At 46.1% G+C, this 64,059-nt stretch overlaps 12 non-coding genes across 12 annotated transcripts; 1 reads left to right on the forward strand and 11 right to left on the reverse strand.

Moving 5' to 3' along the window:
* Window positions 1–5,027: 5,027 nt before the first annotated feature.
* On the reverse strand, window positions 5,028–5,112 carry trnas-cga (transfer RNA serine (anticodon CGA)). The gene has a single exon. It is a non-coding gene; the product is annotated as a tRNA-Ser (tRNA).
* Window positions 5,113–20,239: 15,127 nt separating this feature from the next.
* On the forward strand, window positions 20,240–20,311 carry trnag-ucc (transfer RNA glycine (anticodon UCC)). The gene has a single exon. It is a non-coding gene; the product is annotated as a tRNA-Gly (tRNA).
* A 10,210-nt stretch (window positions 20,312–30,521) lies between these two features.
* trnag-ucc (transfer RNA glycine (anticodon UCC)) lies at window positions 30,522–30,593 on the reverse strand. Its single transcript has one exon. It is a non-coding gene; the product is annotated as a tRNA-Gly (tRNA).
* Window positions 30,594–31,067: 474 nt separating this feature from the next.
* Window positions 31,068–31,150, reverse strand: trnal-aag (transfer RNA leucine (anticodon AAG)). The gene has a single exon. It is a non-coding gene; the product is annotated as a tRNA-Leu (tRNA).
* Window positions 31,151–32,308: 1,158 nt separating this feature from the next.
* On the reverse strand, window positions 32,309–32,380 carry trnag-ucc (transfer RNA glycine (anticodon UCC)). Its single transcript has one exon. It is a non-coding gene; the product is annotated as a tRNA-Gly (tRNA).
* A 675-nt stretch (window positions 32,381–33,055) lies between these two features.
* trnal-aag (transfer RNA leucine (anticodon AAG)) lies at window positions 33,056–33,138 on the reverse strand. The gene has a single exon. It is a non-coding gene; the product is annotated as a tRNA-Leu (tRNA).
* Window positions 33,139–35,750: 2,612 nt separating this feature from the next.
* trnal-aag (transfer RNA leucine (anticodon AAG)) lies at window positions 35,751–35,833 on the reverse strand. Its single transcript has one exon. It is a non-coding gene; the product is annotated as a tRNA-Leu (tRNA).
* Window positions 35,834–36,994: 1,161 nt separating this feature from the next.
* trnag-ucc (transfer RNA glycine (anticodon UCC)) lies at window positions 36,995–37,066 on the reverse strand. The gene has a single exon. It is a non-coding gene; the product is annotated as a tRNA-Gly (tRNA).
* Window positions 37,067–38,924: 1,858 nt separating this feature from the next.
* On the reverse strand, window positions 38,925–39,007 carry trnal-aag (transfer RNA leucine (anticodon AAG)). The gene has a single exon. It is a non-coding gene; the product is annotated as a tRNA-Leu (tRNA).
* A 1,907-nt stretch (window positions 39,008–40,914) lies between these two features.
* trnai-aau (transfer RNA isoleucine (anticodon AAU)) lies at window positions 40,915–40,997 on the reverse strand. Its single transcript has one exon. It is a non-coding gene; the product is annotated as a tRNA-Ile (tRNA).
* A 9,031-nt stretch (window positions 40,998–50,028) lies between these two features.
* Window positions 50,029–50,100, reverse strand: trnam-cau (transfer RNA methionine (anticodon CAU)). Its single transcript has one exon. It is a non-coding gene; the product is annotated as a tRNA-Met (tRNA).
* Window positions 50,101–55,722: 5,622 nt separating this feature from the next.
* trnam-cau (transfer RNA methionine (anticodon CAU)) lies at window positions 55,723–55,794 on the reverse strand. The gene has a single exon. It is a non-coding gene; the product is annotated as a tRNA-Met (tRNA).
* Between the last annotated feature and the right edge of the window lie 8,265 nt (window positions 55,795–64,059).

Here is a 64,059-nt window from a genome sequence, read left to right on the forward strand (position 1 = left end):
GTAAAGCCTGCTTTGATAAGACGGTACACCCGACAGAGTATACAGTCGGACAGCAAGTAATGGTCACCTTATACAACCACAGCTCATTCCTCTCCCCTAAATTTGCAAGTCCCTATTCAACCTCGGAGAAAGTAAGCCCCCCAGTTTATGAAATCACGTATCCGAACGGAAAATCAGGATGGTTCCATGCAAATCAGCTTAAGGTTTATGGAACCCAGTGCAGCCACTCGCACCACCTCTCGTCGGCGATGGCAGACAATGAAGACCCGCCCACTGACAACCCAATCCCCCCTCCCCCAGCAGCAGCAGCACGTCCACACACACAACCTTGACCCGGCGCCTAGAATCAAATTTCACCCTGACGCTTGCTTCTGCTGACAGCGACAGCACAACTGAAGCCCATGAGAAAACCGAACAATGGACACACAGGCCAGACCCCAGTCTTTGCAGCCCCAGAGACACCGATCAGGATACATTCAGCCCCTTCGTGACGATTTATTTGCCCACACCGGAAACTGACACACCACCCGCCGATAGGGACAACCCCCTTGCCCAGACCGCCATATGGAACATGAAACACTGGCAAAGCGATCATTCCTGTCGTCTGACACGGAATGATGGAATGGACCCCACATCGGCAAACGCGGTGTTAGCACGGAAACTCTACACGCGAGTTTGGCACCTGGGAGATGCTGATGACTCCATGTCTGCCTCCCACCATGGTAACCCCTTTGAAACCCTTTTCAGAATGGAACCTTGAGGTGTCCAGATGATGGGAGACAGGAACCGATTGAGATTTACGGTGTCCTATACTCTGATGGAACCCGCCCGCTTTTGTTCTTTACTTTGTTTTTAAATGTTGTATATTCTCTCTTGTACGATTTTGTGTCAGCCTCACGAATACTTTCCTGATACAGTAATAACTGCTCTTCTGACGCCACATGGCAGTTAAGAAAACAAATTTCCAAATTCGTACCGCTCTTGGAAGGTCACCCAGGCAGTGGAATAACGGCATTCATCGCCGCCCTGCCTGAGGACCCCTTATACATTTGGTCAGCCAAGATCGGGGAGTGGTGTAAAGGCACTGGTCACCACCCTACCCGGGGATTCCACCCATTCTTGCCCTGCCGCGGATCATACGCACTCCATTCGGAGAATTATTTTCGAATCTCTTTGCTGTTCTTTTTCATTCCTGTGGTTTAAAGAATGCATTTTGCCACAACTTTGCCCCTTTCAGGCAATCCTTCGGTTGTTATCCCCCACCTACTATTTACATGTCAGAATCACTTCGTTGGAAAAACGAGTTTGCAAAGGACGGAGAAATTGTTCGTCCACTCAGCCCATCAAACACCAGCTGCGAGACTGCTCGCACTGTGACAGAATTTGTTTTTCGGATGTCTTGTCTCCGCAAATAGTTGGTATACAAATAAAATGAGGGAGTCACATATGGTGACGATTCTAACGGGAAATTGACGTTAAGGAGAAACAGACAGACAAACGAGATGTTAAGCAACAAGATAATAACAGACATTTTTCTTGCTCCCCGAAGAAGATACGAAGATACCTACAGACGGAGAAAAGTCTGAACAAGATGAAGACGACCCTGATGATCTGCATCATGACCGTAGCTGGAACAATACAGTTGCGCGAGTTACCTACCTCTACCTCCCTCACCACAAAGGCCCCGAACACGACTACCCAACACAACAACCCCAGCCTGGACACGACATCACACATAGACCCAGCCACCGATACCCCCACATGGTGTGAGAATCTGATTAAATGGTACTCCCTGTCAAAAACAGTAGAAGCCTTACTAGTGATAGCCATATTCTGCAGAGTCACCCAGACAATCAGATTGCGGAAATGGAGAAGGAGAGCCTCCCGCCCTCCAGTATACACAGTTAGAGTCCCTATCCTCGGACTCCAGCAAACCCCACACTCTTTCTGAACTTTTTTATTTCATAAATTCCGCAGTTGTTGCTTCGTTAATAAAGTTAATTTTCTGTATATGAATGTTAGTGATATGAAGAAATGTGATACTGCTATTGGATTTTTGTGCTGCAAGATAAGTTCTTTGATTGTTAAATAGCAGCATGAGGGTAGTTTACTGAGACACAGTTAGAGGTTCTCCTTTTATATTATTTATAAGGAGAATGGAATATAGGATTGAATGTTAAAAGGCCCCTTAGGAATATTTAGGTACGTGTTGTATCAGGGAGATTTAGGTAAATGCTTTCGACCCGTGGCACAGAGTAGGGTAGAACCTGTCCTTAATTGAGGGTACCCGGCATTTCAGAGATCAGGAGAAGACCCAGTATTGTGATCCTTCACGCTTCGCGATGAGGATCAAGAGGACGGAGTGTAGCCATCTGGAATGGCCACTTACAACTAGGGACAGAGAAACGCGCAAAGCCTAGCGGGTAAAACGGACAAGGCAAAGCTCAGGCAGGCTCAGAGCCTGAGATGTATATTTGCAAGCAAGAAATCCAGACGTTATCGAAACTCCGACCAATTAGCATTTTGATGCGGCCGATTAGCATTTGATGGCCCATCTTCACCAAAACAAAGGACTGGTACTCGAGCGACCGGTACAGTCCCAGACATTTCAGCGCCACTCCCTGTTCAGGGGAAGCGTAAGCAACCGGGTCAGTGACCGCTTGGAACACGGCCAGCCATCCAGGTCCTCGCCAACTTATTGGTTAGGAATTGAACACAGTGATCAGGGATCACCCAATTAGTGGGGCCCAAACTGAAGGACCGCCAAAAGAACACGAAGCCCCCCCCCCCAAGTATAAGTAGAAGAGTTTGCCAGATATTCGTCCTCTCTTGGACCTGGCGCCCCGGCCACGACCATTTCCAAGTGCAGTAACACCAGAAGTAAGTGCAAGTTTAACGCTCGCTACCAGACGGATGAGCCGAGCTGAGCAGCACTTATTTCTCCAGACTCGAGTGTTCCAGAATCGGACAGCAGCCACTGTTCCTCTGACCTAAACCGGGTGCCTGAAGTTAAGTACAGGTTGTCTTAGTCGATAGGTGTAGTTAACTAGCAGTGTTTATGTTGCATGACTAATTGTGTGTAAATAAAGTACCCTTGACCTTGAACTAACTAACTGGTGTTTGGCTCTTTGATCAATAGCCGGTTGAACCTTGTGGTGGTATCATTTGATACCTGGCGACTCTGAGCATTAGAACATAGATATCAAAAGAAAGGTGGGCAAACTTATTGATTGCCATAATTGGAACAGCGTCACAGAAAAGACAGGAAAAGAAAAGGCAACATCTTTCCTTCAGTTTTCAATCAGGTCAAAACACATTGATACACAAAGCAGCTCAACACAAACAGATTGAGAGATAACAGAAATAAATACACAATTATTCTATTATTCAACGCACTATCATGCTCCTACACATAAAATTCAAATGCAAACGTCGCAATAGTAATCATAAATATTGTTTTATTTAGAGCTTGATATTATCCAATACCTGCAACAGCTACGTTGAAGATGCCATCGGAGTGCGTTCTTCAGCGGGAGGAACTCGAAGATTTTATATTCTTCTGTCATTTGTCGCATCCATTCTGCAATTTAGATTTGCGGAGATATGAAAAAGGAATATGTGAATTCCTCGGCTAGAACGAAATAAACTGATATGTGCCAGTAGAATACAGGCTGGAAATGCAATGAATAGTAGACGCAGAGGCAGTCAGTAAAGATGTGCGGGGTTACACAACAGCCTCACATTGCAGGACCAGTGGGAAATTGGTGTACTTTGCAGATGGTGATAAACGATAGACCTTGGAGGAGCAAAGGGATTGGAGACCCTTGTTTCGGAGTCATTCACCGTCAGTGGAAATATCCGATTACTAGTTTCTCGTTCGCAACTTCCAGGCTGTCATATCAGAGGCGACATTCATTCCTCCAGTCCATTGTCTGGGCAAATCTCTCCAATGAGCTGCTGTAATTAATTGAAACATCGATTCCCTAGCGGGCAGAGTGGGGCTATTCGGTCCATTAAGTGGTGACCGACCCTCCGAACGAGCATCATACCGTTCCCGTACCAGCCTCCCCGAACAGGCGCCGGAATGTGGCCACTAGGGGTTTTTCACAGTAACTTCATTTGAAGCCTACTTGTGACAATCAGCGATTTTCATATTTCATATTTCATTTCATACCCTGTCCATGCCCTGCCCATAACTCCACCTAATGTCTGGAAAGTAAAGGCCTAGTAAACATGGCCCATCCAACTAAGCTGCAGATGGTTGAAGTGTGGAAGGTAGCCGGTGCAGTCCCACTGCCTGCTCGCTCCTCGTTCTATTCATCCATTAGCCTTTGATTTGAACAATAAAATGATATCCAGACATTTTGCTCATTTGTCGGCGAGATCAGCGGTCATTAAGAACGGCAGAGAAGTCTTGCCGTTCGACACATTTTCACGAAAGTTCCTTTGACATTTTTGTGTTTTACACCACCTCACAGCTTTCCATGTAAGGCATAACTTATGACAACGAAATTTGCGTGAATTTGTAAATTGCATGAGCAAAGGAAGACACGTTGTCATCAGGATTCGAACCTCCGCGGGGAAAGCCCAATGGATTTCGAGCCCATCGCCTGAACCGGCATAGTGGGGAGCACCGCCGTGTTCCCGGTGGTTAACCAGCGTTCGATTACCGGCCATTGTTGCGCCGATTTATTTAGAAATTTATGCGAGCTGGTCAATTTCAAAATAAGAGAACAAAAAGATCTAACAAATGACAGGCAAAAATAAATTTGAAGCTTTGTTACCATCGATTTTCACAATTCTGGTGCCCGGTGAAGTTAATATGAACGTGACTGAGGTTGTGAAACTATCCTGACAAATAAGAAAATTCAGAGCGAAAGCAGAATGAGAAAAAGGAAGGTTCTTCTGTCATGACACAGACATTTAATCCGAATACATTGAATGAACAAGAACTTCAAATTGATACTTAGACTGACATCGTGTTCTGCAAACAGATTGCTCCAAACGGAGTAAAGATTTCTGATCATAGCCCCTGCGAGTAGGATTCGAACCTACGCAGGGAAACCCCATTGGATTTCGAGTCCAACGCCTTAACCACTCGGCCATTGCAGCTGACCGCTCGCTTGTCGAAAGCATTGTAAAATGCACTCCAGGTATTCCAGTAATGCAATGAACGGTGTCCCAGTCTTTATCTGGGAAGGGTAGAATTAACATGGAAAAAGACCATGAGATTTGGGGCAACGCCTTGAGCTGCACGAAAATCTCACCTTCCATAACGCACTGTTCTACTTTTGTGTCACAATATCAGTTGCAAAGGAAATATGCGATAAATTCATGTTTTTTGAATGGACCAATACATAACTTCCCAGTCTCGGTCAAAATTAAAGTAATGGAATCGAAGAATCTTACAACACAGAAAGAGACCTGCGCAGACCGAGTGGTCACGTGATGACTGGGTTATCAGGAAGTTCCACCAGATTTCTGTGTGAAGTGACCGCAGCAGGTCTACCACATGGACTCAACGTTAAATTCCTCGACGTCAGACGCCGTTTCCATCCGCTGCAAAGAGGAAGCTGATGTTTTCACCCTGTCAATAATCACTGTCAATATTTCCATTTCAGTTCTGTTTTTGATGATACCCTTTTTCCCAGATCACAGAAAATACACGGAAAGCTCCAGCTGCCGGACATGGTCATTTTCGATGTCGCAAAAGTCCTTCACATTGCTAGCCGTGAAGATTCATGGAGCATCATCCTCAAATTTAGCTGCTCACGGGCATGTGTCACATCCTCTGCCTGTTCGGCATTCACATAGAGTCAGTGATCCTCACCAAGTGAATCAACACAAACCCGGCTCAATAAGAACTGCAGACAAACAAAGGGTGCGTCATAGCACCAATTTTCTTTTCCATTTTCCTCACTGCAATATTGTACCTGTCACCCAGCAACTTCCCGACAGGCCTGGAGATAATCAAAGGAACGACAGGAAATTGTTCAAACTACAATCGTTTTCATTAGAAAGTCAAACACTATCTTCAGACATTGAGCTCCAGGCTGGAGGCAAAGTTTGTGTGGGTGTTCAATCAGAATCTCAGAATCAAGCAGATTCAGCACGGCTTTATGAAGGGAACGTCATGGACGACAGATTAATTGGAATTCTTTGCGGCGTTAATCACCAGGATAAATAAAGGAGACCCAAAAGGTGTAATATACTTGGATATCCAATAACGCGTTCGACAAGATGCCACACATAAGTTAACTTAATGAGATAAGAGACCATGGTTTTCTGGCTAATATATTCGGACGGTCTCCTTGGATTTTATTTTGTATATTGTCACGTTCTCCAAGGTACAGTGATATGTATTCTTCTGCGAGCAGCTCAACAGATCATTAAGTACATGAAAAGGAAAGGAAATAAAAGAAAATACATAATAGGGCAACACATGTTACACAATGTAACTCCATAACACCGGCATCGGGTGAAGCATACAGGGGTGTAGTGTTCATGTGGTCAGTCCATAAGAGGATCGTTTAGGAGTCCGCTAACAGCGGAGAAGAAGCTGTTCATGCGTTATCTCAAACTTCGGTATCTCCTGCCCATTGGAAGAAGTTGGAACAGTGAGTAAGCCGGGTGGGAGGCGTCTTTGATTGTGCTGCCCGCTTTCCCCAGGCAGCAGAAGGTGTAGATGGAGTCAATGGAGGGGAGGCAGGTTCGCGTGATGGACTGGGCGGTGTTTACGACTCTCTGAATTTTCTTGCGGTCATGACCGAGCAGTTGCCATAACAGGCTGTGATGCAGCCAGATAGATTGCTTTCAATGGTGCATCTGTAAAAGTGGGTAAGAGATAATGTGGACATGCCGAATTTCCTTAGTTCCCTGAGGACTGGATAATATCCCAAACTTGTATCCTGCTATTGTCACCTTGCTCCACCACCTTGTTCTCTTCACAAAACATCAGGAATCTCAGACCAAATCTTCAGACATTTGATTCTCTCTTCAACCAACATCTTGTCCCTGATTAAGTCCACCTTGGGAAGAGGGGCTTGACATTCCGAGATCCCCTGCAGACAGCCGGCTGCTGTTGATGGATCAAAAGAGGCCTAACCCCTGAAAGAAAGCCTCTCTCACAGTCCTGTGAGCATGTCTCCATTAGACGGCGCAGTCACAACCTGCAGAATACCTAACGGCACAGAGGTCCCACTTTCGATCCCGGCCCTGGGTCACTGTCCGTGTGGAGTTTGCATATTCGCCCCGTATTTGTGTGCGTTTCATCCCCACAACCCAAAGATGTGCAGGGCAGGTGGATTGCCCCTTAATTGGAAAAATGAATTGGGTACTCTAAATTTATATTGAAACAAAACACTGAATAGATCCTCTGGGAGCTGGACTCAAATCAAATGGGGAATATCCGATGAATTTCTGGTCGAAAGATTTAACAACTGGATAACGTCAGCTGATATCAGCAATTGTGTTAAAATCCCTGTTGATATTCCACAGGAAAGGGAAGGAGAATTTGCAAAAGACAGATATCCCGCTGTTATGGAGGAAGTTCTCATTCTTACACATGGTCAAAGGGAATAAGGCTCGGCTGAGATTTGAATTTAGATTTTTCTTTAGGGAACAGACACTTTAACGTACTAAACTATAGTGTGTGAGTATGTTGAGCTAATCACAAGGGAATGCTGGAAATAATTTACGGATCTGTAGTATCTGTGAAAAGAGAAATAGTTACCATTTCAGATCCTGACCTTTCATTGGAACGACCTGTTCCTCTCTCCACAGAAGCTGCCGGATCAGCTGAATATTTGCAGCATTTTCTGTCTTTGTTTCGGGTTTGCAGCATCCACAGTATTTTGGTTTTGGGCCTAAGGACAATGAGTTGTCCTTCCTGCTCTGAGGGTTATTGCAGGTCTCTCTGGATGTGATTATCGCTGATTATCCATCTCTGGGATCTTTATGAATCATTGAACGATTTATCGTGAGCTAGTCCCATTTACTGCATTCAGGAGCAGCATTCCCTATCAGTGAGCAGGTCACACACGTTGCAGCCGCCTGCTGCCTGTGACCAGCAACAAAAGCAATTGCAGAGACAGACTTAGATTATCATCATGGGACAAATAACAAAAATAATAATCGCTTATTATCACAAGTCGGATTCATTGAAGTTACTGTGAAGTCGACACATTCCGGCACCTGTTCGGGGAGGCCAGAATGGGAATTGAATCCGCGCTGCTGACTTTGTTTTGCAGAACAAGCCAGCTGTTTCGACTACTGTGCTAACCCGGTCCCTCAATACAAAGCCCGAGAGACAGGATCAGAGGGAAGGTTGTTTTTCTGCAGTGTGGACTTCACTCCAGAACAATGAGAAAAGCAGAACATGAGAGTTGAATGTGGTAAAGAGACGTTTCTTCACACAAAAGGTAACGGAAATTAGGAACTCGCGCCGAACAAGCCAGTGAGACTCAGAGTCAATAATATAGTTTTGAATATTTCACATATTTTTAACCAGCTCTGGTCTGATTGTTTCTGAAATCCTGTAAGGGAGCTGGAGTGAAGATGCAGCCGAGCCCTAATTCAATTTAAATAAAGCGTGGAACAGTCTCGAGGGGCTGAATGGCCAGCACAGTTTGTTTGTTCCTGGGAATACAACAGAATATCAAGAGAAACAGTTGAAAACACACATTGCATTTCATTTACAGAGTCATAGAACCATACAGCACAGAAAAGGCCCTTCGGCCCATCACGTCTGTGCTGCTCAAAAACAACCACCTAACCATTCTCATCCCATTTTCCAGAACTTGGCCCAAAGCATTGTGTGCCCTGGGATGGCAAGTGCACATCTAAATACTTCAATATTATGAGGGTCTTTGCTCTACCATCCTTTCAGGCAGCGGAAAAACATGTTTTCACAATAAAATATTTCACAACAAACACTGCAATCAGAATCTGAAAAGGGAGAGAGGTCATCTGGCAGGAATGATCAAGGAAAACCCAAAAGCTTTCTATAGGTATGTCAGGAATAAGTGAATGACTAGGGAAAGAGTAGGACCAGTCAAGGACAGGGATGGGAAATTGTGTGTGGAGTCTGAAGAGATAGGCGAGATACTAAATGAATATTTTTCGTCAGTATTCACTCAGGAAAAAGATAATGTTGTGGAGGAGAATGCTGAGCCCCAGGCTAATAGAATAGATGGCATTGAGGTACGTAGGGAAGAGGTGTTGGCAATTCTGGACAGGCTGAAAATAGATAAGTCCCCGGGACCTGATGGGATTTATCCTAGGATTCTCTGGGAGGCCAGGGAAGAGATTGCTGGACCTTTGGCTTTGATTTTTATGTCATCATTGGCTACAGGAATAGTGCCAGAGGACTGGAGGACAGCAAATGTGGTCCCTTTGTTCAAAAAGGGGAGCAGAGACAACCCCGGCAACAATAGACCGGTGAGCCTCACGTCTGTAGTGGGTAAAGTCTTGGAGGGGATTATAAGAGACAAGATTTATAATCATCTAGATAGGAATAATATGATCAGGGATAGTCAGCATGGCTTTGTGAAGGGTAGGTCATGTCTCACAAACCTTATTGAGTTCTTTGAGAAGGTGACTGAACAGGTAGACGAGGGTAGAGCAGTTGATGTGGTGTATATGGATTTCAGCAAAGCGTTTGATAAGGTTCCCCACGGTAGGCTATTGCAAAAAATACGGAGGCTGGGGATTGAGGGTGATTGAGAGATGTGGATCAGAAATTGGCGAGCTGAAAGAAGACAGAGGGTGGTGGTTGATGGGATATGTTCGGAATGGAGTACAGTCACAAGTGGAGTACCACAAGGATCTGTTCTGGGGCCGTTGCTGTTTGTCATTTTTATCAATGACCTAGAGGAAGGCGCAGCAGGGTGGGTGAGTAAATTTGCAGACGATACTAAAGTCGGTGGTGTTGTCGATAGTGTGGAAGGATGTAGCAGGATACAGAGGGGTATAGATAAGCTGCAGAGCTGGGCTGAGAGGTGGCAAATGGAGTTTAATGTAGAGAAGTGTGAGGTGATTCACTTTGGAAGGAATAACAGGAATGCGGAATATTTGGCTAATGGTAAAGTTCTTGAAAGTGTGGATGAGCAGAGGGATCTAGGTGTCCATGTACATAGATCCCTGAAAGTTGCCACCCAGGTTGATAGGGTTGTGAAGAAGGCCTATGGAGTGTTGGCCTTTATTGGTAGAGGGATTGAGTTCCGGAGTCGGGAGGTCATGGTGCAGCTGTACAGAACTCTGGTACGGCCGCATTTGGAGTATTGCGTACAGTTCTGGTCACCGCATTATAGAAAGGACGTGGAGGCTTTGGAGCGGGTGCAGAGGAGATTTACCAGGATGTTGCCTGGTATGGAGGGAAAATCTTATGAGGAAAGGCCGATGGACTTGAGGTTGTTTTCGTTGGAGAGAAGCAGGTTAAGAGGAGACTTAATAGAGGCATACAAAATGATCAGGGGGTTGGATAGGGTGGACAGTGAGAGCCTTCTCCCGCGGATGGATATGGCTGGCACGAGGGGACATAACTTTAAACTGAGGGGTAATAGATATAGGACAGAGGTCAGAGGTAGGTTCTTTACGCAAAGAGTAGTGAGGCCGTGGAACGCCCTACCTGCTACAGTAGTGAACTCGCCAACATTGAGGGCATTTAAAAGTTTATTGGATAAACATATGGATGATAATGGCATAGTGTAGGTTAGATGGTTTTTGTTTCGGTGCAACATCGTGGGCCGAAGGGCCTGTACTGCGCTGTATTGTTCTATGTTCTATATGTTCTATCGTGTCCTCTGTGCCCCTATTAATAAAGCAGAGGATACCGTCTGCTTTATTAACGGCTCTTTCAACCTTTTCTACCTGCTTCAATGATTTATACACTTGTCCATCCATTTCCCGCTGTTCCTGCACACACTTTTGGAATTATATCCTTTATTTTATATTGCCTACTTGTGTTCTTCGTACAGAAATTAATCACTTCATTTCTTGTCTGCCATATGTTCTCCTGTTGCACCAACAAGTCTATGTCCTTTCAGTGTTCGACGGTGTTCAGAATTCCTGGAGCTCTTTTCACAACCACAGGCCGGCCCAAAATATTTCAGACAATAATGTTCTCTTGAAATGTACTCTTTGAACTGTGCAAATTGCTGAACTTTTGAACTGCCTGTTGGACAACATCGGAAATTCCCATGTCGGGATGGGCGGTTACTGCAAGTGTGGCTCTATGGCGCAACGGATAGCGCGTTAGACTTCTGATTGCTGTCGTGGTGAGACGTTCAATGGTCGTGGGTTCGACTCCCATGAGAGTCACGTTTTAAATAATGTTTTACGAAATCAGTCACGGGTTGATCAATGTTCCCAGAGGACTGCCGCCCGGAACTTCCTTCCAGAAAGGTTCCTCCAGTCACTCCCCCACTTTCTCATCAGAACAACGTCACAGAAGAAACCACACCACCTTCACAGAACGACCATTTAGCAAGAAAGTAAAATATGTGAACTATGCTGACCCGAATCAGTCTGCTCAAACGTGAGTTCTTGTTGAAAGAAAAATTGAGGAAGTGAATAGTTGACTGGCAACCGCAGGTCAGTAATGTCGTAGCTCCTGGTTTAAGGAGCAGAGTGCTGCAGCGGAATGATGGGCCATTACCCCGAGTACGAAGAATCGAGGGTATTCCCTGCTATTTACAATCGCCCTCACAAGAAAGCAAACAGAAACAACGTTCCTGTTTGCTTTACAGCAAATACCTATCAGAATCCTGCTTGCAGTCGCATCCCGACAGTTGTCCCAGGAATGAAGCAGACAGTATTACAATATTGTAAAGGTAAAAAATGGGGAACCACAGAGAAAATGCTGTAAAAAGGGATGGGTGAGTAAATTTGCAGATGACACTAAAGTCGGTGGAGTTGTGGATAGTGCGGAAGGATGTTACAAGTTACAGAGGGACCATAAGACCATAAGACATAGGAGCGGAAGTAAGGCCATTCGGCCCATCGAGTCCACTCCACCATTCAATCATGGCTGATTTCAACTCCATTTGCCCGCTCTCTCTCCATAGCCCTTAATTCCTCGAGAAATCAAGAATTTATCAACTTCTGTCTTAAAGACACTCAACGTCCCGGCCTCCACCGCCCTCTGTGGCAATGAATTCCACAGACCCACCACTCTCTGGCTGAAGAAATTTCTCCTAATCTCTGTTCTAAAGTGACTCCCTTTTATTCTAAGGCTGTGCCCCCGGGTCCTAGTCTCCCCTGCTAAAGGAAACTACTTCCCTACGTCCACCCCATCTAAGCCATTCATTATCTTGTAAGTTTCTATTAGATCTCCCCTCAACCTCCTAAACTCCAATTAATATAATCCCAGGATCCTCAGACGTTCATCGTATGTTAGGCCTACCATTCTTGGGATCATCCGTGTGAATCTCCGCTGGAACCGCTCCAGTGCCAGTATGTCCTTCCTGAGGTGTGGGGCCCAAAATTGCTCACAGTATTCTAAATGGGGCCTAACTAATGCTTTATAAAGCTTCAGAAGTAAATCCCTGCTTTTATATTCCAAGCCTCTTGAGATAAATGACAACATTGCAATTGCTTTCTTAATTACGGACTCAACCTGCAAGTTTACCTTTAGAGTATCGTGGACTAGGACTCCCAAGTCCCTTTCCACTTCAGCATTATGAATTTGGTCACCGTTTAGAAAATAGTCCATGCCTCTATTCTGTTTTCCAAAGTGCAAGACCTCGCACTTGCCCACGTTGAATTTGATCAGCCATTTCTTGGACCACTCCCCTAAACTGTCTAAATCTTTCTGCAGCCTCCCCACCTCCTCCATACTACCTGCCCCTCCACCTATCTTTGTATCATCGGCAAACTTAGCCAGAATGCCCCCAGTCCCATCCTCTAGATCGTTAATATATAAAGAGAACAGCTGTGGTCCCAACACTGAACCCTGCGGGACACCACTCGTCACTGGTTGCCATTCCGAAAAAGAACCTTTTATCCCAACTCTCTGCCTTGTGCCTGACAGCCAATCGTCAATCCATGTTAGTACCTTGCCTCGAATACCATGGGCCCTTATTTTACTCAGCAGTCTCCCGTGAGGCACCGTATCAAAGGCCTTTTGGGAGTCAAGATAGAGAACATCCATTGGCTCTCCTTGGTCTAACCTATTTGTTATCTCTTCAAAGAACTCTAACACGTTTGTCAGGCACGACCTCCCCTTACTAAATCCATGCTGACTTGTCCTAATCCGACCCTGCACTTCCAAGAATTTAGAAATCTCATCCTTAACAATGGATTCTAGAATCTTGCCAACAACCGAGGTTAGGCTAATTGGCCTATAATTTTCCATCTTTTTCCTTGTTCCCTTCTTGAACACGGGGGTTACAACAGCGATTTTCCAATCCTCTGGGACTTTCCCTGACTCCAGTGACTTTTGAAAGATCATAACTAATGCCGCCACTATTTCTTCAGCTATCTCCTTTAGAACTCTCGGATGTCGCCCATCTGGGCCCGGAGATTTATCAATTTTTAGACCTCTTAGTTTCTCTCGCAATTTCTCCTTTGTGATGGTTACCATATTCAACTCTGCCCCCTGACTCTCCTGAATTGTTGGGATATTGCTCATGTCTTCTACTGTGAAGACTGACGCAAAGTACTTATTTAGTTCCTCAGCTATTTCCTTGTCTCCCATCACCAGATTACCAGCGTCATTTTGGAGCGGCCCAATGTCTACTTTTGCCACCCGTTTGTTTTAATGTATTTAAAGAAACGTTTACTATCATTCCTAATGTTACTGGCTAGCCTACCTTCATATTTGATCCTCTCTTTCTTTATTTTTCTCTTTGTTATCCTTTGTTTGTTGTTGTAGCCTTCCCAATCTTCTGACTTCCCACTACTCTTTGCCACATTATAGGCTTTCTCTTTTGCTTTGATGCATTCCCTAACTTCCTTTGTCAGCCATGGCTGCCTAATCCCCCCCCCCCCCCCCCCTCTGATAACCTTTCTTTTCTTTAGGATGAACCTCTGTACTGTGTCCTCAATTACTCCCAGAAACTCCTGTTATTGCTGTTCTACTGTCTTTCCCACTAGGCTCTGCTCCCAGTCGATTTTAGTCAGTTCCTCCCTCATGCCCCTGTAGTTAGCTTTTTTTTAACTGTAACACCTTTACATGTACATAGATGACTGCAGCTCTGGGCGGAGAGGTTGCAAATGGAGTTTAATGCAGAAAAGTGTAAGGTGATTCATTTTGGAAGGAATAACAGGAAGACAGAGTACTGGGCTAATGGTAAGATTCTTGGCAGTGTGGATGAGCAGAGAGATCTCGGTGTCCATGTACATAGATCACTGAAAGTTGCCACTCAGGTTGAGAGGGTTGTTAAGAAGGCGTACGGTGTGTTAGTTTTTATTGGTAGAGGGATTGAGTTTCGGAGCTATGAGGTCATGTTGCAGCTGAACAAAACTCTGGTGCGGCTGCATTTAGAGTACTGCGTGCAATTCTGGTCACCGCTTTATAGGAAGGATGTGGAAGCATTGGAAAGGGTACAGAGGAGATTTACCAGAATGTTGACTGGTATGGAGGGAAGATCTTATGAGGAAAGGCTGAGGGACTTGAGGCTGTTTTCGTTCGAGAGAAGAAGGTTAAGAGGTGACTTAATTGAGGCATGCAAGATGATCAGAGGATTGGATAGGGTGGACAGTGAGAGCCTTTTTCCTCGGATGGTGATGTCTAGCACGAGGGGACATAGCTTTAAATTCAGGGGAGATTGATATAAGACAGACGTCAGAGGTAGGTTCTTTACTCAGAGAGTAGTAAGCGTGTGGAATGCCCTGCCTGCAACAGCATTGGACTCGCCAACACTAAGGGTATTCAAATGGTCATTGGATAGACATACGGACGATAAGGGAATAGTGTAAATGGGCTTTAGAGTGGTTTCACTGGTCGGCGCAACATCGAGGGCTGAAGGGCTGTACTGCGCTCTAATGTTCTATGTTCTAAATCTCAGCTGCTTTGGCAGCATCTATGGGGAGAGAAAAGAGCTAACGTTTGGAGTCCAGGTGACACTTTGTCAAAGCTGGACACGAAACATTATCCAGTAGTACCACACAGAGGGGCAATATAGATATATAACGATAACCAGCAATACGTCACAAGGGAGCAATAAAGAAATAAAACATTATCGAGGAATAAGTCACAATAGAAACTGAGTGCCCAGCTTCCCCTCTCGGACGGATGCGGACAATCCAACCAGCCAGACTATATGCAACAAGGGAAGAAGGATTTTACCCGGAGTCCTGGGATCATTATTAATTCCTCAACCAGAGTCACTGAACAGGCTATCCAGTCATTCACTGGGCTTTTACCTGTGGGATCATTCTGTGCGAATTTAAGAAGGAATGTCTTGTGCTGAGATCGCCGCTTCCCCATTGAATGGGAGGCATTTGATCTTCGTGGGTTGAACATTTTGCTGGAGAAATGTAACCTCGTGGAGGAAAAGTCAATATCAGGAGGCGGATTCGGATCCACGCCACCAGAGAAGACTGTGACCTTCGACCGCTCGGCCATCCTGACGCGTTGTGGCAAAAGATATGCTCCGTGCAGAAATCGATTTAAATTCCACCTTCATCGTCATTTCATTTCAAACTAGATGTACTTTTACGATTTTTGAACCCCAGCCAGAGGCCTGTATCTGAGTGCCATCCTATTCCGAGCCGCTGGTGGTTAAGGAGCTTCTCATTGCTGCAGTCATCAGTTTGCCCCAATCAACAAGGTCCGAATTCCCGCTCTACCTGTTCCTCACACGAAGGTATTGAGAGTCTAAGATCTAAGCGGCGTGAAGGATCCAATAGGAAAGTTGCATCCTGGCGACAGGAATCTCTCTGCACAGCTGATTTCACAGACAAGTAGCCGAAGGCGCCCTCCAGTGTCCAAACAGGAGAAATTCCATCCAGTAGATGCGGCAGCAGACGATTCTGGGAGAAGTCAACTGAGTCACCACGACTGTACTGTGGGTAGCTGAAAAACAGGTGTCAAGGAGCGGATCAGACTGAAAGCAAAACTTTGATACTAATAAAGGTATAGTCAGAAGTACAGCTGGGTGACACCAAACTGTTGGCTTTTCGTATGAGTGAACGTATAAATAGCAGAGAATGGTTTCAATCCATCGACCTCTGGGATATGGGCCCAGCACGCTTCCGCTGCGCCACTCTGCACCTCGTTGAATGCCTCTGGGCTTGGACTTGAGGCAAAGTTTAAAGAAATTAGTAACAGGTTGATCAATATTCCCAGAGAGGCGAAACTGCCGCCACGAACTTCCTTCCATGAAGGTGTTTCCAGTCACTCCCCACTTCCGCATCAGAACTACGTCACATAAGAAATCACATCCCCTTCACAGAACAACCATTCAGCACGAAAGTAAAATATCTGAACGATGCTGACCAGAGTCAGTGTGCTCAAACGCGTGTTCTTGGTGAAAGAAAAAATGAGAAAGTGAATAGTTGTGTGGCTACTGCAGGGCAGTAATGTTGTAGCTCCTGGTTTAAGGAGCAGAGTGCCGCAGCGGAAGCGTGCTGGGCCATTAGACCGAGGTCGAGGAATCGAGGCCATTCTCTGCAGTTACATTCACACTGACAAAAACGTAAACATAGCGCACGTTTCTGTTAACTTTGCAACAAATACCTATCAGAATCTTGCTTGCAGTCTCATCCCGACATTTGTCCCAGGAATTAAGGAGACAGCATTACAACACTGTAAAGTTCACAAACAAAGATCCACAGAGAACATGATGTAAAATCTCCAAGCAGGAGGAAGTTGGTCCAGCATTGACCCTTTGTCAATGCTGGACTCGAAGCGCTTTCCAGTAGTACCCCACAGAGGGGCAATATAGATATACAACGATTTTCAGTAATAACTCACAGGGGGCCAATAAGGAAATACATCTTTATCGAGCAATGAATCACAATAGAAACCGAGTCACCCAACTTCCCCTCTTGGACGGATGTGAACACTCCAACCAGCCAGACATTTTCCCACAAGAGAAGACGATTTTTCCCCGGAGTCGAGGAATCAATATTTATTCCTCAATCAGAGTTTATGTGCAGATTATGCAGTCATTAACTGGGCTTTTGCCTGTTGCGTCTTGCTGTGCGAATGTAAGCAGGAATCTCATGTCCTGAGGTCACCACTTCCCCATTGAATGGGAGGTACTGGATCTTCCTTGAGTTGAACATTTTGCAGGAGAAATGTAATCTCTTGGAGGAAAAGTCAATCTCTGGAATGGTATCCGAAGCCACGCCTCCAGAGGTGACGGCGACCTTAACGCAGCGCCTTAGATCGCTCGGCCATCCTGACACTTTGCGGCCGAAGAATTTCTCCGTGCACAAATCGATTTAAATTCTATCTTCATCGTCATTTGATTTGAAACTAAATGTTCTTTTACTATTTTTGTACCATAGCCAGAGTCCTGTATCTGAGTGCCATGCACCTCCAAGCCGCAGCGGCTTAAGGAGCATTTTATCGCTGCATTGATCAGTTTGCTCCAATCAACAAGGACCGAATTCCTGCTCTACCTGTTCATCCCACGAAGGCATTGAGAGTCAAAGATCTGAGCAACGTGCGGTATCCAATTGGACAGTTGAAACCTGGCGACTGGAATCTCTCTCCACAGCTGCTCCTGATGCTGATTTTACAGACGAGTAGACGGAGAACCCCTCCAGTGTCCAACCAGGAGGAATTTCATCCAGCAGATGCCGCAGAAGATCATTCTGGGAGAAGTCAACTGAGTCACCTTGACTGTACTGTGGGTAGCTGAAGAACAGGTGTCAAGGAGCGGATCGGACTGAAAGCAAAACTTTGATACTAATAAACAAAACGGCAGATGTGCTGCTGGGTGACAGCGACTTGTTTGCTTTTGGTGTGAGTGAGAATGCACTGGGCCCAGCACGCTTCCGCTGCGCCACTCTCCTCGTGGTTGAGTCTGTCTGTGATCGGACTTGAGGCAAAGTTTGATGAAATCGGTAACAGGTTGATCAATGTTCCCAGAGAGGTGAAACTGCCGCCACGAACTTCCTCCTGTGAAGGTGTTTCCAGTCGCTCCCACTTTCCCATCAGAACAACGGCACAGAAGAAATCACAGATCCTTCACAGACCAACCATTCAGCACGAAACTAAAATATCTGAACGATGCTGACCAGAGTCAGTGTGCTCAAACGTGTGTTCTTGGTGAAAGAAAAAATGAGGAAGTGCATAGTTGTCTGGCTACCGCAGGGCAGTAATGCCGTAGCTCCTGGTTTAAGGAGCAGAGGACCGCAGCGGAACCGTGCTGGGCCATTAGCCCTAGTTCGAGGTTGTTCTCTGCTGTATACATTCTCACTCACACCAAAAGTAAACATAACGCACGTTCCTGTTGGCTTTGCAGCAAATACCTACCATCCCGACATTTGTCCCAGGAATGAAGGAGACAGCATTACAACATAGGGAACCACGGAGAAAATGCTGTAAAATCTCAACAGGTTAGGCATGTCCTGAGACCTAGGATTTCCCTTGAATGGGAGGTATTAGATCTTCCCAGGTTTGAAAATCTTGCTCGAGAAATGTAACCTCGTGGAACACAAGTCCATATCAGGAGTGGAATTCGAACCCAGAGCACCAGAGTAGGCTTCGACTTTAACACAGCGCCTTTGGCCGCCCAACCATCAGAACACGTTGCGATAGAAGATACAAATCGATTTAAATTATATTTTCAACGCCATTTCATTTCAAGTTAGATCTGCTTTTCCCATTTATTTATTTTTAAAATAAATTTAGAGCACCTAATTCATTTTTTCCAACTAAGCGGCAATTTAGCGTGTTCAATCCACCTACTTGGCACATCTTTGGGTGATAGAACATAGAAAATAGAACATAGAACAATACAGCGCAGTACAGGCCCTTCGGCCCACGATGTTGCACCGAAACAAAAGCCATCTAACCTACACTATACCATTATCATCCATATGTTTATCCAATAAATTTTTAAATGCCCTCAATGTTGGCGAGTTCACTACTGTAGCTGGTAGGGCATTCCACGGCCTCACTACTCTTTGCGTAAAGAACCTACCTCTGACCTCTGTCCTATATCTCTTACTCCTCAGTTTAAAGTTATGTCCCCTCGTGCCAGCCATTTCCATCCGCGGGAGAAGGCTCTCACTGTCCACCCTATCCAACCCCCTAATCATTTTGTATGCCTCTATTAAGTCTCCTCTTAACCTTCTTCTCTCCAGCGAAAACAACCTCAAGTCCATCAGCCTTTCCTCATAAGATTTTCCCTCCATACCAGGCAACATCCTGGTAAATCTCCTCTGCACCCGCTCCAAAGCCTCCACGTCCTTCCTATAATGCGGTGACCAGAACTGTATGCAATACTCCAAATGCCAACACACCAACACGGGGCGAATGTGTAAGCTCTACGCGGACAACTACCCAGAACAGGATCGAACTTGGGACCTCGACGCAGTGACGCTTTTCCTATTTCTCAACCCCCGCCAGAGTCCTGTATCTGAGTGCCACCCTTCTCCAAGCCGCAGGGCATAAAGGAGCTGCTCAAAGCTGCATTGGTCAGTTTTCACCAATCAGCACGGAGCGAATTCCCACTCTACCTGTTCCTCACACCAAGGTATTGAGAGTCTAAGATCTGAGCGACGTGACGCATCCAAATGGAGCGTTGCAACCTGGCGACTGAAATCTCTCTCCACAGCTGCTTCCGGTGCTACTTTCACATACTAGTAGCCGAAGAACCCCTCCAGTGTCCAAACAGGAGGGAGTTCATCCAGTCGAATCGTCAGAAGGGAATTATGGGAGAAGTCAATCCGATCACCTCGACTGCACTGTGGGTAGCCGAAGAACTGGTGGCAATGAGCGGCTAAGCCCCAAACACGTCTGCCTCCATTCCTCCCTTGAATCCAACTCGATGCAATCTGGCCTGACAAACTGGAAAGGATTGTCACATCAGTGATTGCAGATCGATCGTGGAAAACTGAATTCCACTTCCGAAAAATGTGTGGATGAAAAATCGACGAGGACGGGATTCGAACCCACGTGTACACAGCACAAAAGATAAACAGTCCATCGCTTTAATCACTCAGCCACTTCGTCCCACAGGTTCAGACGCCAATACGTCTCAATTTGTTTTGCATCCATGAACTGATGGAAATTATCTGCCTCGTTCGTTTCAAACTGGTGTTCAACGATGGAAATGAAGCGATGGTGGTATAGTGGTGAGCACAGTTGCCTTCCAAGCAGTTGATTCGGGTTCGATTCCCGGCCATCGCAGTAATTGTTAGCTCGGATGTCTTGACATCGTGAGTTTCAAACTGAGAAAAACTGGTCAACAGTTTCTCACTTGAATGTATGTGTAATTATCTAACTGAGGTGTATCAGATGCCAAAAGGTCCAGAAAGGTAGACATGGAGCTGATGCCTCCTCTTGTGGCGCATTCTAAAACGAGAGGTCGTGACCTTAGAATAAAAGATCGCAAATTAAAAAAGAGTGGAGGAAAAACTACTTCTCGCAAAGGGTGTGAGTCTGTGGAATTCGGTACCCCAGAGTGTGTTGGATGCAAGGAGACTGAGTAAATTTCATGACGTGTTAGAGAGATTTTTATTGGTGAGGAGTTGAAGGGTTGTGGAGAACGGGCCAGACGGTGGAGTTGAGGCCAGGATGGGATCAGCCAAGATCACATGAAATGTGTTCGGCTCACGAAGCTAAATTGCCTACTCCAGCTCCGAAGTCTTGTTTTCCAGAGAGGATGTGTTCTGGCTAAAGCGCAATCGACCTCTTCATCTGAAACATTGTCGGTAGCAGATGAGGAACATATCAGCACGATAGAATGGCGGGGCAGACTCGATGTGTCTAATGGCTTAATTCTGCTCCTGATATTTTATGAACGTATCTTTTGCGCGACTTCGTGAGTTTCAAACTGAGGAGAAGAAACAGTTTCCAAATCAGAATTTATGCGCAATTAGAGCAGTGAGTTAAATAAGTAACTTTCTCACCTATTTGTAATGTGATTTCAACATGAATAGTGTTCGACTATTAACCACCCCCAAGCCCTTAAACAAAAGCTAAACATCACAGCATTTTTACTTTATGCTCGTGACACGGACCAAACAGAGACACAGCAGACACGTTTCAGCCGAGGATGGGATTCGAACCCACGTGCGCAGAGCGTAAAGGATTATTGTGCAGCCCCTTAACCACGTGGTACAACTACTTTACTTCATGAAACATTAATGTCCGATCTTCTCACAGACAAGCAGCCGACGCACTCCTCCAGTGGACAAATAGAATGAAATTAATCCAGGAGAGGTAGCAGAAGGTAATTGTGGGAGAAGTCAACCCGGTCACCTCGCCGAGACTGTGGGTAGCCGAAGAAGAACTGGTGTCAATGAGCTGTTCAGCCCCAAACACGTCTGCCTCCGTTCCTCCCTCCTCTAACCCAACTGGATGCATTCTGGCCTGACAACTTGTAATAGACTGTCACATCAGTGAGTGTGGATCCACCTTGGAAAAATGAGTCACATTTCGCGGAAACAGTGGATACAATTTCGAGGAGTATGGGATTCGAACCCACGTGTGCAGAGCACAATAGATTATCCGTCGATCACCTTTACCGCGGCCCACAAGCGCGCAAGTTAATGTGTCTTCACTCGTTTTGCATCCATGAACAGATGGAAAGTATCGGCCTCCATCTATTCCACCTGGTGTTCAAATTTGGAAATACAGCGATGGTGGTGCAGTGGTCAGCACAGCTTTCTTCCAAGCAGTTGTACCGGGTTCGGATCCCGGCCATCGAAGTAATAGTTGTATCGGATGATTTTGCGCGACACCATGAGTTTCAAACTGAGGAAGACTGGCCAACAGTTTCTCACTCAGAATCTATGCGCAATTATCTAATTGAGGTGTATAAGATGCCAAAAGGTATGGATAAAGTAGACGTGGGGCTGATGCTTCCTCTTATGGGGCATTCTAAAACGAGAGGTCATAGTTTAAGAATAAGAGATTGCAAATTTAAAAATGATTTGAGGAAAAACTACTTCTCCCAAAGGGTTGTGATTCTGTGGAATTCGTTACCCCAGGGTGCGTTGCATACAGGGAGAGTGAGTAAAGTTAAGGAGGGGTTAGAGAGATGTTTATTGGTAATGAGTTGATGGGTTATGGAGAACGGGCAGGATGGTGGAGTTGAGGCCAGGGTGGCATAAGCCAGGATCACATGGAAGGTGTTAGGCTCAGTAGGCTAAATTGCCTACTCCCGCTCCGAAGACGTGTGTTCTCGGGAGGAGGTGCTCTGGCTGATATTGCAATCGACCACTTCATCTGTAACTTTGTAGGTAGCAGATGAGGAACAACTCAGCCATGATAGAATGGCGTGCAGACTCGATCGGTCTAATGGCTTAATTCTGCTCCTATACCTTATGAACTTACCTTTTGCGCGACTTTGTGAGTTTCAAATTGAGAGGAAGAAGCAATTTCGAACTCAGGATTTATGCGCAATAAGGGCAGGGAGTGAAATAAGTAACTTTCTCACCTTTTTATAACGTGGTATCAACATGGACAGTGTTGGACGAATTCACCACCCTCCAAGCCCTTGAACAAATGCTAAAAATCACAGCATTTTTACTTTTTGCTCATGAAGTGGACCAAACAGAGACACAACAGACACATTACAGACGAGGATGGGATTTCATTCCACGTGTGTAGAGTACAATGGATTATTGTGCATCTCATTAACCACATGATACAACTCCTTTACTTTATTGAATTTTAATACGCGATCTTCTTACAGGCAAGTAGCTAAAGAACCCCTCCCGTCTACAAACAGGAGGAGGTTCATCCTGGAGAGCTGGCTGAAGAGAATTAGGGGAGAAGTCATCCCGGTAACCTCAACTGTACTGTGGGTAGCCGAAGAACTGGTGTCAAGGAGCGGTTCCACTGACAACGTATCCACAGGCACATATAGTGACGAAGACTGTCAGGTTGAGATTGTCTCTTTCACTCTCACTCATTACCTGAGAGTGACAGGAATCCCCCATTTACAAACGGGACCAGAGAAGGGCAGAGCGAATGCACCTCACTCCCACATACAACATGTTGACGGATTCAACACAACCAAAATATAAGAAAAGATCATCACCAAATATTATGTTCTCATAAATCCCGCCGTCCCAAGTTCAATATAATATAAACAATTGTTATCAGTTGTGTGTCACTCTGACCTGCGAACTTCGTTCCACCAGAGTGTGCTGACATCGATTGGCCACGACACAGAACCGCAACAGAGCGGGGGAGATTCACATGAACTGTCGGTGTTGCAGAAACAGGTCAACATGAAGAACCGGTGATAGAATGTGATCGGCAGGACTGAGAGGTGTTAGAAGTAAGTAAAATTTAAACAATCTATATTCATGTATTTCCCAATGGAGTTGGTAGAATTTGGAAGTGTTTATCTTGAGGATCAATTAAGACGAATAGCAGAAATGTTTTTAAGTGAAATCTGGACGAGTACAGGAGTGAGAATGGATTTCAGAGACAAACAAATAATGTTGCATGAAGTAGTCCATAGAATCCACCAATTCTATAGTCTGGGTGTCGGATCTCCTGGAGCACTGTAACAATTAGAAAAGTGTCTGTTTTCAATTATGAGCATTGTGGAGAGGACGAATAACAATTTGCAGTATTTTCAGACACTGACAGATACTGACAGCAACAGAGACTGACAGAAAGTAACAATCTGTCAGGTAAATCACACTCACAGATAAGAACTGAGACTGACAGATACAATCAGACACTTACAGACAGTAACCCACACTGACAGATACAATTGTACCTTCACACACAGTATCAAACACTGAAAGATACAATCACAACTCACATACACTGAAATACACTGATAGCTACAATCACACACTAACAGGCATTAACAGATACTAACAGTTACAATCACAACTCACAGACATTTACACACGCTGATACATCCAATCAGCGTTTGGCTGTTTAGCACAGGGCTAAATCGCTGGCTTTGAAAGTACACCAAGGCAGGCCAGCAGCACAGTTCAATTCACGTGACAGCCTCCCCGAACAGGCGCCGGAATGTGGCGACTAGGGGCTTTTCACAGTAACTTCATTTGAAGCTTACTTGTGACAATACGCGATTTTCATTTCATTTCATTTTCATACACTCACAGTCACAGACACTGACTGGTACAATTGCACACTTACAGACAGTGACAGGCACTGATGCACTCGCCCAGAACCCTCCTCTGCCGCTTCCACTGGGTGAATTTCCTCCTGTTTGTCCACTGGAGGGATTCTTCTGCTAAGTATCTGTGAAGGCTGCACCGTAAACAGCGGGGGAGAGAGATCCCAGTCGCCAGGATGCAACTCTCCAATTGGATACTTCACGTTGCTCACACTCGTTTAGAGAATCATTAAATGGTAACAGATCAGGGTGAGTCCATTCCGCCCACCGTGTCCATGACAATCGCCTAGAGCTGGCGTATAGTACCATGATACAAACAGAAAATGTTGGAAAATCCCAACATGCCTGGCAGCAGCTGTGTTGAGCGAAACAGAGAATGGGAAACAGGGTCATTCTGAATTCGGAATGGTAACTCTCTTCCTCTCTCCACAGATGTTACCATACCAGACGATTTGTCCAGCAATTTCTATTTGTCTTTCAGGATTTTATGGAGAATCTCCAGAGCAGTATTGCCCTCGTGCCCGGCGCTTCTATTTACAAAGACTTGTCCCTTCTGTCTATTGTTCTGTTCACTGTGGAGGCCAACAAACCAGAAAAAAACAAATTTACCCAATAATCCCGATAAGGAAAGCAAGGGGCAAAAGGGAGTTCCTTTTGATTTTACTTTAACAACCAAACCAAATTCAACAGGAATTAAGAAGTCAGTTGATTTGATAAAATAAGCTTTGCTTGGGAGGTAATGGTAAGATGGTTTCAGCGGAATACTGATCTCCGGCTTGTTCGTTGATCTAGGGGTATGATTCTCGCTTAAGGTCTTCTGATCGGCAAAATGCGATTGGTCCCGGGTTCAAACCCCCGCCGAGCCCTGCAAAGACTTTATAACATCTGTGCGATCGATATGGTCCCATTGACTGAACTCAGGAGCAGTTTGGAGGAAAAGGAGGGAGGGGCGAAGGTCATGTTTGGAGCTTAACCGCTCCTTGACATCAGTTCTTCGGCTGTCCACAGTACAGTCGAGGTGACTCAGTTGACCTCTTCCACAATCCTTCTCTGTCGCCTCCACTGGATGAATTTCCTTCTGTTTTGTCCACTGGAGGTGTTCTTCGGCTACATGTCTGTGAAAGTAGCACCGGTAGCATCTGTGGAGGGAGATTACATACGCCAGGGTGCAACTCTCCAATTGGATACTTCCCGTTGCTAACTCTTGTTTAGAGAATCATAAAATGGTTACAGATCAGGATGAGTCCATTCCGCCCACCGTGCCCATGACAGCCGCCTAGAGCTGGCGTGTAATCCCGTGATAAAAACAGAAAATGCTGGAAATCCTTAACAGGCCTGGCAGCAGCTATGGAGATGGAAACAGAGAATGGGAGGGAGTTTCATACTGGATTCGGAACTGTAACTGTCTTTCTCTCTCCACAGATGTTGCCATACCAGTCGAGTTATCCAACATTTTCTATTTCTCTTTCAGGATTTTATGAAGAATCTGCATAGCGGCATTGCTCTTGTGCTCGACTCTTCTATTTGTAAAGACTGCTCACTTATGTCTATTGTTCTGTTCGCAGTGGACGCCACCAAACCAGAAAGAACCAAATTGACCCAGTGATCCCGATATAAAACCAAGGGACAAAAAGTCTTTCTTTTGATTTTACATCAGCAAGGAAACAAAATTTAACAGGAATTAAGAAGCACATTGACTTGATAAAATAAGCTTTGCTTCGGAGGAAATGGTAAATTGTTTCAGTGGAATGCACAAAGCGATTTAAATTCTATATTCATCGTCATTTCATTTCAAACTTGATGTGCTTTTACTATTTTTGAACCCTGTATCTGAGTGCCAGAGTCACAGATCTGATTATCCAGTCAGTAACTGATCTTTTCCTGTTGGGTTTTGCTGTGCCAATTTAAGCAGGATTCTCACGTCCTGAGGCCGCCTCTTCCCCGGTGAATGGGAGGCATTGGATCTTCCTGGGGTGAACATTTTGCTGGAGAAATGTAACCTCGTGGAGGAAAAGTTAATATCAGCAGTGGGATTCGGACCCATGCCTCCAGAGGAGACTGTGACCTGAACGCAGTGACTTCGAACGCTCGACCATCCTGACGCGCTGTCGCAAAAGATATGCTGCGTGCACAAATGGATTAAAATTCTATCTTCGTCGTCATTTAATTTCAAGCTAGAAACAAGTAGCAGGTGGAAGGTACTGAGGGAGATAGTAAATGGGTGACCAAAAAACAGAGCAAGAGTAGGAAGGCAGTGCAGGTGTCCTCTGCGGTCATCTCCCTGCACAACAGATATACTGCATTGGATACTGTTGAGGGAGATGGCTCACCAGGGGAAGGCAGCAGCAGCCAGGTTCATGGCACCGTGGCTGGCTCTGCTGCGCAGCTGGGCAGGAAGAAGAATGGCAGGGCTATAGTGATAGGGGACTCAATTGTAAGGGGAATAGACAGGCGGCTCTGCGGACGCAATCGAGACTCCAGGATGGTATGTTGCCTCCCTGGTGCAAGGGTCAAGGATGTCTCGGAGCGGCTGCAGGACATTCTGGGGGGGAGGGGGGGGGAGGGTGAACAGCCAGCTGTCGTGGTGCACATATGCACCAACGATATAGGTAAAAAACGGGACAAGGTCCTACAAGCTGAATTTAGGGAGCTAGGAGGAAAACTAAAAAGTAGGACCTCAAAGGTAGTAATCTCAGGATTGCTACCAGTGCCACGAGCTAGTCAGAGTAGGAGTGTCAGGATAGAGAGGATGAATACGTGGCTCGAGAGATGGTGCAAGAGGGAGGGATTCAAATTCCTGGGACATTGGAACCGGTTCTGGGGTAGGTGGGACCAGTACAAACCGGACGGTCTGCACCTGGGCAGGACTGGAACTGATGCCCGAGGGGGGAGGGGGGGGTGTTTGCTAGAGCTGTTGGGGAGAGTTTAAACGAATGTGGCAGGGGGGTGGGAACCGATGCAGGAAGTTGGAAGGTTGTAAAACAGGGACAGAAATAAAAGGCAGTAATGGGGAAAGTGTAAGGCAGAGAATCCATAGTCAAAAATCAAAAAGGGCGACAGTACAAGGTACAGTGACTGAGGGGAGCTCAGTGAATAGGACCACGAATACTAAAAGAAATAAAACGGGAAGTGAAAACATTAATGTTAAGTGACGCGGCAGGTTGTTACAGGAAGATATGGGTTCGATGACAAGGACAATTAGGAGAAAGGTTAAGAGGAAATATAACTTAGGAGAGGTTACTGATCGAGGTGTTAAGATTCAGAACAGAGGTAAAAAAGCCAACATAAGTGTACTTTACCTGAATGCTCGTATTATTCAGAATAAGGTAAATGAGTTGATGGCGCAAATCGTCGTGAATGACTATGATTTAGTGGCCATTACTGAAACATGGTTAAAGGATGGTCACGACTGGGAGTTAAATATCCGAGGGTATCAAACCTTTCGGAAGGACAGAGTGGATGGTAAGGGAGGTGGTGTAGCTCTGTTATTTAAGGATGACATCCGGGCAACAGTAAGGGGTGACACCTGTGCTATGGAGGATAAGGTTGAATACATTTGGGTGGAAATCAGGAATAGTAAGGCGAAAAAGTCACTGATAGGAGTAATCTATAGGCCACCAAATAGTAACATTATGGTGGGGCAGGCAATAAACAATGAAATAACAGATGCATGTAGAAATGGTACAGCAGTTATCATGGGGGATTTTAATCTACATGTTGATTGGTTTAACCAGGTCAGTCAAGGCAGCCTTGAGGAGGAGTTTATAGAATGTATCCGCGATAGTTTCCTAGGTGGAACCTACGAGGGAACAAGCGGTCCTAGATCTGGTCCTGTGTAATGAGACAGGATTGATTCAGGATCTCATAGTTAGGGAACCTCTCGGAAGGAGCGATCACAATATGATGGAATTTAAAATACAGATGGAGGGTGAGAAGGTAAAATCAAGCACTAGTGTTTTGCGCTTAAACAAAGGAGATTACAATGGGATGAGAGAAGAACTAGCTAAGGTAGACTGGGAGCAAATATTTTATTGTGAAACAGTTGAGAAACAGTGGAGAACCTTCCAAGTGATTTTTCACAGTGCTCAGCAAAGGTAGATACCAACAAAAAGGAAGGGCGGTAAAAAGAGGGAAAATCGACCGTCGATATCAAAGGAAATAAGGGAGAGTATCAAATTGAAGGATAAAACATACAAAGTAGCAAAGATCAGTGGGAGACTAGAGGACTGGGAAATCTTTAGGGGGCAACTGAAAGCTACTTAAAAAGCTATACAGAAGAGTAAGATAGATTATGAGAGTAAACTTGCTCAGAATATAAAAACAGATAGTAAAGGTTTCTACAAATACATAAAACAAAAAAGAGTGGCTAAGGTAAATATTTGTCCTTTAGAGGATGAGAAGGGAGATTTAGTAATGGGAGATGAGGAAATGGCTGAGGAACTGAACAGGTTTTTTGGGTCGGTCTTCACAGTGGAAGACACAAATAACATGCCAGTGACTGATGGAAATGAGGCTATGACAGGTGAGGACCTTGAGAGGATTGTTATCACCAAGGAGGTAGTGATGGACAAGCTCACGGGGCTAAAGGTAGACAAGTCTCCTGGACCTGATGGAATGCATCCCAGAGTGCGAAAAGGGATGGCTAGGGAAATTGCAAATGCACTAGTGATAATTTACCAAAATTATCTGGGGCCGTCCCGGCGGATTGGAAATTAGCAAACGTGACACCACTGTTTAAAAAAGGAGGGAGACAGAAAGCGGGTAATTATAGGCCAGTGAGCTTAACTTCGGTAGTAGGGAAGATGCTGGTATCTATCATCAAGGAAGAAATAGCGAGGCATCTGGATGGAAATTGTCCCACTGGACAGACGCAGCATGGGTTCATAAAGGGCAGGTCGTGCCTAACTAATTTAGTGGAATATTTTGAGGACATTAACAGTGCGGTAGATAACGGGGAGCCAATGGATGTGGTATATCTGGTATATCTGGATTTCCAGAAAGCCTTTGACAAGGTGCCACACAAAAGGTTGTTGCATCAGATAAAGATGCATGGCATTAAGGGGAAAGTAGTAGCATGGATAGAGGATTGGTTAATTAATAGAAAGCACAGAGTGGGGATTAATGGGTGTTTCTCTGGTTGGCAATCAGTAGCTAGTGGTGTCCCTCAGTGATCAGTGTTGGGCCCACAACTGTTCACAATTTACATCGATGATTTGGAGTTGGGGACCAAGGGCAATGTGTCCAAGTTTGCATACGACACTAAGATAAGTGGTAAAGCAAAAAGTGCAGAGGATATTGGAAGTCTGCAGAGGGATTTGGATAGGCTAAGTGAATGGGCTAGGGTCTGGCAGATGGAATACAATGTTGACAAATGTGAGGTTATCCATTTTGGTAGGAATAACAGCAAAAGAGGTTATTATTTAAATGATAAAATATTAAAACATGCTGCTGTGCAGAGAGACCTGGGTGTTCTAGTGCATGAGTCTCAAAAGGTTGGTTTTCAGGTGCAACAGGTGATTAAGAAGGCAAATGGAATTTTGTCCTTCATTGCTAGAGGGATGGAGTTTAAGACTGGGGAGGTGCTGCTGCAATTGTATAAAGTGTTAGTGAGGCCACACCTAGAGTATTGTGTTCAGTTTTGGTCTCCTTACTTGAGAAAGGACGTACTGGCACTGGAGGGTGTGCAGAGGAGATTCACTCGGTTAATCCCAGAGCTGAAGGGGTTGGATTACGAGGAGAGGTTGAGTAGACTGGGACTGTACTCATTGGAATTTAGAAGGATGAGGGGGGGATCTTATAGAAACATATGAGATTATGAAGGGAATAGAAAGGATAGATGCGGGCAGGTTGTTTCCACTGGCGGGTGAAAACAGAACCTGGGGGCATAGCCTCAAAATAAGGGGAAGTAGATTTAGGACTGAGTTTAGAAGGAACTTCTTCACCCAAAGCGTTGTGAATCTATGGAATTCCTTGCCCAGTGAAGCAGTAGAGGCTTCTTCATTAAATGTTTTTAAGATAAGGATAGGTAGTATTTTGAAGAATAAAGGGATTAAGGGTTATGGTGTTCGGGCCGGAAAGTGGAGCTGAATCCACAAAAGATCAGCCATGACCTCCTTGAATGGTGGAGCAGGCTCGAGGGGCCAGATGGCCTACTCCTGCTCCTAGTTCTTATATTATCCAGTTATGAACTGGGCTTCTCCCTGTGAGGTCTTGCTGTGCGAATGTAAGCAGGAATCTCATTCCCGGAGGCCACCGCTTACCCAAAATTTCGAAATAAATTTCTTCTGCGATGGCCGAGAATCGAACACGGGTCAACTGCTTGGAAGGCAACTATGCTCACCACTGTACCACCATCGCTCACAGACCCGCTTTAAATTATATCTTCATTCGCATTTTATTTCTAATCAGTTGTGCTTTTCCTATTTTTGAACACCAGCCATAATCCTGAATCTGAGTACCGTCCTTCTCCAAGCCGCTGGGCGTTAAGGAGCTTCGCATTGATGCATTGATCAGTTTGCTGCAATCAACAAGGACCGAACTCCCGCCGACCTGTTCCTCACACGAAGGTATTGAGAGTCTAATATCTGAGCGGCGTGAAGGATCCAATTATACAGTTGCATCCTTGCGACTGGAAACTCTCTCCACAGCTGATTCTGGTGCTGCTTTCACAAACAAGTAGCCAGAGAACCCTTCAGTGCCATCTCGCTGTGCGAATATACGCAGGAATCTCATTCCAGGAGGCCACCGCTTACCCATTGAATGGGAGGTATTGGATCGTCCTGGTGTTGCAAATTTTGCTGGAGAAACGTAACCACGTGGAGGAAAAGGGAATGTCAGAAGTGGGATTCGAACCCACGCCTCCAGAGGAGACTGCGACCTTAACGCAGCGCCTTCGACCGCTCGTCCATCCTGACGCACTGTGGCCAAAGATATGCTCCATGCGCAAATCGATTTAAATTTAATTTTCATCTACATTTCATTTCAAACGAGATGTGGTTTTACTATTTTTGAACGCCAGCCAGACTCTTGCATCTGAGTGCGATCGTTCTCCAACGCGCTGTGTGTTAAGGAGCTCTCATTTCTGCATTGATCAGTTTGCTCCAATCAACAAAGTCCGTACTGCCGTCTAACTTTTCCTTACACGAAGGTATTAAGAGTCTAAGATCTGGGTGGCGGGAAGGATCCAATGAGACAGTTGCATCCTGGCGACTGGAATCTCTCTGCACAGCTGCATCTGGTGCTGCTTTCACAGACAAGTAGCCGAATAACGCCTCCAGTGCCAAACACGAGGATGTTCATGCTGTAAAGGCGGCAGAAGAACTTTCTGGAAGAAGCCAGCTGATTCACGTCCGACAATCCAACCAGCCAGACTATTTACAACAAGGGAAGTAGAAATTTAACCGGAGTCCTGGGATCAGTATTAATTCCTCAACCAGAGTCACTGAGCAGATCATCCAGTCATGAACTGGGCTTCTGACTGTGGGGTCTTGCTGTGCGAATTTCAGTACGAATCTCGCGTCCCGAGGCCACCGCTTCCCCATTGAATGGGAGGTATGAGATCTTCCTGGGGTTGAACAATTTTTGAGTAATGTAACCTCGTGGAAAAAAGCAATGTCAGAAGTCGGATTCTAACCCACGCCTCCACAGGAGACTGCGTCCTTAACGCCGCGCCTTCGACCGCTCGGCCACCCTGACGAGCTGCAGAAACTGTTATGCTCGGTGCACAAATAGACATAGAACATACAGTGCAGAAGGAGTCCATTCGGCCCATCGAGTCTGCACCGATCCACTTAAGACCTCAATTCCATCCTATCACCCTCACCCCGCAACCCAATAATCCTTCCTACCTTTTTGGACACTAAGGGCAATTACGCATGACCCATTCCCCTAGCCAGCTCGTCTTTGTGCCGTGGGAGGAAACCGGAGCTCCCGGGGTGAAATTCACGCAGACATGGGGAGAACGTGCAGACTCCGCACAGACAGTGACCCAAGCCGGGAATCGAACCCGGAACCCTGGAGCTGTGAAACAACTGTGCTACCTTGCTGCCCAAAATTTCGAAATATGGTTTTTATGCGATGGCTGGGAATCGAACCCAGGTCAGCTGCTTGGAAGGCAGCTATGCTCACCATTATTCCACCATCGCTCACTGAACAACTTTAAATTATATCTTCATTGTCATTTCATTTCTAATCAGTTGTGCTTTTCCTATTTTTGAACACCAGCCAGAGTCCTGTATCTGAGTGCCGTCCTTCTCCAAGCCGCTGGGGGTTAAGGAGCTTCGCGTCGTTGCATTGATCAGTTTGCTGCAATCAACAAAGACCGAACTCCCGCCGACCTGTTCCTCACATGAAGAGATTGAGAGTCTAAGATCTGAGCGGCGTGAAGGATCCAATTATACAGTTGCATCCTTGCGACTGGAATCTCTCTCCACAGCTGCTTCTGGTGCTGCTTTCACAAACAAGTAGCCAGAAAACCTTTCAGTGTCCAAACAGGAGGACATTCATCCAGTAAAGGCGGCAGAAGAGTTTTCTGGGAGATGTCGACTGAGACACCTCGACAATCCAACCAGCCAGACTATTTACAACAAGGGACGAGACATTTACCCGGAATCCTGGGATCATTATTAATTCCTCAAATAGAGTCATGAGCAGATTATCCAGTGATGAACTGGGCTTCTGCCTGTGGGGTCTTGCTGTGCGAATATCAGCAGGAATCTCATTCCAGGAGGCCACCGCTTACCCATTGAATGGGAGGTATTGGATCGTCCTGGTGTTGCAAATTTTGCTGGAGAAACGTAACCACGTGGAGGAAAAGGGAATGTCAGAAGTGGGATTCGAACCCACGCCTCCAGAGGAGACTGCGACCTTAACGCAGCGCCTTCGACCGCTCGGCCATCCTGACGCACTGTGGCCAAATATATGCTCCATGTGCAAATCAATTTAAATTTAATTTTCATCTTCATTTCATTTCAAACTAGATGTGGTTTTACTATTTTTGAACGCCAGCCAGACTCTTGCATCTGAGTGCGATCGTTCTCCAACGCGCTGTGTGTTAAGGAGCTCTCATTTCTGCATTGATCAGTTTGCTCCAATCAACAAAGTCCGTACTGCCGTCTAACTGTTCCTTACACGAAGGTATTAAGAGTCTAAGATCTGGGTGGCGGGAAGGATCCAATGAGACAGTTGCATCCTGGCGACTGGAATCTCTCTGCACAGCTGCATCTGGTGCTGCTTTCACAGACAAGTAGCCGAATAACGCCTCCAGTGCCAAACACGAGGATGTTCATGCTGTAAAGGCGGCAGGAGAACTTTCTGGAAGAAGCCAGCTGATTCACGTCCGACAATCCAACCAGCCAGACTATTTACAACAAGGGAAGTGGAAATTTAACCGGAGTCCTGGGATCAGTATTGATTCCTCAACCAGAGTCACTGAGCAGATCATCCCGTCATGAACTGGGCTTCTGACTGTGGGGTCTTGCTGTGCGAATTTAAGTGCCAATCTCACGTCCCGAGGGCACCGCTTCACCCTTGAATGGGAGGTATTAGATCTTCCTGGGGTTGAACATTTGTTGGAGAAATGTAACCTCGTGGAAAAAAAGGCAATGTCCGAAGTAGGATTCGAACCCACGACTCCAGAGAAGACTGCGACCTTAACGCAGCGCCTTCGACCGCTCGGCCAGCCTGACGTGCTTTTCCTATTTTTGAACACCAGCCAGAGTCCTGTATCTAAGTGCCGTCCTTCTCCAAGCCGCTGGGCGTTAAGGAGCTTCGCATTGTTGCATTGATCAGTTTGCTACAATCAACAAAGACCGAACTCCCGCCGACCTGTTCCTCACACGAAGGTATTGAGAGTCTAAGATCTGAGCGGCGTGAAGGATCCAATTATACAGTTGCATCCTTGCGACTGGAATCTCTCTCCACAGCTGGTTCTGCTGCTGCTTTCACAAACAAGTAGCCAGAGAACCCTTCAGTGTCCAAACAGGAGGACGTTCATCCAGTAAAGGCGGCAGTAGAGTTTTCTGGGAGATGTCGACTGAGACACCTCAATAATCCAACCAGCCAGACTATTTACAACAAGAGACGAGACATTTACCCGGAATCCTGGGATCATTATTAATTCCTCAAATAGAGTCACTGAGCAGATTATCCAGTTGCGAACTGGGCTTCTGCCTGTGGGGTCTTGCTGTGGGAATATCAGCAGGAATCTCATTCCCGGAGTCCACCGCTTCCGCATTGAATGGGAAGTATTGGATCTTCCTGGGGTTGAACAATTTTTGGAGAAATGTATCCTCGTGGAAAAAAAGGCAATGTCAGAAGTAGGATTCTAACCCACGCCTCCAGAGGAGAGAGCGTCTTTCAATCGCTCGGCCCTCCTGACGAGCTGCAGAAAATGTTATGCTCCGTGCACAAATAGACATAGAACATACAGTGCTGAAGGAGTCTATTCGGCCCATCGTGTCTGCACCGATCCACTTAAGACCTCAATTCCATCCTGTCACCCTCACCCTGCAACCCAATGATCCTTCCTACCTTTTTGGACACTAAGGGCAATTACGCATGACCAATTCCCCGAGCCAGCTCGTCTTTATGCTGTGGGAGGAAACCGGAGCACCCGGGCTGAAATTCACGCAGACATGGGGAGAAAGTGCAGACTCCGTACAGACAGTGACCCAAGCCGGGAATCGAACCTGGAACGCTGGAGCTGTGAAACAACTGTGCTAACCACGGTACTACCTTGCTGTCCAAAATTTCGAAATATGTATTTTCTGCGATGCCGGGGAATAGAACCCAGGTCAACTGCTTGGAAGGCAGCTATGCTCACCATTATACCACCATCGCTCACTGAAGAACTTTAAATTCCATCTTCATTGTCATTTCATTTCTAATCAGTTGTGCTTTTCCTATTTTTGAACACCAGCCAGAGTCCTGTATCTGAGTGCCGTCCTTCTCCAAGCCGCTGGGCGTTAAGGAGCTTCGCATTGTTTCATTGATCAGTTTGCTGCAATCAACAAAGACCGAACTCCCGCCGACCTGTTCCTCACACGAAGGTATTGAGAGTCTAAGATCTGAGCGGCGTGAAGGATCCAATTATACAGTTGCATCCTTGCGACTGGAATCTCTCTCCACAGCTGCTTCTGGTGCTGCTTTCACAAACAAGTAGCCAGAAAACCCTTCAGTGTCCAAACAGGAGGACGTTCATCCAGTAAAGGCGGCAGAAGAGTTTTCTGGGAGATGTCGACTGAGACACCTCGACAATCCAACCAGCCAGACTATTTACAACAAGAGACGAGACATTTACCCGGAATCCTGGGATCATTATTAATTCCTCAAATAGAGTCATGAGCAGATTATCCAGTGATGAACTGGACTTCTGCCTCTGGGGTCTTGCTGTGCGAATATCAGCAGGAATCTCATTCCAGGAGGCCACCGCTTACCCATTGAATGAGAGGTATTGGATCGTCCTGGTGTTGCAAATTTTGCTGGAGAAACGTAACCACGTGGAGGAAAAGGGAATGTCAGAAGTGGGATTCGAACCCAAGCCTCCAGAGAAGACTGCGACCTTAACGCAGCGCCTTCGACCGCTCGGCCATCCTGACGCACTGTGGCCAAAGACATGCTCCATGCGCAAATCGATTTAAATTTAATTTTCATCTTCATTTCATTTCAAACTAGATGTGGTGTTACTATTTTTGAACGCCAGCCAGACTCTTGCATCTGAGTGCGATCGTTCTCCTACGCGCTGTGTGTTAAGGAGCTCTCATTTCTGCATTGATCAGTTTGCTCCCATCAACAAAGTCCGTACTGTCGTCTAACTGTTCCTTACACGAAGGTATTACGAGTCTAAGATCTGGGTGGCGGGAAGGATCCAATGAGACAGTTGCATCCTGGCGACTGGAATCTCTCTGCACAGCTGCATCTGGTGCTGCTTTCACAGACAAGGAGCCGAATAACGCCTCCAGTGCCAAACACGAGGATGTTCATGCTGTAAAGGCGGCAGAAGAACTTTCTGGAAGAAGCCAGCTGATTCACGTCCGGCAATCCAACCAGCCAGACTATTTACAACAATGGAAGTGGAAATTTACCCGGAGTCCTGGCATCAGTATTTATTCCTCAACCAGAGTCACTGAGCAGATCATCCAGTCATGAACTGGGCTTCTGACTGTGGGGTCTTGCTGTGCGAATTTAAGTACGAATCTCGCGTCCCGAGGCCACCGCTTCCCCATTGAATGGGAGGTATGAGATCTTCCTGGGGTTGAACAATTTTTGGAGAAATGTAACCTCGTGGAAAAAAAGGCAATATCAGAAGTAGGATTCTAACCCACGCCTCCAGAGGAGACTGCGTCCTTAACGCCGCGCCTTCGACCGCTCGGTCACCCTGACGAGCTGCAGAAACTGTTATGCTCGGTGCACAAATAGACATAGAACATACAGTGCAGAAGGAGTCCATTCGGCCCATCGAGTCTGCACCGATCCACTTAAGACCTCAATTCCATCCTATCACCCTCACCCCGCAACCCAATAATCCTTCCTACCTTTTTGGACACTAAGGGCAATTACGCATGACCAATTCCCCGAGCCAGCTCGTCTTTATGCCGTGGGAGGAAACCGGAGCACCCGGGCTGAAATTCACGCAGACATGGGGAGAACGTGCAGACTCCGCACAGACAGTGACCCAAGCCGGGAATCGAACCTGGAACCCTGGAGCTGTGAAACAACTGTGCTACCTTGCTGCCCAAAATTTCGAAATAAGCTTTTTCTGCGATGGCTGGGAATTGAACCCAGGTCAACTGCTTGGAAGGCAGCTATGCTCACCATTATACCACCATCGCTCACTGAAGAACTTTAAATTCTATCTTCATTGTCATTTCATTTCTAATCAGTTGTGCTTTTCCTATTTTTGAACACCAGCCAGAGTCCTGTATCTGAGTGCCGTCCTTCTCCAAGCCGCTGGGAGTTAAGGAACTTCGCGTCGTTGCATTGATCAGTTTGCTGCAATCAACAAAGACCGAACTCCCGCCGACCTGTTCCTCACATGAAGATATTGAGAGTCTAAGATCTGAGCGGCGTGAAGGATCCAATTATACAGTTGCATCCTTGCGACTGGAATCTCTCTCCACAGCTGCTTCTGGTGCTGCTTTCAGAAACAAGTAGCCAGAAAACCCTTCAGGGTCCAAGCAGGAGGACATTCATCCAGTAAAGGCGGCAGATGAGTTTTCTGGGAGATGTCGACTGAGACACCTCGACAATCCAACCAGCCAGACAAATTTCAACAAGAGACGAGACATTTACCCGGAATCCTGGGATCATTATTAATTCCTCAAATAGAGTCATGAGCAAATTATCCAGTGATGAACTGGTCTTCTGCCTGTGGGGTCTTGCTGTGCGAATATCAGCAGGAATCTCATTCCAGGAGGCCACCGCTTACCCATTGAATGGGAGGTATTGGATCGTCCTGGTGTTGCAAATTTTGCTGGAGAAACGTAACCACGTGGAGGAAAAGGGAATGTCAGAAGTAGGATTCTAACTCACGCCTCCAGAGGAGACTGCGTCCTGAACGCCGTGCCTTCGACCGCTCGGCCACCCTGACGAGCTGCAGAAACTGTTATGCTCGGTGCACAAATAGACATATTCAGCCCATCGAGTCTGCACCGATCCACTTAAGACCTCAATTCCATCCTATCACCCTGACCCCGCAACCCAATAATCCTTCCTACCTTTTTGGACACTAAAGGCAATTACGCATGACCAATTCCCCTAGCCAGCTCGTCTTTATGCTGTGGGAGGAAACCGGAGCACCCGGGGTGAAATTCACGCAGACATGGGGAGAACGTGCAGACTCCGCACAGACAGTGACCCAAGCCGGTAATCGAACCTGGAACCCTGGAGCTGTGAAACAACTGTGCTACCTTGCTGCCCAAATTTTCGAAATATGGTTTTTCTGCGACGGCCGGGAATCGAACCTAGATCAACTGATTGGAAGGCAGCTATGCTCACCACTAGACCACCATCGCTCACCTAAGGACGTTAAATTCGATCTTCATTGTCATTTCATTTTTAATCAGTTGTGCTTTTCCTATTTTTGAACACCAGCCAGAGTCCTGTATCTGAGTGCCGTCCTTCTCCAAGCCGCTGGGGGTTAAGGAGCTTCGCATTGCTGCATTGATCAGTTTGCTGCAATTAACAAAGACCGAACTCCCGCCGACCTGTTCCTCACACGAAGGTATTGAGAGTCTAAGATCTGAGCGGCGTGAAGGATCCAATTATACAGTTGCATCCTTGCGACTGGAATCTCTCTCCACAGCTGCTTCTGGTGTTGCTTTCACAAACAAGTAGCCAGAAAACCCTTCAGTGTCCAAACAGGAGGACGTTCATCCAGTAAAGGCGGCAGAAAAGTATTCTGCGAGAGGTCAACTGAGACACCTCAATAATCCAACCAGCCAGACTATTTACAACAAGAGAAGAGAAATTTACCCGGAATCCTGGGATCATTATTAATAGCTCAAACAGAGTCACTGAGCAGATAATCCAGTCATGAACTGGGCATCTGCCTGTGGGGTCTCGCTGTGCGAATATACGCAGGAATCTCATTCCAGGAGGCCACCGCTTACCCATTGAATGGGAGGTATTGGATCGTCCTGGTGTTGCAAATTTTGCTGGAGAAAGGTAACCACGTGGAGGAAAAGGGAATGTCAGAAGTGGGATTCGAACCCATGCCTCCAGAGGAGACTGCGACCTTAACGCAGCGCCTTCGACCGCTCGGCCATCTAGACGCACTGTAGCCAAAGATATGCTCCATGCGCAAATCGATTTAAATTTAATTTTCATCTACATTTCATTTCAAACTAGATGTGGTTTTACTATTTTTGAACGCCAGCCAGACTCTTGCATCTGAGTGCGATCGTTCTCCAACGCGCTGTGTGTTAAGGAGCTCTCATTTCTGCATTGATCAGTTTGCTCCAATCAACAAAGTCCGTACTGCCGTCTAACTGTTCCTTACACGAAGGTATTAAGAGTCTAAGATCTGGGTGGCGGGAAGGATCCAATGAGACAGTTGCATCCTGGCGACTGGAATCTCTCTGCACAGCTGCATCTGGTGCTGCTTTCACAGACAAGTAGCCGAATAACGCCTCCAGTGCCAAACACGAGGATATTCATGCTGTAAAGGCGGCAGAAGAACTTTCTGGAAGAAGCCAGCTGATTCACGTCCGACAATCCAACCAGCCAGACTATTTACAACAATGGAAGTGGAAATTTACCCGGAGTCCTGGCATCAGTATTAATTCCTCAACCAGAGTCACTGAGCAGATCATCCAGTCATGAACTGGGCTTCTGACTGTGGGGTCTTGCTGTGCGAATTTACGTACGAATCTCGCGTCCCGAGGCCACCGCTTCCCCATTGAATGGGAGGTATGAGATCTTCCTGGTGTTGAACAATTTTTAAGTAATGTAACCTCGTTGAAAAAAAGGGAATGTCAGAAGTAGGATTCTAACCCACGCCTCCACAGGAGACTGCGTCCTTAACGCCGCGCCTTCGACCGCTCGGCCACCCTGACGAGCTGCAGAAACTGTTATGCTCGGTGCACAAATAGACATAGAACATACAGTGCAGAAGGAGTCCATTCGGCCCATCGAGTCTGCACCGATCCACTTAAGACCTCAATTCCATCCTATCACCCTCACCCCGCAACCCAATGATCCTTCCGACCTTTTTGGACACGAAGGGCAATTACGCATGACCAATTCTCCGAGCCAGCTCGTCTTTATGCCGTGGGAGGAAACCGGAGCACCCGGGGTGAAATTCACGCAGACATGGGGAGAACGTGCAGACTCCGTACAGACAGTGACCCAAGCCGGGAATCGAACCTGGAACGCTGGAGCTGTGAAACAACTGTGCTACCTTGCTGCCCAAAATTTCGAAATAATTTTTTTCTGCGATGGCTGGGAATCGAACCCAGGTGAACTGCTTGGAAGGCAGCTAGCTCACCATTATACCACCATCGCACACTGAAGAACTTTAAATTCTATCTTCATTGTCATTTCATTTCTAATCAGTTGTGCTTTTCCTATTTTTGAACACCAGCCAGAGTCCTGTATCTGAGTGCCGTCCTTCTCCAAGCCGCTAGGGGTTAAGGAGCTTCGCGTCGTTGCATTGATCAGTTTGCTGCAATCAACAAAGACCGAACTCCCGCCGACCTGTTCCTCACACGAAGATATTGAGAGTCTAAGATCTGAGCGGCGTGAAGGATCCAATTATACAGTTGCATCCTTGCGACTGGAATCTCTCTCCACAGCTGCTTCTGGTGCTGCTTTCACAAACAAGTAGCCAGAAAACCCTTCAGTGTCCAAACAGGAGGACGTTCATCCAGTAAAGGCAGCAGAAAAGCATTCTGCGAGAGGTCGACTGAGACACCTCAATAATCCAACCAGCCAGACTATTTACAACAAGAGAAGAGAAATTTACCCGGAATCCTGGGATCATTATTAATAGCTCAAACAGAGTCACTGAGCAGATTATCCAGTCATGAACTGGGCATCTGCCTGTGGGGTCTCGCTGTGCGATTATACGCAGTAATCTCATTCCCGGAGGACAACGCTTCCCCATTGAATGGGAGGTATTGGATCTTCCTGGCGTTGCAAATTTTGCTGGAGAAATGTAACCACGTGGAGGAAAGGTTAATGTCAGAAGTGGGATTCGAACCCACACCTCCAAAGGAGACTGCGATATTAACGCAGCGACTTCGACCGCTCGGCCATCCTGACGCACTGTGGCCAAAGATATGCTCCATGCGCAAATCGATTTAAATTTAATTTTCATCTTCATTTCATTTCAAACTAGATGTGGTTTTACTATTTTTGAACGCCAGCCAGACTCTTGCATCTGAGTGCGATCGTTCTCCAACACGCTGTGTGTTAAGGAGCTCTCATTTCTGCATTGATCAGTTTGCTCCAATCAACAAAGTCCGTACTGCCGCCTACCTGTTCCTCACACGAAGGTATTAAGAGTCTAAGATCTGAGCGGCGGAAAGGATCCAATTAGACAGTTGCATTCTGGCGACTGTAATCTCTCTCCACAGCTGCATCTGGTGCTGCTTTCACAGACAAGTAGCCGAATAACGCCTCCAGTGTCCAAACACGAGGAAGTTCATGCTGTCAAGGCGGCAGAAGAACTTTCTGGGAGAAGCCAACGGATTCACCTGTGACGAATGTGATATAAAATAGTTACTTTAGAGTTACTAGTTAATGTAATGTAGAAATAAGCCACTTTGATTCTTGCAGTTAGGGACAAAGGAATTTGAGACCACATGGAAAAAGCAGGAAGATGTGTGTCTATGAGAGTGATGCTGCATTGATAGGGGCCAGAGAAAGGGATTGGAAGTGAGCCAATCAGAATAGATCGAACAGGTCAGGAGGGACATAGGCTGACCTATGTCCGTCGAGTATGTGAAACTTGATACCATTTGAATTGATTTTGCAGAGATCCCTTTGTCTTTTAGTTCAGTCGTTTTCTGGGATGTAAGAAGCTGGATGTCTCTTACATTTCTGTAAGATGATTCAAGCTTGCAAGCTAAATAAATAACTTCTGTTTACGTGCGAATCCGTCTCAACTTTTATTGAGGCCAGACTGACAGAGAAAGAAATTTGGAGATTTACATTTGGTGGCGAAAACCGGGATTTCTCTGGGCGATCCTGATCCAACTGCGAAATCAGAATTAGACTGATTATGAACAGGAAGATGGGGAACAAAGGGCCCTCAATGTAGAACTGGAAAACGACCGCGCATTGATTGTTCCCCTCTTCTTATCGTCTGATTAGTCTGGTCACTCGCGGTTGGCACAGAAAGACCGCCTCGACGAAATCACAGGTCAGTCTGGGGATTAGCACTTTAATTGATGGGATTTCATATTGTTGTTTCTGCTTGGGTTAGGGTTTTGGGCTGATGGGACTTTAATAATGAAGGTTCAGTCTATTATCAGGGTTCAGAGGCTGATGGGACTTTAATAATGAAGGTTCAGTCTATTATCAGGGTTCAGAGGCTGATGGGACTTAAATAATGAAGGTTCAGTCTATTATCAGGGTTCAGAGGCTGATGGGACTTAAATAATGAAGGTTCAGTCTATTATCAGGGTTCAGAGGCTGATGGGACTTAATTAATGAAGGTTCAGTCCAGTATAACTGTTTTGTAATCTGAAGATGGTTCAACTCTATGTGTGAGTGTTTTAAATATATAGTTGATTAAGCTAAAATTGTCTCCTTGGACTGTAAAGTTCCGAGGGCTAGTTGAGATTGTGAGGAATGCTGCATATTGGTTGAAGCAGAAGTCTCTCAAAGGGTTAACAGCAGCAGGCGGAGTTGAAAACAGACAGTGCTTCTCACTCAGGCTTTGAGATAACAGCAGCAGCCGTAGTGTAATCGGATACCTTTCCTTTGAGTCAGTGAACACCAGCAAATTTACGTTTTGAATTAATTAAAGGAAACCAGTGGGTTTCTCCACCTCTTTGATAAAAGTTATTATTTTCGAAAGCAATTGATTGAAATTGCCAGAATCTTAAATTTTACTTACTTGAAATAAGGTTTATCTCATTTTATCTGGAGATTAATAGAAACTTAAAGAAGATCATGGACACCATTTTAAAAAGTGTCAATCTGGAGATGATAGTTGATTTTGCTAATACTTATGTGTATGTAACAGAAAAAAAACTTGTTAAAAGAAAAATTGTTAAGATAAAGAAATAATTAAGTTGTAAATGTTATACAAGTTTGTGTTAAGCAAATTGTAAATTTAGTTCTGAGTTGAGATCAGAGCTAAGCTTGCAAGTTGCAGTAATTTAATTTGAATTTTCAAACATTTTTAAGTTCTGAGCCAAGAAGGAGGCTCAGTTACAAAGGTTAAGACTGAGTATGTAATGAAAAAGGATGATCTGCGATCCCAACAAGCGGCAGAAATGGTAGTTTACCAGCAGGAGCTCCAATATAGTGACTTTGGGTGGGTGGATCAGCGAAGAGGAGGATGAGACAACAGTGCTATATTTCTATCACCCCCCAGTGGTGGACGTTAGACATTGAACAGTCACTGCATCACGTTACCCTGGCCTATGACAGAACTGGACGAAACAGGGAGTTGGAGGACAAATACCGGCCATTACTTGAGACCGAATGGCCAGTCAAGGTTACAGCCACAGTCACGGGAAAAGAAGGTACAGCCGATTTTGTTACAATATCACCACATTTATGGCCACAGTCAGCTTCGGTAAGCCCTCATATTACACGTCAGGTCCATGACCAGTACCATGCCAGGGATATGGGGCGAATGGTCAGCATCTTACCGCAGCTCGTCAGAATAGGTATGAGATATACCTTTTGAACAATCCACGTCTGACATTTAAATACTGTACCACTATCAATCCAGCCTGTTTTCTTAGTGGTCCCCCTGTCCATGAAGACGCACCTGGCCACGACTGTTTAGCCTTGATTCAGGAAACTACCACAATAAGGGGCGATTTGAGTGACATTTCGTCAGAACAACCTGACATGATTATGTGTGGTCAAATATCCCACCGGGGTTTAGTTAATGACCTACTGCAGGCCCTCCTTCTGCCAGCGCAGATTTCCGTTATTAAATGCGCTGCCCACACGAATGGTACAACCCCAGTTGACGTTGGTAATGAACGAGCAGATTGTGCAGCGCGCACAGCCGCACAAATTCAGCAAGTGATGGTGCCTAAAATGTTAAGTCAGACTAAACGATCTACTATGAATGTGTCTGCTTCTGACAAGCCAATGCCAGACGTCATAAGGTTACAGGAGGACGCTCCTGAGAGTGATAAACAAATGTGGAAACGGTTAGGTTGTACATATGATTCTGTTTCCTCTTTATGGACCACGCCTGCACATCAGACTTGTATGTCTGATGTACTGGCTTTATGGGTCATCGAATGTGTACACTTTGCAACTCATTGTGGGGCTCGAGGGACTAGTGATTTGTTGCTGGACACTTGGTGGCACCCTAAAATGCAGGGGTTGGCCCAAAGTATCAGTAATCGATACTGGGCAGCACGGTAGCATTGTGGATAGCACAAATGCTTCACAGCTCCAGGGTCCCAGGTTCGATTCCGGCTTGGGTCACTGTCTGTGCGGAGTCTGCACATCCTCCCCGTGTGTGCGTGGGTTTCCTCCGGGTGCTCCGGTTTCCTCCCACAGTCCAAAGATGTGCAGGTTAGGTGGATTGGCCATGCTAAATTGCCCATAGTGTCCAAAAATTGCCCTTAGTGTTGGGTGGGGTTACTGGGTTACTGGGTTATGGGGTTAGGGTGGAGGTGTTGACCTTGGGTAGGGTGCTCTTTCCAAGAGCCGGTGCAGACTCGATGGGCCGAATGGCCTCCTTCTGCACTGTAAATTCTATAATTCTATAATAATCGGTGTTTGATTTGTCAGCAATATAACACCGGAAAAGGTATCCCTTGTGGGAAGGGGCAAACCCCGTTGCCCAGTGGTCCCTTTGAGACGCTCCAAATGGATTACATTGAGTTGGAAAGGTGTCAATGTTACAAATATGTTTTGGTCATTGTGGATGTGTTCAGCAGATGGGTCGAGGCGTATCCGACTATCTATAGTAAAGCTGCTACTGTGGTTAAAGTCTTGATGAGGGAAATCATTCCCCGGTACGGTATACCAGCTCAGTTAAGTTCTGATAATGGGCCTCATTTTATTGGACAAATTAACAAGGAGTTTTGCTCCCAGTTGGGCATACGCCAGCAGTTACACTGTGCTTACAGACCGCAGGCAGCCGGGGTGGTTGAGAGACACAATCAGACCCTCAAAACTAAATTGGCTAAATTAAGAGCAGACACGGGACTGACATGGCTTAAGTTGCTCCCCGTTGCCCTCTTCCAGCTGCGGGTTACACCTGCAGGACCAGCCCGGCTCTCTCCCGCCGAGATTCTTTATGGCAGGCCTCTTAGAACTCCTTGGAGCCTGCAGGTTCCCAGACGGGTTCAGTTTCATCAGATGACTGAAGAAATGACCACCTATGTTCTAGCCCTTACGCAAGTGCTCAAGGAACTCCATGGCCCAGTCCGTGCGGCTCACCAGCCATTGCCCCAGTACCTAGCTCACTTTCAGTCCAGCCCGGTAGTTATGTCATGGTCAAAAATTGGACTAGGAAGGGGTCGGAGCCGCGATGGGACGAGCCCTTCCAAGTTCTCCTTACCACCCCCACAGCAGTTAAAGTGGAGGGGCGAAGTGCTTGGGTCCACCTACATCACTGTAAATTGAGTCCATCTCCACTACTGTAAAAGGTCGGATACTAACCTGCCTCCCTTCTCCAGTGCTATTTTACAGGTGTGGAGCATGATGGAGTGGCTACGCATCGTCTGTCTGATATTTGGCCTCACTTCGCTTGGCGTGTTATTGGCGATGGACATGGAAAAGGGGAATATTATGTATCTGTGTAGCCCCAACCAATCTACAAGGATACATCACCTATGCAAAGGTGATGTTCTTCACTGCCCCCATATACGAGGACAAGGTATCGACTCATGGAAGGTCATCAAAGTTAAGGAGAATGCGGGAGTCATGAAGCAGCTGCACCGGTCCCGGCGATGGGAAGGGAACATTATATGGACATTGCCTTGTTTTTGGAATACATGTAAATTTGATTTTTCATGTGTTAAAAGTGGTACAATAAAGGTAACATCAGGCTGTCAGAAGAGTGTAGGAAGAGACCATGAGAAAGAGAAAGGGACTAGAGAGAGGACGGGGCGTGTGAGAAGGGAAGTACAGCTAGAACGTAGGTTACCGGGAGATGCACTTAAGTTAATTAAAGGCCAAACTGAGGAAAACCCGGGTAGTATGAATCTCTTCTACCAGATTTACCACCGTCTGTATGGCCAGGGACGGGTTGTCTGCTACCCAAACCCCGCAGCGGTGTCTAGGTTATTTTCTGTTTCACCGCTTTGGGGCACTCCCCAAACGGTGGTTTATTGTCAGCGTTCCGAGCCATTGCCCGAGCACGTCACTCTTCCTTACGATCCGGATTCAGCACCACCAGCTATTTGCCTTCCCCTCCCTCGGGATAATTCCCATTCACAGTACGATAGGCTGCGACGGTGGAGGGCGTACATACCTAGCCACTTCACTCCCAATAGGGATTCCCGGTCGTACGAGAATTGCTTCAGCAGTGAAGGATATGGCTGTTTGATGGTAGAGGTGGACACAAATATAACATGTCTGTTTCCCACCTGTACGGACAGGAGGTGCCATATCACCCAGGCGTCTGGCCAATGCGTTTGTTATAACACCACTTGCGTTCCATTGAACGCTGGCCTCCAGCTCCTTTGTGGCTGGGCGAATGTCTCTCATATCACTGTTGGGAATAGGGCTTTCTGCATTGCTGGACGGCCCGAATGGGCATTTCAAAATTGGATAAACTGGGCTACTGGGAGGTCCTTACGCAACCGATATGCTGATTGTGATGCTAGTCTCCACACGGAACAAGGATAATACTTTTTATTTAATGGTACGGCGACCAACGTTTTGTCACCCCATTTCCCCGCCGAATTGCTATAGGGACTCGAGTCCCTACCACAGTCCCCTGCCCTTCGGCGTGGAACCTGCATAATCAGTTAGCACGCCGGGCAGTCTCTGCTGAATTTTGCGAGAACTGGAAAAAACCTCAGGTTCTTGCACCCAACCGGGGCCACTCAGCCGGGTGGGGCATTCTGAGCGTATTGACACTGGGAGGTGTGGGGGGTTCCTTGGCTGTTAGTGATCGGAATTATTTTATTTGCGGCCTTACCATCTTGGGAAATGAAACCTTGGGAGCCCTCGGGGCAATAACTAAGGAGTTGTCAAAGCTACGGTTGTTTGCAATGCAGAACCGGTATGCTCTTGACTATCTTCTGGCCCGTGAGGGTGGGGTATGCGCCATAGTACAGGGCAAGTGTATCATGGGTGTTCAGGACTTGACCGCTAACATTACTACATTTATGGATCGCATACGGGATCACTTGGACGGGATGCAGGATCCTGACTCTTGGGGTAACTGGGGATCTGGAGGATGGAAGGACTGGTTGATAAATCTGGCCATGTATCTAGTGGTAGCTATCGGCTGCATCTTTGTGGGCCTGGCCATCCTTAAATGTGTGATGGGTAGAATGCGGGGTGCACGAGATCAGATCACCGCCCCAATCACCAAAAAAAAATTTAACAGTTAAAATCCATGAGGGTGAGGCAGATGAAGGGGGGCTAAGACAGGAATTGGAAATGCAGCGACGGATCTTTTTAGATGAGGGACCGTAGCTATAGATTGGATAGTTCGGTTATCATGGAATGATAAAAGGAGGGAATGACGAATGTGATATAAAATAGTTACTTTAGAGTTACTAGTTAATGTAATGTAGAAATAAGCCACTTTGATTCTTGCAGTTAGGGACAAAGGAATTTGAGACCGCATGGAAAAAGCAGGAAGAGGTGTGTCTATGAGAGTGATGCTGCATTGATAGGGGCCAGAGAAAGGGATTGGAAGTGAGCCAATCAGAATAGATCGAACAGGTCAGGAGGGACATAGGCTGACCTATGTCCGTCGAGTATGTGAAACTTGATACCATTTGAATTGATTTTGCAGAGATCCCTTTGTCTTTTAGTTCAGTCGTTTTCTGGGATGTAAGAAGCTGGATGTCTCTTACATTTCTGTAAGATGATTCAAGCTTGCAAGCTAAATAAATAACTTCTGTTTACGTGCGAATCCGTCTCAACTTTTATTGAGGCCAGACTGACAGAGAAAGAAATTTGGAGATTTACACCTGCGCCAATCCAAGCAGCCAGACTATTTCCAACAAGGGAAGTGAAAATTTACCAGGAGTCCTGTGATCATTATTAATTCCTCAACCAGAGTCACTGAGCAGATCATCCCGTCATGAACTTGGCTTCTGCCTGCGCGGTCTTGCTGTGCGTATTTAAGCAAGAATCTCACGTCCTGAGGCCACCGCTTCCCCATTGAATCGGAGGTATTGGATTATCCTCGGGTTCAACACTTCGCTGGAGAAATGGATCCTCGCGGATGAAAGTTGAATGTCTGAAGTGAGATTCGAACACACGTCTCCAGAGGAGAAATCAGTAACAGCGTGATTAATGTTCCCAGAGAGTGAAACTTCCGTCACGAACTTCATTCTATGAAGGTGATTCCAGTCACTCCCCACTTTCCCATCAGAATAACGTCACAGAATCAATCACATCACCTTCACAGAACAACCATTCAGCACGAAAATAAATTATCTGAACTATGCTGACCAGTATTAGTGTGTTCAAAAGTGTGTTCCTGTTGAAAGAAAAAATAAGGAAGTGAATAGTTGTGTGGCTACCGCAAGGCAGTAATGTTGTAGCTCCTGGTTTAAGGAGCAGAGTGCGCAGTGGAAGCGTGCTGGGCCATTAGCCCGAGGTAGAGGAATCGAGGCTATTCTCTGCTATTTACATTCTCCCTCACACCAAAAGTTAACATAACGCAGATTCATGTTTGCTTTGCAGCAAATACCTATCAGAAACTTTTTGCAGTCTCATCCTGACATTAGTCCCAGGAATGAAGGAGGCAGCATGGCACATTACAACATTGTAAAGCTCACACATAGGGAACCACAGAGAAAATTCTTTAAAGTCTCAGACGGTCTGACAGCATCTGAAGGGAGAGAAAAGAGCTAACGTTTCGAGTCCAGGTGGCCCTTTGTCAAAGCTGGACGGAAACGTTATCGAGCAGTACCCCACAGAGGGGCAATATAGATATAGAACGATATCCAGTAATAACTCACAGGGGGCCAACAAGGAAATAAAGCTTTATCGAGCAATGAATCACAATAGAAACAGATTTCCCATTTTCCCTCTCGGACGGATGTGAACAATCCAACCAGCCAGACTACTTACAAGAAATGAAGACGAATTTGTCCCGGAGTCCTGGGATCAATATTCATTCCTCAACCAGTTTACTAAAGCAGGTTATAGAGTCATTAACTGCGCTTTTGCCTGTGGAGTCTTGCTGTGCGTATTTAAGCGGAATCTGATGCCCTGAGACCAATGTTTTTCCACTGAAAGGGAGCTATTGGATCTTCCTGGAAAAATTTAACCTCGTGGAGGAAAAGTCAAAATCAGGGGTGTGAGTGGAACCCACGCCTCCAGAAGAGACTGCGACCTGAACGTAGCTCCTTAGCCGCTCGGCCATCCTGATGCGCTCGCGTCAAATTTAAGATCCGTGCACAAATCGACTTAAATTCTATCTTCATCGTCATTTCCTTTCAAACAAGATATGCTTTTCCTAATTTTGAACCCCAGGCAGTCCTGTATCTGAGTGCCATCGTTGTCCAAACTGCTGGGGGTTAAGGAGCTTCTCATTGCTGCATTCATCAGTTTGCTCCAATCAACAAGGACCAAATTCCCGCTCAACCTGTTCCTCGCACGACGGTATTGAATGTCTAAGATCTGAGAGACGTGAAGTATCCAATTGGAGAGGTGCATTCTGGCGACTGCAATATCTCTCCACAGCTGCTCCCTGTGCTGGTTTCAGAGACATGGAGCCGAACAACCCCTCCAGTGTCCAAACAGGTGAACGGTCACCCAGGAGAGGCGCCAGAAGAGTGTTCTGGGAGAAGTCAACTTAGTCACATCGACTGCAGTGTGGGTAGCTGAAGAACAGGTGTCCAAGACCGGAACAGACTGAAAGCAAAACTTTGATACCAATAAAGAAAATCGCAGATGTGCTGCTGACAAATAGCAACTTGTTTCCGTTTGGTGTGAGTGAGAATATAAATAGCAGAGGATGGTTTCGATCCATCGACCTCTGGATTATGGGCCCAGCACGCTTCCGCTGCGCCACTCTGCTCGTGGTTGACGCTCTTCGGCGTCGGTCTTGAGGCAAAGTTTGAAGAAATCAGTAACAACGTGAACAACGTTCCCAAAGAGGTGAAACTTTCTTCCCGAACTTCATTCTTTGAAGGTGATTCCAGTCACTCCCACTTTCCCATCAGAACAACGTCACAGAAGAAATCACATCACCTACACAGAACAACCACTGAGCACGAAGGTAAATTAACTGAAATATGCTGACCAGAATCAGTGTGCTAAAAAGTGTGTTCTTGTTGAAAGAATAAATGAGGAAGTGAATAGTTGTGTGGCTACCGCAGGGCAGTAATGTTGTGTCTCCTGGTTTAAGGAGCAGAGTGCCGCAGCGGAAGCGTGCTGGGTTATTAGCCTGAGGTCGAGGATTCGAGGCTGTTCTCTGCTATTTACATTCTCCCTCACACCAAAAGTAAACATAACACACGTTCCTGTTTGCTTTGAAGCAAATACCTATCAGAATGTTTCTTGCAGTCTCATCCCGACATTAGTCCCATGAATGAAGAAGACATAAGAACATAAGAACTAGGAACAGGAGCAGGCCATCTGGCCCCTCGAGCCGGCTCCGCCATTTCATGAGATCATGGCTGATCTTTGTGGACTCAGCTCCACTCTCCGGCCCGTTCACCATATCCCCGAATCCCTTTATTCTTTAGAAAGGCATTAATCTTTTTCTTAAAAACGTTTAAAGAAGGAGCCTCAACTGCTTCACTGGGCAAGGAATTCCAGAGATTCACAACCCTTTGGGTGAAGAAGTTCCTCCTACACTCCGTCCTAAATCTACCTCCCCTTATTTTGAGGCTATGCCCCCTGATTCTGCTTTCCCCGACCAGTGGAAACAACCTGCCCGCATCTATCCTATCTATTCCCTTCATAATTTTATATGTCTCAATAAGATCCCCCCCGCATCCTTCTAAACTCCAATGAGTACAGTCCCAGTCTGCTCAACCTCGCGTCATAATCTAATCGCCTCAACTCTGGGATCAACCTAGTGAATCTCCTCTGCAGTCCCTCCAGTGCCAATATGTCCTTTCTCAGGTAAGGAGACCAAAACTGAACACAATACTCCAGATGCGGCCTCACCAACACCCTATACAATTGCAGCATAAACTCACTAGTCTTGAACTCCATCCCTCTAGCAATGAAAGACAAAACTCGATTAGCCTTCTTAATCACCTGTTGCACCTGCACACCAACTTTTTGCGACTCGTGCACCAGCACACCCAGGTCCCTCTGCACAGCAGCATGTTTTAACATCTTACCGTTTAAATAATAATCCATTCTGCTGTTATTCCTCCCAAAATGGATAGCCTCAGACTTGGCAACATTGAACTCCATCTGCCAGACCCTATCCCATTCACCTAACGTATCCAAATCCTTCTACAGACTTCCGGTATCCTCTGCACTTTTTGCTTTACCACTCATCTTAGTGTCGTCTGCAGATTTTGACACATTGCACTTGGTCCCCAACTCCAAATAGTCTATGTAAATTGTGAATAACTGCGGGCCCAACGCTGATCCTTGAGGGGCCCCACTAGTTACAGGTTGCCAACCAGAGAAGCACCCCTTTGATCCCCACTCTCTGCTTTCTGTTAGTATACCAATCCTCTACCCATGCTACCACTTTACCCTCAATGCCATGCATCTTTAGTTTATGCAGCAACCTTTTGTGCGGCACCTTGTCAAAAGCTTTCTGGAAATCCAGATATATCACATCCATTGGCTCCCCGTTATCTACTGCACTGGTAACGTCCTCAAAAAATTCTACCAAATTAGTCAGACACGAACTATCCTTTGCGAACCCATGCTGCGTCTGCCCAATGGGACAATTTCCCTCCAGGTGCCCCGCTATTTCATCCTTAATGATAGATTCCACCATTTTCCCTACAACCGAAGTTAAGCTTACCGGCCTATAATTACCCGCTTCCTGCCGACCTCCTTTTTTAACCAGTGGTGTCACGTTTGCTACTTTCCAATCCTCTGGGACCACCCCAGAGTCTAGTGAATTTTGGTAAATTAGCACTAGTGCGTTTACAATTTCCCTAGCCATCGCTTTTAACACTCTGGGATGCAGCCCATCAGGGCCAGGAGACTTGTCCACCTTTAGCCCCATTTGCTTGCCCAATACTGCCTCCTTAGTGATTACAATCATCTCAAAGGTCCTCACCAATCATATCTTTATTTCCATCAGTCACTGGCATGTTATTTGTGTCCTCCACTGTGAGGATTGACCCAAAAAACCTGTTCAGCTCCTCAGCCATTTCCCCGTCTCCTATTAGTAAATCTCCCTTCTCGTCTTCCAAAGGACCAATATTTACCTTAGCCACTCTTTTTTGTCTTATATATTTGTAGAAGCTGTTACTATCTGCTTTTATGTTCTCAGCCAGTTTACTTTCATAGTCTACCTTACTCTTCTTTATGCCTTTTTTTAGTAGTTTTCTGTTGTCCCCTAAAGACTTCCCAGTCCTCTAGTCTCCCACTAATTTTTGACACTTTGTATGTTTTTCCTTCAATTTGATACTCTCCCTCACCTCCTTAGATATCCACGGTCGATTTTTCCCCTTTCTACCGTCTTTCTTTTTTGTCGGTATGAACCTTTTCGAAACACTGTGAAAGATCGCTCGGAAGGTTCTCCACTGTTCCTCAACTGCTTCACCATGAAGTCTTTGCTCCCAGTCTACCTTAGCTAGTTCTTCTCTCATCCCATTGTAATCGCCTTTGTTTAAGCACAAAACACTAGTGTTTGATTTTACCTTGTCATCCTCCAACTGTATTTTAATTTCCACCATATTCTGGTCGCTCCTTCCAAGAGGATCCCGAACTATGAGATCATTAATCAATCCTGCCTCATTACACAGGACCAGATCTAGGACCGCTTGTTCCCTTGTAGGTTCTATTACATACTGTTCCAGGAAATTATCCCGGGCACATTCTATAAACTCCTCCTCAAGGCTGCCTTTACCAACCTGGTTAAACCAATCGATATGCAGATTAAAATCTCCCATGATAACCGCTGTACCATTTCTACATGCATCTGTTATTTCTTTGCTTATTGCCTTCCCTACCATCCTGTTACTATTTGGTGGCCTATAGACTACTCCTATCAGTGCCCTTTTCGCCTTACTATTCCTGATTTCCACCCAAATTGATTCAACCTTGTCCTCCATAGCACCAATATCATCTCTTACTATTGCCCGGACGCCATCCTTAAACAACAACGCTACACCACCGCCCTTACCGTCCATTCTATCCTTTCGTATAGTCTGAATCCCTTGAATATTTAACTCCCAGTCGTCACCATCTTTTAACCATGTTTCAGGAAAGGCCACTAAATCATAGTCATTCACGATGATTGGCGCCATCAACTCATTTACCTTATTTCGTATACTCCGAGCATTCAGGTAAAGTACACTTATGCTGTTTCTTACGTCTTTGTTCTGAATCCTAACACCTTGATCAGTAACTTTTCGCAATTTATTTTTCCTCTTACCATTTCTCCCATGTTTCCTTGTCTTTGAACCCATATCTCTACATAATAACCTGTCACGTAACCTGCTGCCTTAATCTCCATTAACCATCATACTGTCCAGAGCTTTACATTTCCCTTCCCCCCAACTTGCTAGTTGAAAGTCCTTGTGACCAACCTATTTATCCTATTCGCTAGAACACTGGTCCCAGAATGGTTCAGGTGAAGTCCGTCCCAACTTTACAGGTCCCTCCTGCCCTATTACTGATGCCAATGCCCCATGAAATGGAATCCCTCTTTACCGCACCACTCCTTCAGTGCGGGAAACTTCTCTAATTTTCTCAACCCTATGCCAATTGGCACGTGGCTCGGGTAGTAATCCAGAGATTATAACCCTGGAAGACCTGTTCTTTAATTTAGTCCCTCGTGTTTGATAATCCCCAAACAGGTGCTCTTTCCTAGTCTTACCTACGTTGTTAGTCCCCACGTGGACCACAACAACTGGATCCTCCCCCTCTCCAAAATCATTTCAAGCCGATCAGAGATGTCCCTCACCCTGGCATCGGGCAGGCAACATACCATATGGGACTCTCGATCTGGCTTACAAAGGATGACATCAATCCCCCTAATTATAGAATCCCCTACAACTACCACTTGTCTTTTTGCTCGCCACTCTTGAATGGCTTCCTGTACCACGGTGTAGTGGTCAGTCAACGCATCCTCCCTACAGCCCTCTTCCTCATCCACACAGGGAGTAAGTACCTCCTGCCTGTTGGACAAGGTCAAGGGCAGAGGCTCCTCAACTCCTAAACTCAGGATCCTCCTACATGACTCCCTTGCAGTCACACCACTCTGTCCCTGTCCACTGTCCGAATTAACAGTACTTATTCTACCGGGTGTGACTGCCTCCTGAAACAAAGCGTCCAGCATGAAACATTGCAACATTGTAAAGCTCACACAGAGGGAACCACGGAGAAAATGTTTTGAAGTCTCAGCAGGTCTGAAAGCATCTGCAGGGAGAGAAAAGAGCTAACGTTTCGAGTCCACGTGACAATTTGTCAAAGCTGCACGGGAAACGTTATCCAGTAGTACCCCATAGAGGGGCAATATCGGTATATAACGATATCCAGTAATACCTCACAGTGGGGCAATAAGAAAATAAAGCTTATCGAGCAATAAATCACAATAGAAACCGAGTTCCCAGCTTCCCCTCTCGGACGCATGTGAACAATCCAACCAGCCACACTATTTATAAGTTGAGAAGACGAATTTTACCCGGGGTCCTGAGATCAATATGAATTCCTCAACCAGAGTCACTGAAGCAGGTTATCGAGTCATTAACTGGGCTTTTGCCTGTGGGGTCTTGCTGTGCATATTTAAGCAGCAATCTCATGACCTCAGGCCAACGCTTTTCCAATGAAATTCCTGAGGTTGAAAATCTTGCTGGAGAAATTAAATCTCGTGGAGGAAAAGTCAATATCAGGAGTGGGATTCTAACCCACGTCTCCAAAAGCGACTGCGAGCTCAACGCAGCATTCTAGACCGCCTGGCCATCCTGATGCGTCGTCGTCAAAACTAAACCGCCAAAACCGTGCACAAATCGACTTAAATTCAATCTTCATCGTCGTTTCATTTCAAACAAGACATACGTTTCCTCCTTTTGAACCCCAGCCAGAGTACTGTATCTGAGTGCCATCCTTCCCCAAGCCGCTGGGGGTTAAGCAGCTTCTCATTGCTGCATTGATCAGTTGCTCCGATCAACAAGGACCGAATTCCGGCTCTATCCGTTCCTCAAACGAAGGCACTGAGAGTCTATGATCGGAGCGACGTGAAGTATCCAACTGGAGAGTTGCATCCTGACGACTGGAATTTCTCTCCACAGCTGCTTCCGGTGCTGCTTGCACAGACAAGTCGCCGAGAGAAATCCTCCAGTGTCCAAACAGGTGAACGTTCATCCAGTAGAGGGAGAAGAGTTCTGGGAGAAGTCAACTTAGTCACCTCGCTGCACTGTGGGTCGCTGAAGAACAGGAATCAAGGAGCGGATCAGACTGAAAGCAAAACTTTGATACGAATAAACAAAAAGGCAGATGTGTTGCTGACAAATCGCGACTTGTTTGCTTTTGGTGTGAATTAGAAAATAAATAGCAGAGAATGGTTTCGATCCATTGACCTCTGGGTTATGGGCCCAGCACGCTGCCGCTGCGCCACTCTGCTCGTGGTTGATTCTCTGCGGGGTCGGACTTGAGGTAAAGTTTGAAGAAATCAGTAACAACGTGATCAATGTTCCCAGAGCGGTGAATCTGTCGCGCCGAACGTCATTCTATGAAGGTGATTGCAGTCATTCCCCACTTTCCCATCAGAACAACGTCACAGAAGAAATTACGTCACCTTCACAGAACAACCATTCAGCACGAAACTGAATTATCTGAACTGTGCTGACCAGAATCAGTGAGCTCAAACGTGTATTCTTGTTTAAAGAAAAAATGAGGAAGTGAATAGTTGTGTGGCTGCCGCAGGGCAGTAATGACGTACCTCCTGGTTTAAGGAGCAGAGTGCGGTAGGGAAACCGTGCTGGGCCATTACCCTGAGGACGAGGAATCGAGGCTGTTCTCTTCTATTCACATTCTCCCTCGCACCAAAAGTAAACATAACACACGTTCCTGTTTGCTTTGCAGCAAATACCTATCAGAAATTTCTTGCAGTCTCATCCCGACATTAGTCCCAAGAATGAAGGAGACAGCATGACACATTACAACATTGTAAAGCTCACACATAGGGAACCACAGAGAAAATGCTTTAAAGTCTCAGCAGGCCTGGCAGCATCTGGAGGGAGAGAAATGAGCTGACGTTTCTAGTCCACGTGACAATTTGTCAAAGCTGCACGGGAAACGTTATCCAGTAGTACTCCACAGAGGGGCAATATTGATATATAACGATATCCAGTAATACCTCACAGTGAGGCAATAAGGAAATAAGGTTTATCGAGCAATAAATCACAATAGAAACCGAGTTCCCAACTTCCCCTCTCGGACGCATGTGAACAATCCAACCAGCCACACTATTTATAAGTTGAGAAGACGAATTTTACACGGGGTCCTGGGATCAATATGAATTCCTAAACCAGAGTCACTGAAGCAGATTATCGAGTCATTAACTGGGCTTTTGCCTGTGGGGTCTTGCTGTGCGTATTTAAGCAGCAATCCCATGACCTCAGGCCAACGCTTGTCCAATGATCTTCCTGAGGTTGAAAATCTGTCTGGAGAAATTAAATCTCGTGGAGGAAAAGTGAATATCAGGAGAGAGATTCTAACCCACGTCTCCAAAAGAGACAGCGAGCTGAACGCAGCATCTTAGACCGCCTGGCCATCCTGATGCGTCGTCGTCAAAACTAAGCTCCGTGCACAAATCGACTTAAATTCAATCTCCATCGTCGTTTCATTTCAAACAAGACATGCGTTTCCTCCTTTTGAACCCCAGCCAGAGTCCTGTATCCGAGTGCTCCAAATATGGCCTTACCAAAGTTTTGTACAGCTGCATCATCACCACACGGCTCTTAAATGCAACCCCTCTGTTAATGAACGCTAGCACACCATTGGCCTTCTCCACAGCTCTATCCACTTGAGTGGCAACTTTCAAACATCTATGAACATAGCCCCCAAGATCTCTCTGCTCCTCCACATTGCCAAGAACACTACCGTTAATCCATTATTCCGCATTCATATTTGTCCTTCCAAAATGGACAACCTCACACTTTTCAGGATTAAACTCCATCTGCCACTTCTCAGCCCAGCTCTGCATCCTATCTATGTCTATTTGCAACCGACAATAGCCCTCCTCACTATCCACAGCTCCACCAATCTTCGTATCGTCTGCAAATTTACTGACCCACCCTTCAATTCCCTCATCCAAGTCATTATTGAAAATCACAAACAGCAGAGGACCCAGAACTGATCCCTGCGGTACGCCACTGGTAACTGGGATCCAGGCTGAATATTTGCTATCCTTCACCACTCTCTGACTTCTATCGGTTAGCCAGTTCGTTATCTAACAGGCCAAATGTCCCACTATCCCATGCCTCCTTACTTTCTGCATAAGCCTACCATGGGGATCATTATCAAATGCCTTAGTAAAATCCATGTACACTACATCCACTTCTTTACCTTCATCCACATGCTTCATCACCTCCTCAAAGAATTCAATAAGACTTGTTAGGCAAGACCTACCTCTCACAAATCCATGCTGATTATCCCTAATCAAGCAATGTCTTTCTAGATACTCAGAAATCCTATCGCTCAGTGCCCTTTCCATTACTTTGCCTACCACCGAAGTAAGACTAACTGGACTGTAATTTCCAGGGTTATCCCTATTCCCTTTTTTGAACAGGAGAACGACATTCGCCACTCCCCAATCCCCTGGTACCACCCCTGCTGACAGTAAGGACGAAAAGATCATTGCCGACGGCTCTGCAATTTCATCTCTTGCTTCCCATAGAATCCTTGGATATATCCCGTCAGGCCCGGGGGACTTGTCTATCCTCAAGTTTTTCAAAATGCCCAACACATCTTCCTTCCTAACAAGTATTTCCTCGAGCTTACCAATCTGTTTCACACTGTCCTCTCCAACAATATCGCCCCTCTCATTTGTAAATACTGAAGAAAAGAACTCGTTCAAGACCTCTCCTATCTCTTCAGACTCAATACACAATCTCCCGCTACTGTCTTTGATCGGACCTACCCTCGCTCTAGTCATTCTCATATTTCTCACATATGTGTAAAAGGCCTTGGGATTTACCTGGATCCTACCCGCCAAAGATTTTCCTTGCCCTCTCTTAGCTCTCCGAATCCCTTTCTTCAGTTCCCTCCTGGTTATCTTGTATCCCTCCAGCGCCCTGACTGAAACTTGTTTCCTCATCCTTACAGATGTCTCCTTCTTCCTCTTAACAAGACATTCAACCTCTCTTGTCAACCATGGTTCCCTCACTCGACCATCTCTTCCCTGCCTGACAGGGACATACATATCAAGGACACGTAGTACCTATTCCTTGAACAAGTTTCACATTTCACTTGTGTCCTTCCCTGCCAGCCTATGTTCCCAACTTATGCACTTCAATGCTTGCCTGACAACATCGTATTTACCCTTCCCCCAATTGTAAACCTTGCCCTGTTGCACGCACCTATCCCTCTCCATTACTAAAGGGAAAGTCACAGAATTGTGGTCACTATCTCCAAAATGCTCCCCCACTAACAAATCTATCGCTTGCCTTGGTTCATTACCAAGTACCAAATCCAATATGGCCTCCCCACTGGTCGGACAATCTACATACTGTGTTGGAAAAGCTTCCTGGACACACTGCACAAACACCACCCCATCCAAACTATTTGATTACTCCTGGACAAAGACGAGAGTGGTCCTAAAGAAAGAGTGCTAAATTGGGGAAAGGCCACGTATACTGCGAGAGGACACCTCAGAGGGCAGTGAGGCTATATGGGTAGAGATCAGGAATAAGAAGGGTGCAGTCACAATGTTGGGGGTATACTACAGGCCTCCCAACAGCCAGCGGGAGATAGAGGAGCAGATAGGTAGACAGATTTTGGAAAAGAGTAAAAACAACAGGGTTGTGGTGATGGGAGACTTCAACTTCCCCAATATTGACTGGGACTCACTTAGCGCCAGGGGCTTAGACGGGGCGGAGTTTGTAAGGAGCATCCAGGAGGGCTTCTTAAAACAATATGTAAACAGTCCAACTAGGGAAGGGGCAGTACTGAACCTGGTATTGGGGAATGAGCCCGGCCAGGTGGTAGATGTTTCAGTAGGGGAGCATTTCGGTAACAGTGACCACAATTCAGTCCGTTTTAAAGTACTGGTGGACAAGGATAAGAGTGGTCCGAGGATGAATGTGGTAAATTGGGGGAAGGCTAATTATGACAATATTAGGCGGGAACTGAAGAACATAGATTGGGGGCGGATGTTTGAGGGCAAATCAACATCTGACATGTGGGAGGCTTTCAAGTGTCAGTTGAAAGGAATACAGGACAGGCATGTTCCTGTGAGGAAGAAAGATAAATACGGCAATTTTCGGGAACCTTGGATGACGAGTGATATTGTAGGCCTCGTCAAAAAGAAAAAGGAGGCATTTGTCAGGGCTAAAAGGCTGGGAACAGACGAAGCCTGTGTGGCATATAAGGAAAGTAGGAAGGAACTTAAGCAAGGAGTCAGGAGGGCTAGAAGGGGTCATGAAAAGTCATTGGCAAATAGGGTTAAGGAAAATCCCAAGGCTTTTTACACGTACATAAACAGCAAGAGGGTAGCCAGGGAAAGGGTTGGCCCACTGAAGGATAGGCAAGGGAATCTATGTGTGGAGCCAGAGGAAATGGGCGAGGTACTAAATGAATACTTTGCCACAGTATTCACCAAAGAGAAGGAATTGGTAGATGTTGAGTCTGGAGAAGGGGGTGTAGATAGCCTGGGTCACATTGTCATCCAAAAAGACGAGGTGTTGGGTGTCTTAAAAAATATTAAGGTAGATAAGTCCCCAGGGCCTGATGGGATCTACCCCAGAATACTGAAGGAGGCTGGAGAGGAAATTGCTGAGGCCTTGACAGAAATCTTTGGATCCTCGCTGTCTTCAGGGGATGTCCCGGAGGACTGGAGAATAGCCAATGTTGTTCCTCTGTTTAAGAAGGGTAGCAAGGATAATCTCGGGAACTACAGACCGGTGAGCCTTACTTCAGTGGTAGGGAAATTACTGGAGAGAATTCTTCGAGACAGGATCTACTCCCATTTGGAAGCAAATGGACGTATTAGTGAGAGGCAGCACGGTTTTGTGAAGGGGAGGTCGTGTCTCACTAACTTGATAGAGTTTTTCGAGGAGGTCACTAAGATGATTGATGCAGGTAGGGCAGTAGATGTTGTCTATATGGACTTCAGTAAGGCCTTTGACAAGGTCCCTCATGGTAGACTAGTACAAAAGGTGAAGTCACACGGGATCAGGGGTGAACTGGCAAGGTGGATACAGAACTGGCTAGGCCAGAGAAGGCAGAGGGTAGCAATTGAGGGATGCTTTTCTAATTGGAGGGCTGTGACCAGTGGTGTTCCACAGGGATCAGTTCTGGGACCTTTGCTCTTTGTAGTATATATAAATGATTTGGAGGAAAATGTAACTGGTCTGATTAGTAAGTTTGCAGACGACACAAAGGTTGGTGGAATTGCGGATAGCGATGAGGACTGTCTGAGGATACAGCAGGATTTAGACTGTCTGGAGACTTGGGCGGAGAGATGGCAGATGGAGTTTAATCCGGACAAATGTGAGGTAATGCATTTTGGAAGGGCTAATGCAGGTAGGGAATATACAGTGAATGGTAGAACCCTCAAGAGTATTGAAAGTCAAAGAGATCTAGTAGTACAGGTCCACAGGTCATTGAAAGGGGCAACACAGGTGGAGAAGGTAGTCAAGAAGGCATACGGCATGCTTGCCTTCATTGGCCGGGGCATTGAGTATAAGAATTGGCAAGTCATGTTGCAGCTGTATAGAACCTTAGTTAGGCCACACTTGGAGTATAGTGTTCAATTCTGGTCGCCACACTACCAGAAGGATGTGGAGGCTTTAGAGAGGGTGCAGAAGAGATTTACCAGAATGTTGCCTGGTATTGAGGGCATAAGCTATGAGGAGTGATTGAATAAACTCGGTTTGTTCTCACTGGAACGAAGGAGGTTCAGGGGCGACCTGATAGAGGTATACAAAATTATGAGGGGCATAGACAGAGTGGATAGTCAGAGGCTTTTCCCCAGGGTAGAGGGGTCAATTACTAGGGGGCATAGGTTTAAGGTGAGAGGGGCAAGGTTTAGAGTAGATGTACGAGGCAAGTTTTTTACGCAGAGGGTAGTGGGTGCCTGGAACTCACTACCGGAGGAGGTAGTGGAAGCAGGGACGATAGGGACATTTAAGGGGCATCTTGACAAATATATGAATAGGATGGGAATAGAAGGATACGGACCCAGGAAGTGTAGAAGATTGTAGTTTAGTCGGGCAGGATGGTCGGCACGGGCTTGGAGGGCCGAAGGGCCTGTTCCTGTGCTGTACATTTCTTTGTTCTTTGTTCTTTGTATAACAAAATTCGGAAGGAACTAGGGAATGTGGATTGGGAGCAGCTCTTTCAGGGTAAATCCACATTTGAAATGGGGGAGTATTTTAAGGAAAGGTTGATTCGAGTGCAGGACAGACATGTCCCTGTGAAATTGTGGGATCGAAATGGCAAGATTAGGGAACCATGGATGACGGGTGGAATTGTGAGTCTTGCGAAGATGAAAAAGGAAGCATACATAAGATCTAGGCGACTTAAATCTGATGAAGCTTTGGAGGAATATCGGGAAAGTAGGACACATCTCAAACGCGCAATAAAGAGTTCTAAAAGGGGTCATGACATATCTTTGGCTAACAGGGTTAAGGAAAATCCCAAAGCCTTTTATTCGTAGAAAGGAGCAAGAGGGTAACTAGAGAATGGATTGGCCCACTCAAAGACAAAAGAAGGAATTTATGCGTGGAGTCAGAGGAAATGGGTGAGATTCTTAATGAGTACTTTGCATCGGTATTCACCAAAGAGAGAGACATGACGGATGTTGAGGCTAAGGATGGATGTTTAAATATTCTAGGTCAAGTCGGCATAAGGAAGGGGGAAGTTTGGGTATTCTAAAAGGCATTAAGGTGGACAAGTCCCCAGGTCCGGATGGGATCTATCCCAGGCTACTGAGGGAAGCAAGGGAAGGAATAGCTGGGGCCTTAACAGATATCGTTGCAGCATCCTTGAGCACTGTTGAGGTCCCGGAGGACTGGAGGTTTGCTAATGTTGTCCTTTTGTTTAAGCAGGGTAGCAGAGATAATCGTGGGAATTATAGACTTGTGAGCTTGACTTCAGTGGTAGGCAAACTGTGGAGAAGATACTGCGTGATAGGATCTATTCACATTTGGAAGAAAATAGACTTATTAGTGATAGGCAGCATGGTTTTGTGCAGGGAAGGTCATAACTTAGAAACCTAATAGAATTCTTTGAGGAAGTGACAACGTTAATTAATGAGGGAAGGGCTGTAGATGTCATATACATGGACTTCAGTAAGGCGTTTGATAAAGTTTCCCATGGCAGGTTGCTGGAAAAAGTGAAGTCGTATGGGGTTCAGGCTGTACTAGCTAGATGGATAAAGAACTGGCTGGGCAACAGGAGACAGAGAGTAGTGGTGGAAGGGAGTGTCTCAAAACGGAGAAAGGTGTCTAGTGGTGTTCCACAGGGATCCGTGCTCGGAGCACTGTTGTTTGTGATATACAGAAATGATCTGGACGAAGGAATAGGTGGTTTGATTAGCAAGTTTGCAAATGATAGTAAGATTGGTGGAGTTGCAGATACCGTGGAGGACTGTCAGAGAATACCGGGAAACATAAATAGATTGGAGAGTTGGGCAGAGAAATGGCAGGTGGAGTTCAATCCAGGCAAATGCGAGGTGATGCATTTTGGAAGATCTAATTCAAGAGCGGACTTTACGGTCAATGGAAGAGTCCTGGGGAAAATTGATGTACAGAGAGATCTGGGCGTTCAGGTCCATTGTACCCTGAAGGTGGAAACGCAGGTCGATAGAGTGGTCAAAAAAGCATACAGCATGCTTGCCTTCATCGGACGGGGTATTGAGTACAAGAGTCGGCAGGTCATGTTACAGTTGTCTAGAACTTTGGTCAGGCCACAGTTGGAATACTGCGTGCAGTTCTGGTCGCCACATTACCAGAAGGATGTGGATGATTTAGAGATGGTGCAGAGGAGGTTCACCAGGATGTTGCCTGGTATGGAGGGTGCTAGCTATGAAGGAAGGTTGAGTAGATTAGGATTGTTTTCATTGGAAAGATGGAGGTTGAAGGGGGACCTGATTGAGGTCTACAAAATTATGAGAGGTATATACAGGGTGGATAGCAACAAGCTTTTTCCAAGAGTGGGGGTGTCAATTACAAGGGGTCACGATTTCAAGGTGAGAGGTGGAAAGTTTAAGGGAGGTGTGCGTGGAAAGTATTTTACGCAGAGGGTGGTGGGTGCCTGGAACGCTTTGCCAGCGGAGCTGGTAGAGGCGGGCACGATAGTGTCATTTAAGATGCATCTAGACAGATATATTAATGGGCGGGGAACAGAGGGAAGTAGATCCTTGGAAAATAGGCGACAGGTTTTGGTGAAGGATCTGGATCGGCGCAGGCTGGGAGGGCCGAACGGCCTGTTCCTGTGCTGTAATTTTCTTTGCTCTTTGTTCTTTGTAAAGAGTTTCCACTCAATGTTTGGGAAGTTGAAGTCACCCATGACTACTACCCTGTGATTTCTGCACCTTTCCAAAATCTGTTTCCCAATCTGTTCCTCCACATCTCTGCTAATATTTGGGCCCACAGAAAACTCCCAACAAGGTGACCGCTCCTTTCGTATTTCTGACTTCAACCCATACTACCTCAGTAGGCAG

The sequence above is a fragment of the Scyliorhinus torazame genome, chromosome 24, assembly GCF_047496885.1.
Source record: "Scyliorhinus torazame isolate Kashiwa2021f chromosome 24, sScyTor2.1, whole genome shotgun sequence".
NCBI classification, from domain to species: Eukaryota; Metazoa; Chordata; class Chondrichthyes; order Carcharhiniformes; family Scyliorhinidae; genus Scyliorhinus; species Scyliorhinus torazame.